This window comes from Cucumis melo, chromosome 12 (genome assembly GCF_025177605.1).
Source record: "Cucumis melo cultivar AY chromosome 12, USDA_Cmelo_AY_1.0, whole genome shotgun sequence".
NCBI classification, from domain to species: Eukaryota; Viridiplantae; Streptophyta; class Magnoliopsida; order Cucurbitales; family Cucurbitaceae; genus Cucumis; species Cucumis melo.
Window position 1 is genome coordinate 21,127,026 of NC_066868.1, and position 70,557 is coordinate 21,197,582.

Genomic DNA, 70,557 nt, shown 5'->3' on the forward strand with positions numbered 1-70,557 from the left:
TATTTTTATGCATTTGGTTTTAATATTTCAAGTCATTCTTATTTTTTATATTAGTCCATTTGTTTTATACCTATTTTATTAACTTTTGAAATAATTTGTGAAACTTAAATAAACTTGTTGAGTTGTTTAAGTTATAATATTGTTGTTATATGTCAATATCTTCTTGATTTATTCTCGTTACCATGTTATGTTATTGTAGATTCAATTGAAATCTAAATAGAGAAATATTTTAAAAGAAAATTGATGAGACCATCATCTCCTTTGAAGAAAAGTAATAATAGTAATGAAAGGTCCACTGAAGTAAAATTAGAAGATTTACCAGCAGATCATGGTCTAAGGATTAGAATTCTTGATTACAATTGTAATATTCGTGATGAACTTCGTAGAGCATATCTACAAAAAGGACCTTGCCAATCTCGAAATCATACTTTTCCGTTGAATAAATTCGGCTCGCAGTTAATAATATTTAATCCAATTTGGTTTATTGAATATCCTAATTGGTTGGAATATAGTATTTCAAAAGATGCTGCCTATTGTTTATGTTGTTATTTATTCAAACCAGAAGTTGGAGAGAACAATCAGGAGGTGACCATTTTGTTGGGGAAGGATTTTCAAATTGGAAGAAAAAAGAGAAATTGCAAACTCATGTTGGAGGACCAAATAGTGCACATAACCAAACTTGGGGGCAAATGTGAAGCTCTTTTACATCAAAAACAACAAATTGCAACATTTTTTAACAAGATGTCTAATCAAGTAAGAATTGACTATCGAAATCGATTAGGTGCAACAATTGATTGTGCTCGATGAAGTGTCAAGTTTTTGTAATAAGCATGGTATTCTAATGCTTAAAATGGATGATGCATTTTTAGTTCGAGGGAGGCAAAGACGAAATTCTCAAGAAATCACAAATATATATCATTATCATGTTGAGATTTTTTATGCAGTTATTGACATGCAACTTCAAGAGTTAAATAATCATTTCACTGAGAAAAGCACCGAGTTGCTTCTTTGTGTAACATGTCTCGATCCAAGCAACTCATTTACTACTTTTGACAGACAAAAGCTCATTTGCCTTGCACAATTTTATCCTATAGATTTTCAACTACGGAGCTTCTTATTTTTGAAGACCAGCTTCAAAATTACATCATTGATGTGTGTTCAGATAATATGTTTGTTGGGTTAACAAGTATTGGTGATCTTTCTCAAAAAACGGTGATAATAGCTAAAGATAAAGTTTACCCATTAGTCTATCGGTTGCTTACCTTAGCATTGATCTTACCAGTTACAACGGCTACCGTGGAGAGCACATTTTATGCTACGAGTATTATAAAGACTCAGTTGCGTAATCGAATGGAAGACCAATGGATGAATGATTGTCTTGTAGCATATATTGAGAAAGATTTATTTGATAAGATAGATAATAAAGCTATTATGTATCGATTTCAAAATATGAAATCTTGTAGGAGACAATTATGATGTACGAAAGTCAGTAAATTTATTAATTTTTAGAACCACTCACTTATAAATTATTTTGACTAAACTATAAAGCCCCCGTCAATAATTTTTTTGGATCCGCCACTGATTCGACTATTTGATTATAGAGATATCAAGTGGAATAAATTACTATGTTTAGTTTTTTATGATTTTTCTAAAACTAAAAAAATTTAAAAAACTATTTATACTTTACCGAAGAAAATCATTAAATGATCTTTCTATAAATCATTGATATTTTATCAAATTTTCATTTTTTTTTTTACTTTTAACATAAAGAAGAAGAACAGAAAAGAAAAATAATAATAGAAAAAAAAACAAAGTTTGACTAAAATAACATCGTAAGGTGGGGCTGCGTTTGTGAAACGCGAGTGAATTTGCTAGGGTTTAAACACTTGGGTTGGGCTTCGGCAATGCCATCATAACATAAGGGAAACAACACAGAGCCCTCCTCTTCAGCTGCTCACTTTCTTCTCTAAATCCGGCACAGAAGTTCAGCAGCTACCCTATACCACCCATTTCCTTTTCCACTCACTATCGGCAATGCCTCCTAAAGCTTCGAAATCCAAGGAAGCTCCAGCTGAACGACCTATACTTGGCCGTTTTTCTTCCCATCTCAAGATTGGAATTGTATGTTCTTACTTCCATCATTTCTTTTATCATTTGATTATCTGGATTATAGTGGATTCCCAGCATGCATTGATCAAGAATAAAATTTCATTGAGCTCTTCATTTATTCCGCATATATTAAAAAAAAAAAAAAAAAGAGCTACCCAGTTCTGTTTTTCATTTGATTGTTTATATTCACGTTTGTATTCATGGTTTTCTAATCCTGGATGCGAGTTCTTATTTTGGTTTTGCTGTTCTGTTACTTGATTACGCTTCTGCTTTATAGTTTTTTCTTCTTCTGCGCTTAAAACATATGGATGGACCTGGTTTTTGATACACTGTTCATTATTTTCTGAAAGTTTAGAATTGTTGTTAAGTGCTGTTATCCATCTTTACACTTTTGTGATTGGTCTTTGTTTGGGATTTTCAGGTTGGATTGCCAAATGTTGGCAAATCTACTCTTTTCAACACACTTACAAAGCTGTCAATACCTGCTGAAAATTTCCCTTTTTGTACTATTGAACCTAATGAAGCCAGAGTAAATGTGCCCGATGAACGCTTTGAATGGCTCTGCAACTTATACAAACCTAAAAGCGAGGTTTGTTTACTGTTCGAGAGCTATTATCAATTTAGAATTATTCAGATTAGTTTTTCCATCAATAAAATAATGGGAAGAACCTATTCAGAGGCACTTGTATGGTTCAACATTTCGTTAGATATTACTTTTTGTAGTGTCTGCTGTTAAAACTGTTTAACTTTTCCATTTTAAGTCTGAAATGAAAAGTTGTTCTTTATTTGGTTACTTCTAGTTGAATTGAGAAGTTTTAGTTTTAGACATCCAAGTGCTAATACTTGTAGGAGTAAGTAACGTTGAGTGCAATACCATACTTCCATATAAGTGTTGACCGTTGAGCTCCTAAGCAGTAAAATAATTGCACAATTTCTAAACCATCCATAATATTGTGATATAAGTTTGTTATTTAATGCACTGTCCCATCAACTTTGATAATGTTTGTTTAACCAATTTATTTATTTATTGGGAAAGAATAATCTTCTATGACGATTATAATTAGGATCTTCACTTGATAAGAATTTTTTGCGGTGCCAAAGTTTTGACAGAAATTCATAAAACATGAAATTGAAATTTTGTGCTGAAGTACAAGCCCCATGCATGGAAAGATTTATTATAGCATGCTAGGAGATCTGCAAGCCCTAGAGGAAGGCAATAGTGTTTGACTGTCGATGATATTAAGGTGCATTGAATGATTTTCCCTATCCATTTTCATCTCTCTCGTAGCTCTATTGTTGTTTTCAAATTATCCTACTGCCTCTAAGGATGATAGATTTTGTCAAAGAAGTTTGTTTCAGCCATTGTATTACAATTTTGGGTGGAGGAAACATGTTAAATACATAGGACTCTTTATTGAATCTATGAAGTCCATGGGCAGTCGGCAGGGAAGAAAATGTTGTTATATGGTCTTTTAATGGTGGAGAAAGGGGTTCGATAAGTTTCCTAAGCATGTTGAATAACTTCGATAAAAACCTATGAGGCTAAAACCCCTGCAGTTACCAACCTGCCATTCTTGTTTATTTTGATGTACTGGTTTTGATCAATTTGGATGTTGTTACAATTACTATATGTACATGCTTCAACTATGAAGGATTCAATCGATTTGGAATTCCTTTTCCCCAGCATTTTCAGAATCTCAAATGTCAAGTCTAATACTGTCCACAATGTGTGGAAGAGAAATGATTGGGACTTGGGGCTTAGAAGATGAGCCCTGTATTCTTTCTCAGGAGGATAACTCTCTAGTGTGGAGGCTGGATAAATCTGGGTGTTCTACTGTCAGTTCTGCATTGGGGAGGGTGTATGTCAAGAAAGGAGGCTGCTTGAGGAAGACTTAGCTCTCAAATTTAGGGTGGTATGGTCCTGATCGGAGTAAAATCTTTTATATGGTAAGCTCCTTTAAATAGTATTAATACCTTGGCATGGTTCAAAGAAGATTTCCCAGCTTGACTATTTCCCGGAATATGCATGTGAATTGTGATGTGCTGTAGTAGTGAAGAATCGATCAGTCATGTGTTACTCCAATGTGCTTTGCTGAAAATATGTGGAATCACTTTACCCAATTGTTTGGACAGCAAGGCTCTTTTCCTAAATCCTTGAGCTTGTGGTTTGATGAAGCTCTTACTAGTGGGTTTGTGAAAGGCAAGTCTAGGGTCATTTGGTAGAATGTTGTGAGAACTATTTCGCAGCTCCTTTGGAAGGAAAGATGTGTGTGGGTTTTCTTTGATAAGTCTTGTTCTTTGTCCTCTTTTGATGGGGACAAGTTTTTTGACCAAATCAATGATACCATCAATTTAGACTGGAAGGTCTTTTTGTAATTCTTCCTTTGGGGAAGGGGATGCAAAACAACTTGTTTGAATGCATTTGGGTTGTTCTTTTAGGGATTCTTGCTTTTTTTGAATGCATTACTTTGTTTCTTATAAAAATCATTGATGTGGTTTCATTGGCCTAAGCCTTGGCAATTGGATGGAGCCATGCTGTGGGAGATCTCATTCCCATTTGGTTACTCTTCATAAATAAAAATTGGATTGTTTGTTTTCCTTACAATAAATGAGATGTCACACCTCGTGAAGAAACCATTTTTATCTCCCTTATGGTGATTAGTTTGAAGTTAGTGCCTACTGCCAAATGGTATTCATTTGACATTTTTGGATTTATGGAGTTGCGATTGTTTCAAAGCTATCAAATGGAATTGGGGAAAGAGGCTGGTTTCTGTGGCGTGCTTGTGTTTGTGCTATTATTTGGGTGCTGTGGGGCGTGAGGAATAGCAGGGTGTTTGGGGGGTTGAGAGGGATGCTAGAGAAATGTGGTCTCTTGTTCATTTTCATGTTTCTCATTGGGCTTTGATTTCGAAGGATTTTTGGTCTTATAAAAAAAATAATGAAGCTAGAGGAGGTTTGTTGAGTTTATTAGGACTCAAAATTAGTCACACTTCTGAAAACCCCTGATCAAAGTTGGATATAGTTTTGTGGGTTTCTTTTTTAGTTTGGAATTTCTCAACCCTCTGCGCCAGTAGTTTAAAGGGGATTCTGTAGAATTTGCTTTATAGAATTTATCATACAAACAATTTTTTTCATTATTTAGCAACAGTAGTATCTTACTTTGTCCAATATTAAATTCAATTAAGGGTTTTGTGTTGCATCCTTCTGAAGTAATCTTAATGTATAGGTTTCGGCATTTCTAGAAATCCATGACATTGCTGGGCTGGTTCGAGGAGCTCATGAAGGACAGGGGTTGGGCAATAGTTTCTTATCGCACATCCGTGCTGTTGATGGAATTTTCCATGTTTTACGTAAGATATCTACATCAACCATGCCCTATACTTTGAAGATTTGTTGCTTGTTGCTTGTTTTCAACTGATCGTAATAATAACTGATTTAACATTCTAGATGAGGATACATCAAAGAAATTTATTTATCATAAAAAAAAAACATTCTAGGTAAGGATCTTTCTGGATCTGTCTTTGAAGTTTAGGGTAAGATGTGTCCACAGCAACCATGCCCTGTCCTCTGAAGTTTTGTTTCTTATAAAAAAACCATTCTAGATGAGGATACATCAAAGGAATTTGTTTCTTATAAAAAAACCATTCTAGATGAGGATCTTTCTGTCTTGGGACTTCTCTTATTTTCCATTTAAAACAAATTCTAACACGGATAAGGTTTGGAGGTTTGTCTATGTTTTAGTTTTTTCCCTGTTTTAAGGTGGATGTGATACCTCTTTTCTTTTCTTTCCTTTTTATTTCTTTTATTGTTTTGGTAAAAATGAAAATTTTCCTTTCCTTAAATTAATTTTTGAGTTCACTTGTTGCCTCATAGCCACTTGATTTCACACACCGAAGGATTAAACTTTCTCTTTTTCTTTCTAGGTGCATTTGAGGATGCAGATATTATTCATGTTGACGATACAGTGGATCCTGTTAGGGATTTAGAGGTTATCAGCGAAGAACTGCGTTTGAAGGTTTGTTTTATTTAGCAAATTTTGGTTGGCTTCTAAATTTCATCGTGGGGCTAAAGATTTTGATCAATTTAATTTTCCTAATTTACTGCATTTCACTCTAAAAAATGAGATCTTTGACTTGTTTTAAGAAGTAAAACTAAATCTAAGGTCCTGCTTCTATCATGCCATCACCTAGTAGCATGGCTGACGGTACATGTACCACAGATCTATATGTTTGACTTTCCTTAAGATTAATTGGAAGATACTTGAGTTACGCCGCCTCGTCTAAATACCAGTTATGCAAATTTACGGTGCCTGTTATTCCATAAAATTATTAAGTTAATTGTTTCTCGTACTGTTTGCAATATGTATATAGTCTTTTTTAGCAGGAGGGAAGGGGAGACGTTCATCTTACTTTCTTGAACTTTAGAAATGTAAACATTGCTGGGTATCTTAGCTGCTTTCTGGCTTGACACATTTTAGTGGGAAAAAGCATGCTTTCTCCCCTGATATTTATTTCTTTTAAAATGTTATTGCTGAAAATGTCTTATTCATTAAAAGTTTATGTCCCTACCTAGGATATTGAATTTATAAAAAATAAAATTGAGGATCTTGAGAAGAGCATGAAGAGAAGCAATGACAAGCAGTTGAAGATTGAACTTGAATGCTGCCAAAAGGTGTGGTTTTCATATTTGGAATTCTGTTTTTCTTTTGTTGTGTTTTGTTTTCGTCTACTTTCTTGTTAATGTACTTCTTTTGACATTGATGAACAAAAACAATATTGTTAATGCTCAATGAGCTAAATTGATAAATGTAATTACATTTTCAGGTCAAGGCATCGCTTGAGGAAGGTAAAGATGTTCGTTTAGGTGATTGGAAAGCTGCTGATGTTGAGATTCTCAATACTTTTCAGTTGCTCACGGCCAAGCCTGTTGTTTACTTGGTAAGTCTTATCACGTTAACAAGTATATTTGTTATAATATATATTTATTGGTTCTTTGTTGTCTATACATTTTTGACCCGATGATCATATCGTTTTCAATTCTTTCTATTTGTTATATTGATTAAAATATGAATGTTTTCCCAAATTTCTTGTCTTTAGTTTTTTGTATGGTGTCTTTTAGTATTTATTATTCAATTGATTATCCAAAATAAAGTATATGTTTTGTGGAAGTAGATTACTGTTTTTTCTTTCAATCAGAAACTGAAGGACCTCAAGGACCATATAAACTTCGACCAACTATCTCTCTTGACAACATTCAAACTTAAGGGACTAGTCTTGCCAAGGGCATTGAAAGGCAGGATGCTGTGGAGGAGGAAAGAGGTCTTAGCGAAGATGACCGAGAAGCCTTTAGTTTAGGCCTCCTCCCAAGATCTCTCAATCCTAAAACCCAGGTTGTTAGAGTGAAGCACTTGGCCTCCTCCCGAATAATATAAATCTCAATAAAATAAAACCAATGCCTTCAAACCAAACTGCATGATACAAAGACAAATTATAAGTCCTCTCTGCAGTTCTGACATACCAAGTTTTATCGTGTCTTGAGGTTGAACCTTCTAAACCTATAAATTTGGAATTACATAGATGCTAGATTTTTTACATTTGAAGTCGATTATGGACCTGTGGAAAAAATGTTTTTTCTCATTGAATATTCAGTAGCTGTCCACGGCACAACTTATTGATAAACCTATGCATGATCTGTTTTCTACTCCTATAATTTCTTCTAAAATGTTTTTATATCCCGAGTGATATTTTAATTGTGCTCATATTTACATTTTTTAGGTGAACATGACGGAGAAAGATTACCAAAGAAAGAAGAATAAATTTCTTCCAAAGATTCATGCTTGGTACATAGTCTATATTTTGCTGTATACATTTTCTAATTTCTTACTACCTCCCTCGTTGTGTCTGAGCTTTTGAGCATGCGAATGTCTGTACCGTCACATTAATTTATCAAAGAAACAATCACCTTTTTGGTTTTGAAGATTTGGGTAGCAGGTCTAATGATCTGTCTGTTTGGTATTCAACTTTAAAATTGTATACGTGGAAAGCGGCGAAGTTGGAAAGTGGGATTAGAAAAGGAAAGCCCTATAGGGAAACGGGGCAACAGGGAAAGATTGAAACATTGAAGAAGCACAGAAGAAGATGAAGAAGGCATGATGACTCGGAGCTTCTGACCTAAGAGGGGTTGAACTTTGATACTCAAAAAGAAAAAAAAAAAAAAAGAAAAGAGAAAATAAGGGCTGAAAGTGAGCAGTGAGGCTTTGAGGAGAGGAAAAATGGTGAGAGAGAGGGGATTTGTGAAGGTGAGGTTATAAGTCTCACCACCATCAAACAATGCACGTCGGATTTGAGAGGGCTGAAGGATGTGGTGGTGGGAGTGCAGGAAGATAGAAGATAAGAGGATGGTTTTCCTTCTTTTTCCTCCTTTTTTAAAATAGTCAAATCTTCTGTTTATTATAAGATATGTCATCCTATTTTTCTGTTAAGTTGCTACAAGTCGATGAGTATAGTAATCTATTTACTAGATTATAGGGATGTAAATCTAAGATTTTGAAATCTATGAGCTAAATAGACAGACCTATTACTCAAACCTCATGGACGAAAGGATAGTTTTTCAGATATGAGTGGATAATTTGCTTGTTTTTTGTGTTAATGTGCACTGTGTACACACTCCGCACAAGTTACTTCATGATAGTTGCCAGCAAAATTAGGAAAATATCACTCTAGGCCTTGTTTTAACATGCTCAATGCTAGATTTTGTTGATTGCGGAGTTTGATGTTTGCTATTTTATAAGTGGGATTTACTATTCACTCAGTTTTTCCTGTAGATCACATGATTATCTTTTGATTTCTTCTTCCAATAAAACAGATTAAATAAAGTGCTGTCTTGTGTTCACTTGCTCAATATTATGTTCATCATTTTGAGTAAATGATGGTGATCACCTACCTAGATCTAATATCCTATTAGTTTTATTGATTCCCAAATGTTGTAGGATTAGGTGGGTTGTCCCAAGAGATTAATCGAGGTGTGCATAAGTTGGTCTAGACATGCAAACACACAAACAAAAAGCAATTGTTGCATGTGCAAAGAAATAATGTCTTATGTTAATGCCCATTCTGTTTAATGAAAATGTCCATTTGGTTCCTTCTCTCTGATGCTACTTCAAATTGCATTTTAATTATCTTCAAGTTCAACCAGTTACTTGTTACAAATGATCGATCCTTTCCGACAGGGTGCAGGAACATGGTGGTGAAACGATTATTCCTTTCAGTGGTGTGTTAGAAAGAAATCTTGCGGATATGTCGTCCCCAGCTGATGTAGAAAAGTATTGTGAAGAGAACAAGATTCAAAGGTGAGTTTTCAGTCTTGGCTTTTGTAGTACTAAGGACTCGGTGGGGGGATAAAAGAGAAATAAGTGGCAAAAATAATATAATTTAATACTAGTTACAAACTGGCATCAAATAACGATTTTAGTGTATAGTCAACAGTTATTAATCATATAAGTATGTTGACCTAATGACCTTCGTAGGTCTCTCCGTCTTCCATATTATTCACAATAAATCTTTTGCAAGGGCGAGGAGGAAGCAACTTTCTTGTCAAAGATCTTGCTGTAAACAGCCCTGAGCAAAGGCCAATTCCTTGAATCTTTTGAAGGGTCAACTTTTAGAAATGAAATAGTACCCATAAGAGAAGCAAAGTAGGTGATCTCTTCCTTCTTTAAGGACTGTCCAAATGCAATATTCCATTCTGAAATGAAAGAGTCCCATACTTTTGCCACTTGCATTTGGAGATGAAGAAAGAAAAGATGCGAAAAATTGGTCCTTAAAAGCACAAGCCCAATTATCCTTCTGAAAAGAAATCCAAGTTCCCTTGCCCAATTTAAACATAGAAAGAGAATCCACTATCTCTTCTAAATGTATACAATATTGCTCTTGATTGATGTGTATGGAAAAGTACTACTAGTTCTAGTTCACGCTGTGATTTTTTATTTTCAAACAAACCCATCTATTCTAATTAAATAAATTGCTTTTCCACGTGTTGGCATACAATGTGAATATCTATGCCAACATTTGTCGAAGGAGAAGGAAAAGCCTGCCCGTAAAACTAAACGATGTTCCTTTCACAACAATTTTGAAGCTTCATAGTGAAAAATAATAATTTTACAGCACTGAACATGATTGACATTGTTACAGTGCTCTTCCAAAGATCATAAAGACTGGGTTCTCAGCGATCAATCTCATATACTTCTTCACTGCTGGTCCTGATGAGGTAAAATACATATCATAATTATTTACATGTATGTATGCACTTTATGCGTTTACAAATTAAAAGATGTTCAAATATTACGTAATTATTACCATTTCTTGCCTTTGATGGTTGAAATGTTTTCTGAGCAGTGAAGAGGTGTGCTCCTTGCCCAAGTTTAATGCCTCTCTTTAGACTTTTGTAATTAGTCTTATTATATTGGTGCCATTTTCTTCATCTTCTAAGGTGTTTAGGTGCCGTTTTGGCCATTGTTTTTTGTATTCTCCAATTTTCTACCATTCTAGTTATTCTCAATGAAAGCATAGTTTCTATATAATAGTAATAATAAGAGCTACTCTCTTCAAGTAGAGGATGGTAGTAATGAGTAATGGTATTTAAACCAAAGTATTTATTTTATGATGTCCTGTGACCCAAAGTAGATGGTAGGCCGTGAGCTATGACATATATGCAAAAGTTTCATGATGTACTTCTTTCCAATACCTTTCAGATGGGTTGCTAAGTTCATAACTAAGATGGACTAAATCTTACAGATGAAAACTAGATAGATTCTGTCAGTTCTGGAAATTTAACTACTGAAATAATTGTTTCTTTACATGGAATGAACTAGACAGCTAACTTAAAGACTTGAAAAATCTAATTGAATTAACCCGATTGGCTCAGTTTGTTTACACTGCATGAATTCTATGTTTTTGTACTTGTTTTTAAGTCTCGTCTCTTTCTTTTAAATAGTTTATTCACCGTCCTAATTGGAAAAAGTAAATAGAAAAATAAATAAAATTGTACTAAAAAATTTCAACCTAATTTGACTTATTTTGTTTGGTTATAATTTAATTCCATCGAATTATCTCTGCCAATTACTTGATGCTTTTGCCTATAGTATACAACACTTTAGCTTCTTGTCGTAGTATATTTATCAGCTCGCAGGTTCCCCCCATCCCTGAGTGGTTTGCATTTACTGTTTACGAGAGATTCCAAACCTTTTCATGTAGAATACCTTCTCTTCATCTTCTTTGACTGCTGTAAATGTCAGAAAATTTGATTGTTTGCTATCTAAGTCTCCCCTATTTAATTTCTGTTTTAATTTTTAGCCTGATCCAATCCTGAATATATGGACCTTTGCAGGTGAAATGCTGGCAAATTAGGCGACAAACAAAGGCTCCTCAAGCTGCAGGGACAATTCATACTGATTTTGAGAAAGGGTTCATTTGTGCTGAGGTTATTATGAAGCCTTCGTTGATTATGTTATATTTAAACAATTTTAGTCACATATTCAACCAGCTCTCAAGTTTAAATGATAAACCTAATCCTTATTGGTTTTAGGTCATGAAATTTGAGGATCTCAAGGAACTTGGCAGTGAAACGGCAGTCAAGGTATAAATACATATATTCAATCTTGGGTTATTTTATATTTGAATCTGGATTTGAAGCCTGAATTTTAAACCTGTTTCCGACAAACGAAAATAATTTTTAAACCGTATTTAACATCTTACAAAACGCAACCTCATTGGTTTCAAGCTGAACTAGATGTAGAAGTGAGAGATTCAAACTCTGAACTCTCAGTCAAGGGAAATCTTAATCAATGAGCTATGTTTAGGTTGGACAATTTGCGTTTTACCTTTCTTCCTTCTTTCACAGGCCGCTGGAAAATACAAACAAGAGGGAAAAACTTACGTGGTCCAAGATGGAGATATTATATTCTTCAAATTTAATGTTTCAGGTGGTGGCAAAAAATGAGTCCCATCCCCTATAACGTAATATCTATCCTTTGTACTCTTAATTTGTTAGATTTCTCGAGTTCTTCCCTGCTCTTTTTTGGTAATGATAATGTGTTATTAAATCAACCTTGAGTTTTGAACTCAGAGCCTGTATTGAGTTGTCTTAATATAAAGAAATTGTTTTGTTGTTGAGTTCAAATTAGAGAAACTGTGGTTTCTATTTGTTGTTTTTCACATTTCTCCTTGGCAGTATATTGACAATAATACTACATGGCATCTTTTCATCAACTCTTGTTTTTAGTTCTCTTTGTAATCTTTTACCTTTCCATTAAAATGACGTGTTTAGTACAAGTTGATGTTGGCAGCTTGTATTGATTTCATTTCAGAAAACGCCGTGGCTCGAACAATCTTGAATGTCTCGATGAGGTACTAAATATTTGTTGGCATGTGATATTTTTGTTTTATATTCTACATTTTTATGAGTTTGACATCGGCATTGTAAGATTATTTTATTAAAAATCATGAAACATAAAGAGTTATAAATAAAATGTCACAAAAATAAAATACAAATAATAAATATGTTAACTTGTTTTAAAAGTTCAAATTGTTTGTTTCTAATAATTTAAGTATTCAATTCTTTTTGTAGATTTTTTCGCGACTTTCAATTAATATCGATGTTTCTGTAAAATTGATATTTTGATGTCCCCATTAGTCTTTACATCTTTTCTTTACTTAAATAGTGAAAATGGTGTTTCATTTTTGTAATATTCTTAATCCATATGCCTAAATATGTATCCTTCTAACTCTTCCAACCCTTGTTTCAAGATGATCGGAAAAAGCTACTCTTACTTCAAGCTTATGATGTGAGAAACTGGCAGGTTTTCTTGGATATGCTTTTCAAATATTTTAGTAAAAGTTTGTATCTAATGATTTTCCCCATCTCAAATTTGCTTAGTTCTGTTCTTATTTTGATTCCTAAATTTTTTTTCTAAAATTATCGAGTTATATCAATTTAGTCTTAAACTTTCCATTTCATCAAATTCATCTAAAACTTATATAAGTATTGTAATATTAAAATGTATTATATTTATAACTCTTTCTAACACGGTTTTGCTCTAAATATTGACAAACAAAGTTTCCCTTACGGATTAAATGAATCATAAAATATTTTTATGTATGAAACTGATAAAAGTTCATAGAAACAACAACACTAGAGTTGAGTCTTTTCTTTTTTTCCTTTTCCTTTCGATGAAATTTTTGAACTACAACAAACTTATTTGGTGGTTAAATTATGCATTGAAATCAATGGTAAAAATTTGAACACGTTCACATTTAATGTTGAAATTGATACAGTTATAACGGTCAAACTATTAAAGATGTTAACATAAGCATATTTCAATGTAGATGTGATTACGCGTGTGATATTAAAATTGTCTATTTATGTTTTTTTAAAGATTGTTAATTTACGATTATGAAATTAAAATTCATTCATCATCAAGTTGTTATATAAATTATTCTCTCTTTCATATGATTGATTTATTTTCTTTTTGCATATTTTGAAGTAGCACAAGAAATTTAATTATTCGTGACACCCACCACCCCAACAAAACAAATACTATATGCACCATATTGACACCTTATAAATTGATTAAAGATTTCGAAATATAACCTTTAGGTTGACCATTACTTTCTTTTATGACAATTCTTCCTAATTTTTAATATTTTTCGGTACATCAAATTGCAATGTAGTATTAGTACAATACTATATGTACCTTCCACAGTTATAATTTAATTTAACTTCAATGTTCGGTGATAAAAATTAAGGGGTTTTTAAAAAAATAAAACAAACCAGTAAAATATTTACATTGTATAAAACAATTCGGATTAATTGGCCATACACACGTGTAAGTAGTATTCTAAATGATTGTGTATTATAGTCTAAACGAATGATCTACTATCGTTTAGGTCATGATATATACACGATCGTGTTGTTCTTTTTAACGATTGAGAAAAATGCTTCAAATTTAAACGATCGTGTTGATTATAGTAAGCGATTTTATAGTTCGATGTAAATAATCGTTAAAAACTTCAAATCATACGATCATGTTAATCATGCTAAACGATCGTGTTAACTATGCAACATGATTATGTTAACTATGGTAAGCGAACATTTAGATTATGCCAACACGATCGTGTAGTTCGTTTTAAACTATGGTAAACAATCGTGTTGACAATAGTAAACGGTCATTTAGATCATGTTAAAATGATATTTAAACGATCTTGATATTCTCAAATACGAGAAAGAGGAAGTATCTTAATAGAATCTTATGGAGAATAGTGAAGATGAAATAGGATATTTAAACAAAAGAATAAATCATTTAAAAATAGAAGAAAGAAAATATGGAATAGAATGAATTAATCGAAAAAAAGAAGAAAAAAGAAAAGTAACGAATTGTCCACGATATTTAAAGTTAAATCTGGAAATTGTAAAAAATATTTTATCGGCTTCATAGGCTTTTGTTTTTTTGTTACACAAGCCGTAAATATTTTTTGCTTTTGTTACTAAATTATCCAAAAATTAGATTACAAATTTAATAAAAATTAGTGTCTAGATGTCATGAACTAACTCAGTTTGGTTTAGAGAATATATCGAACCAAACCCATAAGACCTGAAGAGGGTCTCTACCTCGGCTCTTAAAAATTACTCTCACAACGGCCCAACTCAAACCAAAACTCTTAGAAAATACAATCCAATCCAATCCAAACCTGGAAAAAAAATTCCAACACATCCTAACACTTACGGTTTGGATTTGGTAATCTAGATTGTTTGAATTGTTGAATTGTTTCAACAACCCATCTTCAAAATCACAAAATCAGTCCTTGAGTTTTTGAATTTTTGAAAGTTTTTCGTGAATTTACTAGATACAAATTTGAAAGTTTTGACCTTTTTTAGTATCTAGCTTATAAACAATATTTTCACCAATTGATCTATTTGTTTTGTTATCTACTTCTTAGGAGTGTTTTTCTAAAAACTAAGACAAGTTGTATAGAGAGAGACATACACAAAAACATAACATATTAGTTTTTAAAAACTTGTTTTTGGTTTTGAAGTTTTGTTAAGAATTAAGTGTTTAATTACCAAAAGCTAAACAAGATGGTAACTGTATTGCAAGAAAAACAAATGAAACAATTTTTTGGAAATAAAATATTACTAAATAAGACTTTAAAGTTCCATTTGAACGTTAGACGAAATAAACAAATCTCAAAATTTAAGCACTAAACTTGTAATTCTTTTAAAAAAAGAAAACCTTTATATAAACATTTTTATTCATTTGACTTCCTTAATATATACTAATATTTCCATATTTATAGAAAGTAGCACATTGCCAGATAGCAAGAAGTCAATGACAGGGTCAGACTTTAGTTTTCTTTTTTGCGAACCAAATTTAGATCAACCAAAATATGTGCATAATCAATTTCTCTTTCTCTAACAAAATGAATAAAAAAATTTAAAGAAATTTAGCTGTAGAGAGAGAGGAAGACAAACAAGAAGATTTTGTTAATATATTCCAAAATTTCAATTATGAAGTAGAGGGAAAAAAATCAACAAATTATTAGTTGCATTGATATCATGCTGAAACGTGAGATGCAGTTCTTTAAACCGTGTATGAACTTTTGAACTAAAATTAAAACAAATCAAATGAATAACTAAAAAAATTCCATAGAAATGAAAGAATCAGTACTCAAAATTCACTCTCTCTAGTGCTTTGCACGTCAACACATTCAAGATTATTGCTCTCTCTATTTATTGTATTGAAGACTCGACATTTTTTCCCATCTCACCAAAAACATTCTTTCATTACAACAAGTTTGAGGAACTCACAACACCATGTCTTTTCTTCGACCTTACGGTAAGGTCGATGAAACCGACCAATTGAGGCTCGACGCTAGCCGGAGGACCCGTAGAAGGATTGTTGTCATTGTTTTATCCTCTGTTGTACTTGTTGCTGTTGTTGTTGCTGTTGTTTTTGGTACTAGAAATGCTTCAAATAACAATGATGACAGTAACAATCAAAATGGTTCTCTTTCAGCTTCAATCAAAGCAGTTTGTGATGTGACATTGTATCCTGATACATGTCAAAAGGCTTTTGGTCCTTTTGCTAACTCGAGCCACCTCGATCCTGGTCAAATATCGAAGCTTGCGGTTCAACTGGCTCTCGGTGAATTATCAAAAGTGGCCGACCACATTTTTGATCATGCTATTACCAATACGACTGACGATAAGACCATATTGGCTTTGAAAAATTGTCATGAACTTTTGGACTTAGCTTTGGATCATTTGAATATCACATTGTCTTCTAGTGATATCACGTTACTGAAAGCTGTGGATGATTTGAAAACATGGCTAACTTCAGCAGCTACTTACCAACAGACTTGCATCGATGGTCTTGCCGAAGTCGATCCGGCTTTGGCAGACCTCTTTGCAAATTTCTTGAAGAACTCCACTGAGTTGACTAGTAATGGACTTGCCATTGTGTCGTTCTTTTCAAAGCTGACAGATTCTTTAAGTCTACGACGATTGATGAGTTATGAAGATCGTCAAAGCAATGGAGATTGGGCACGCCCGATACTCCGAAAGTTGGCTCAAAGTGATATCAGGAAGCAGGCTGACATTGTTGTAGCAAAAGACAGTTCGGGGAAGTACAAAACAATCACTGAAGCTCTCAAGGCTGTTCCTGATAAGAGCAAGAAGAGAACTGTAATTTATGTGAAGAAGGGAACTTACAAGGAGAAAGTTGAAGTTGTGAAGAACAAATGGAATGTGGTTATGGTTGGTGATGGAATGAATGCAACCATAGTAAGTGGCAGCCTTAATGTCATAGATGGAACACCAACATTTTCAACTGCATCATTTGGTAAGAAAACAAAAAGATTCCTCTAAACAAAAACGCCATTTTGTATTTTACGAACCTTACAATCTAACAATTTATTTCCATGTGTTTTTTTTCCTGTTGCAGCTGCGAAGGGAAAAGGCTTCATTGCCATAGACATGGGATTCATAAACACGGCTGGACCGAGCAAACACCAAGCAGTCGCTCTGATGTCGACATCTGACCAATCAATCTTCTACCGTTGCCAAATGAATGCATACCAAGACACTCTCTACGCACACTCCAACCGTCAATTCTACCGTGAATGCAAGGTTTACGGCACAGTCGATTTCATCTTCGGAAACTCAGCAGTAGTCCTACAAAACTGCACCATTGCACCCAGGTTGCCTCTTTTAGGCCAAAAGAACACAATCACTGCTCAAGGCAGGTTTGATCCTAATCAAAACACCGGCATTTCGATACAAGGTTCTTTGATCCAACCGTTTGACAACTTGAAAACTACCGAAACTTACCTCGGTCGTCCATGGAAGAACTACTCGACGACCGTGTTTATGCAAAGTAATTTGGGGAGCTTGATTCACCCATCTGGTTGGCTGCCATGGGTGGGAACATCAGCACCAGACACCATATTCTATGCAGAGTTTCAAAACTATGGCCGTGGTTCTTCCACGTCCAAAAGAGTTAAATGGAAGGGTGTCAAGAACATTGACATTAAAACTGCCAAAAAGTTCACAGTTTCCTCCTTCATTGATGGTAAAGATTGGATCTCAAAGGCACAAGTTCCCTTCACTGCCACTCTCTGATTTTGATTTGATAAAGCTTCATGGAGCTTCTTCTCATTGCCACCAAATACTCAAACTTTTGTTGTTTCTTTTTCTATTTTCTTTTTATTGTTGACCCTTTTTTTATACTTTTTTTTTAACTATTTGATTGATTGGTTGTCATAAGAACATATACTGAGAAAGTTCTGTCCGCTTTTATGGTTGAGCTTGAAACTTTGAATGTTTATGAGGTTTCTTAAGTTACATCCAAGAGAAATAGAGCCTTCGCTTCCCTTTTAAAGGTCCTTTTCATTTCATTCTTGATCTTTTCTGTTGACATTTGGTGTTGCTTTTTTGTTTGTTTAATGTTAGAAAATCTATTGGGTTCATTGCAGTTGATGTGGGTACGTATATGTTGTTCTTCATAGAGGGAAACTATCTCCACAAAAGATTATCCACTAATTCCAAATATAGATACTTGACAACTTTTCTAGAAACTTAGAACCTTCGACTAATCTAGTACTACTACAAAGTAGACTTTAAACTTGAGTTTCAATCATTTAAAAGACATAAGAGACTATAAACTTATGACCAAACAAACAAAATGGTTCCTAAATGGGCCTAAAATATTACAAACATCCAAGTTTACCGTAAAAACTTGAAAACGACCAACACTAAAAGGACTTAGCGAGAATATCAACTAATGGCTCCTTTGAAGTGCTGCAATGAGCCAACTTTGTCTTAAAATGCTTGGTTCTTCCATGAAAAAATGAATTCAAAGAAATACCTAACATTCTTAAATCACTCATTCAATCCAAAAGCTTAAGCTAATAGTTGAAAGCAAATGTAATATATTATTTAGCACCCCTCTGATTTGCAAGCTTGAAATATGAAGAAGAGTCAAGTAAGTGGAAATTGAGGGGCTTGAACCTAAGACATTCTGAATCAACTTGCTTTGATACCATCTTAAATCATCAATTTGATTCAAAAACTTATTGGGGAAGATAAATTTAATATAATAACCAATAATGTGACTTTGATTATCCACAAAGACTTGTCCACTCTCTTTCTTACTGCAAGTAGATACTTGATAGAAGTAGTTTGACATTATGATGTATCAACCTATCTTCCAACAATTATGGTTGAAAGGGCCTAACCAGCTTTCAAATGACTTGGTAGTCCTTCATGTGCTTCAACATATATTTGTAATTTAAGGAAAGAGATGCCTAACAAATGTAAAAATTCTAAATCAAAGCAGCCACAACCTGGTGGTTATAAGAGTGGAGATACAACCACTACATTACAACCATATTTTATTTAAAATTAAGTATTGTTTAATATATATTGTAATCTAACATTTAGAAATTAATCTTAAAATACAAAAATCGATAATGTGAGGGTGCGCACATGCCCCCGCTAATGCCTACATAAATCTACGGGTGACTCTAAACATATTTGAGTGGAGAGGTTCATCTTGAATCATCAATTCAACCCAAAAGCTTAAACTCGTGAGTGAAGATAAATTTAATATAATATCTAAGAGTCCATCCACTTTTATCTTGGAGCTATTTTTCTTTGTATTTTCTTGGCTTCAATCTATCTCTTACATCCAAAATTACCCGCAACATAAATCATATGGGGGTGTTTAGCCCATGAGTTTAGAACTAAGAAGCTAAATCCATGTTTGGGTCATTGGAATAAAATTACCGAATTAAGAAACCAAACTCATGGTTTTGGAATATGCTTTTTTTATTGAATGTCATATATATTCTAGAAAAGATTTCACTTCAACCTCTTACTATTGATCATTGATGACTGTTGACAATAGACATTAGCCAACTTGACGATCAACCATGATCGATCAACGGTCACGATGATCGATCGACGATCATTGTAACGACCCAACCTTCTCGACTAAGCTAAGGTCACTACGTACTGCTAAGACTCGACAGTAAAACACACAAGCTCATAAAAGACCGATTACGACTCATTAAAAACATTTAAAATATCACAAAAAAAATTTGTGCCCTCTTTTAAATTACGTTCCCAAGAGTTCCAAAATATAGTTCACAAAATCGTCAAAACAAAACCACCAATCAAATATTCTAACCATGACTCCATTAAATTCTCAAAAGAAATAGAAATTTACAAATACGTCAGCATAAGCATAAAGAAACTAGACGCGTCCATGTAGCCTTCACACATCCTTCTTGCCGCTCGCCGGTTTGCCCCTCGCCATATCCTTACCTGAAAAGTTAAAGAGAAAATGGTGAGTATAAGAATATACCCAATAAGGGACCCACTACTAGGCCCGTTAGGGTAATAACAGTTAGCTTCCTATTAAGGGGTACCCTACATAAACAGTCTAGTGGTTCCGTAGAACGCACACATCAATCAGTCTAGTGATCCCGTCGGATGCACATATCAGTCTCGTAGGATGCACATATCAGTTTCATAGGATGCACATGTCAGTCTCGTGATCCCGAAGGATGCACATATCAGTCTAGTGATTCCGAAGGATGCACATATCAGTCTCGTGATCCCGAAGGATGCACATATCAGTCTCGTGATCCCGAAAGATACATATATCAGTCGAGGAATCCCGAAGGACACCATGCCTGTAAGGTACGCTACCCCATAGATAAAGCTAACCGTTACCCCACAGTCTATACTAAACCATCTACAACAGTCACATCACAATAACGTTCAAGTTAACGGTTCGGTTATAAGCTTAGCCAGTCATACAGTTTAGGTTTAAACAACTGTCTCCTCAGTCGCTATATGAATATTTAATTCACACGTCATCGTGACATTTCTTTAAATCTAGTCAACTAGTCAAATCATCACTTTGTAAAATCACCTGACGATACTTCGTCTCAGTTCAAACCCTAGCGCATCTACAGGTAATCTATGTTATGCTAACAGTCACATTCAAGCCACAGCACAGATCAACGGTGTATACACAACTTACACAAGAGGTTTCCAAACTTTTAGTTCCTCCACGGCATGACTGTTGGGTTTTATGTCCTAAAACTCGTAGATAGTAAATATAATCAATTGACTGCCATTAATAAAGTGTTTTATTATTATAATTTCAATAAGTTTTATTGATTATATTATTAGTTTTGTCTTAATAACCTAAATCCAATAAACTAACATCCTAAGCTGTTTGGTGAGTCTTGAACAATATGTAGAGACATATGGGGATCAATGTTCAAGATCAGCTTAAAGGGTCTATAGTATAGGGTTAAGGTTGGGTACCTTATCCTGTTAACACTATGGATACGACTCACTTTGTATTTGATACAAACACATTGATCCAATGTGTTCGTGTATGCGACATGCGAGTGAGGGTATCCTATGCAATGATTTTGCATAAGACTGGACCACGAAATAGTAATCACTATATGTAACTCCGTTAACTAGTTGGATTTCTATTTCATTAGGATGACCTAGGTGACTTAGTCTTAATCTTGAGTGTATTATGAACTCCTGTTTGCGACGGATTATCCTTTGATTTGTACAGGTGAGAGTGACCAAATTGCCGACTCAATATACTTATTATTTTGGGGACAAGACCGAGTGGAGAGCTGGGAACATATCACACAAGATGGAATTCACTCCTTCCCACCTGTAGGGTAAGTAGATAAGTGTTCCCTTAAATGGTGTCTCGGGTCTTGAACAAAGGGCCCTACCCTCTCTATGACACGAGAGGGGTGTCTGTTTAGTGGTTGGACCATAAACAGGTTGTTCATTAGAAGAGCACTGGTATTTAAGGACTAGAGGTAACCCATGGGTAAAACGGTAATTTGACCCAGCTGGTGTTACGAACACTTGTGAAGGATTAACTTACTGGTATTGGTCTATATCCGTGGACACAGAAATATATCTACAGTGAGAATAGTTCAGCTGTGAGTCTTTAGTGGAGTGTACACACAGTTAACGAATATTGATTAATGTAGCTAATGAGTTTAGCTAATTAATCTCATATCGTTGTAGCTTCTGATCTGTAGGTCCATTAGGTCCCCTTCCTAGCTTATAAAGAGTAATGAGATTTATTTATATTGGTTGTAATTTGAAATATTCAAATTTACTTTGGAAATTAGTATAATGTATATTGATACATTATAATATAAAGTTTATATGTTAATTAGACTTTATTATATAAATTTAATTTTGGATATGATTCAAAATTAAATTACGAAAGAATAAAAAAATTGAATAAGTTCAAATATTAGTTTAATTTGAATTAGATTCATATTAAAACTATAAGTTAAAATTTAATGTGTATATGATACATATTAAAACTATAGGTTATGAGAGAAATTTATATTTGAATATGATTCAAATTATGGATTAAATTAAATATAAGATATTTAATTTAGAAATTAATTAATTGGAGAATTAATTAATAGTTTAGTTTAATTTGATTTAATTAAATTAGATTTAATTAAATTAATTAAATTAAAACTATAGGTTATGCGAGAGATATTCATTTAAATATGATTTAAATGAAAATATTAATTAAATATGATTTAAATGAAAATATTAATTAAATATGATTTAATTAATTATTAAATTAATTAATTAGTTTAATATATATTAATTTAATAATTATTATTAAGTTAATACGGAACGTGGGTGGTTTTCCCACGTTCCCATTTATTATCTCCAACTTCCCACTTCTTTCGTCAGAAGAAGTGGGAATTCTTTGCATAACAATCACAACGATGAGTTCTGCGAAGAAGAAGACTCTCCATTCTCTCTGAAAAAATTCTCTCCTAGAGAAAAATTCCCTTATTCCAATTTTGGTTCCCACAAATCATCTCAATAAGAGAATAGGAAGGTTTCCAAGTGGTGGTGCCTAAATTGCTGATTGGTAGATTCAGAGTCGTCAACGAGCGTAAGTTTTCTTCTCTGTATTTTTATTCAAACCATGTTTAACCATAAAAATTATTTTTGTAATTTTTTGCCAATGTATTGGTATTTTTAAGGTTCCAATTAAAATTAGGTTTCTGTAATTATTCCGTTGTAAAAGGTTTTCATCCCTTTAATGACTCCATAACCAGTAACCCGACAACAGACCTTAACTTTACATAACATTAAGATTTTCAAAAAATCCATCAACATTACTATTCCAGTTAACAGCACAGCCCATTAACATAACTACAATACACAGAACATCTGGGCATCGGTGCGAAACAACTCATTAACGTATATAAGTACATAAGCTACAACTAACGATCACGTCACCTTTAATCAGTCAAGAGTGCATAATAGGGATGTTTTATAGGCACACATGCATCAATCAATCCAATACAGCTACTATCGTATAATTCCCATGTGGGTTACTACATTTCCAGTTTTGGTCGAAGGTCCAGTAGTAAGAAATCCCTTACCTGAACTGTCGCTAAAATCCTTGTTCACTTCGACGTCCACACGAATCCACCTAAACACAAACATAAGGGTTCAACGATGACATCACCAAAATCCACATTTAAAATGTTCCAAAGCAACATCCGTCGACTTACCCGAGTAAAAGAGGGCTGTCTCCACTAAGTCTGCCATGAAACCCAAGAACTCGAGCGCCACTTCTCTAACACCTTCAAGGAACGAAAGGTAACCCAATCAATAAGTTCCACGTTTTATTTGAATATCTACTTGAATCGGCTATAGCCACGTTAGGAAACTCATTAAGTAATCCTTACCAAAGACTTACTGTGACCCGATGTGGAAGGAAAGTGGCTTAGTTCAGCTTGGGAAATAAGGAGGTCGACTTGGCTTGCTTCAGCTCGTGGCTCAGCTTGGCTTGACTTGGCTCAGCTTGCGGCTCAGTTCGGCTCGGCTCGCGGCTTGGCTTGATCCAGCTCGCGGTTCGGCTTGGCTTAGCTCAACTTGGTTCAACTGCGGCTCGGCTCAGCTTGCTTAACTCGGCTCGGTTCGATCGTTTGTAGTGGACGCACTCGCGAACGGCTAGATTTCGGCTTCGTGCGACGGCGATCGAAGGGGAAGCATGGTGAAAATGGAGGGATGGCTCGCAACGAACACGATCGGAGACGGAGGAGTCGACGGCTTGTTCAACTAAGGGCAGAAACGACCGACGATCACCCAGGTACACGAGACGGAGAGAGAGAGAGTCGAAGATGGGGGGTTCTTACGAACGGTCAAGTGACGGGTTTGGAGGGCTCGCCGGCGGTTGACTGTTCGTGGCGGAGGACGGGGACGGTGAAGAACGAACGGGCAGTGACGACGGTTCTGGGACAAAGAAGATGAAGATAAGGGAGTTGACGGACGACCAACTGCGGGCAGAGACGGTCGACTCCCTCGCACTTCGCCCGACGCTGCCAATGTAGGAAGGACGCATCTTGCGCGGACGATGGCGGCGGAGAAGAGTGGTCAAAAGAAGAGGAAGGGCGGCGGCGTTGCTGGCGCTGTCGGGAAAGAAGGAAAAAGTGATTAGGGCGATGGTCGGGCGAATGGAGGAGAAGGAGAAGGAGCCGGGGGCGACGCGCGCGGGTAGCTTACGGTTTTCTTTTTAATATATATATATTAAATAATAATAATAATAATAATAATAATAATAATAATAATAATAATAATAATAATAATAATAATAATATAATATAAATCATATTATATTATTATTATTATTATTATATTATATCATTAAAATTTATACCCTTCCTTTTCTTTTTCCTTTTCTCTTCTAAACCAAATAAAATTTAACACCAAAAATTTTAAATCCCCAAAATTAACATAAAAAGTTAAAATTTACCTTGAAATTTGGGGCGTTACAGTCATGATGATCGATCGTCCTAACTGTCGACTCCGGATCATCTTGATTATTGCCTTCAGATGGTCTTAATTAAACATTGGCAATCGTTGACCATATTCACCATTGATCAACGACCGTCTTCACCAAGACTTCTTACACTTTTTCCCATGGGCTTGAATAGTAAACACTATTCAAACCCATGGATTACCTTTTTTTTTTTTTTCTAATTCAATCTAGAAAATTTGTCGACAACTCCGAACACCACCTTTGGTGACCATTATCAGTCGACTATTGGGTGTCATTTCTAACAACTCCATCAGCAAACTTTCAACCATCAACTCCAGCAACCGTCGTAAATCTTGAAAAATTAATAAAAATGAATTTTAAAATTTTTTTTCTCTGAGTCATTTTCCAAATACGTCTTTGATTTAATCACAATAACATTTTTTAAAATACTTTTTTTTCATTCTTCTGATTTCTTTTCTTCTTAGAGTTTTTTTTTTTTAAATTATTATTATTATTAGATCATGTTTTTTAATTATCTATTTTCTCTTCTTTGTTTAAAACTAATCTTTCTTTTATTTTAGGTGATTTTGTTTATTTTTTAATATTTTTCCTAGGTGAAAATTGATGAACTATTATTGTGATTTCAAGTATATATAAATGAAATATTAGTATATTGGTGATATGGTATAAATTTTAAATATATATCACATGTATCGTGATTTATTTTTAGTTTAATAACATTGTTCATTTTTTTCGTTGGTCAATTTAACTAGAAGACTTAGAACTTATTGAATTGACTTAAGAGAAAAGTGTTTAAAAAAACTCATTTTTATTTAAATTCTTTTGATAATAGTGGTTTATAATAAGTTGCATAAGCATTATAGGAAAGCAACGTGACTATAACTATGGTAAAGGTAACTTTACTTGACTTTCGTCTTTGCATGATCCTTTTGGTTATGCTTATTTTGAAACCTATTAGACCCCTTTTCATATTGCTTAACTGAAACTTTCATAAACATCATTCGATTATATGACTTGTTATATTTTGTGAATAGTTTGTAATATTCATATTTATATCATTCATGTTAATGCAACAGTAATTAAAATTATTGTTATTGAATATTAAAATTTTTCATTTTTACATTATTGTCATGAAAATCAATAGAGTTAAGAAATTAAATTAGAAGTACGAAATATTAAAAAAAAAAAAAAATTGATACATGATATATTTAGGATATACAATTAAAAAAAATAAATAGATTAGCTATACCCAAGAATTCAAAACCAATACCTCAAGTACAGGCATCAGAAATCTAAATTCTCAAATCATGCACCCCAAACACATGCATCTATAATTCCATCATAATCCTATTAAATAAGCACACAAACATTCAATTGCTAAGCATTTGATTCCGAACTTATGCACCAAACGCCCCATGGTGTAATTCGAGATTACTCATGATATCAACTACTTATTTATTATTTTGTTTTTACTTGTGTTTTTTCTTTAAGCTTTATTTTTTTTTTCTAAGAAGTTAGAGCCAATCACTTTTCTACTTTTTCAATGGTAATCATCAAACATTTTGAGTTGACTTCTTTCAAAAAATAATAATAGAAGGAGAGAGAGACATTGATTATGCAGTTGGAGAATGCTTTGTTCAATTGAATGGCAATCAAAACATTTTATTTAATGAGAAGTTTTTATGGCTATTTTTAATAGCTATTATGTGTCTTGACATTCTACAATAATTTCTCATCATTCTTCTTCTCTTCTTTACCTTTTTCCTCTTTGTTATTTTAGTTTGATGTTGATGTTGATTATTTCATTTTATAGAGCATGAAGATTTTGTTACTAATTTCTACCAACCTTGAGATTCATTATTATTTTTAGTATCTTACAAAGTCTTTCTTATTTTAATATTTTCTAATTTTCTTTTTTATATTCATAAGTTTGGACCAGCTTACATGTACTTTGATTAATCTAACGTTTGATCTTACAACATTTTGGGTAAAAATACTCTTAGAAAATGATTCTTTTGTAGTCCTCATAAATTAGTACTAATTCTATTTTAGTTCTTGTACTTTTAAATGTTCAATTTTAGTCTCATACTTTTGTTTCTTTACGAATTAACCCTCACTTTAATTTACGAGAAAAAATTCTATAAACCATGCAACCTATGCAAACTTTTGGAAGGATATTCACATCATATCTATCTTAAAATGAAGATGATTATTATCTTATCATGTTAGATCAAATAATTCATGAATTTGTTATTTTTTTTAGTCGTGGAGTCGGTAGTAGTGTGTCTAAAATTTTTTAGACACAATGAAAAGTGAAATTTGAATACTTAACTGTACTCTTCTAACTTTGAGTATGAGTTATTGTTCCATAAAATTCTTACAAAATAAGATGTAACAATACAATTTTCTTTCTTGATGAAAGGTTGAAATTAAGACCCAAACAAAAGTCATCAATGAAAAGGAAAGAAAGAAAAAAGTTTGAAACAGTTAGGTAACCAATCAAGTTTATATAAGGTATGTTTGTATAGCTTTTACTTTTATTTCATTGTCTTTGGAAAGAGTTAGGTTACATATTTACATAATAAAAAGGATACTTTAAGTTTTAAAGTCAATACTTTTTGTATTGAAAAGGGGGATTGGAATTAGTCCAATTGCAATAAAAACCTTCTTAGAGTAAACCCATTGAAACCACATGGTAATGCTTTTGTATGATGCAATGCCCAACTTTTTCCCACCTATATAATAAATTAAATAATATATATTAAACTCAAATTACTTAAATTCATTTTTTAAATATAATTTTCCTACTCAATATTTAGCTTTTTCTTTTTCTTTTTCCAATTTTTTAATCCAACAAATATAGATTGGGAATATAAACCTTGGACTTTAGCTACTATTGTGTATTTAAAAAAAACTTTTGGGGAAATTCTCATAGATAGCAAAATATCTATAAGAATTTTTGTAATTTTTAAAATTATTATAGGTAATAAAATTTTGAAATTATTTATAAAATACAGTAGAAAAAAAAAACTAAAATGGTCTATAAAAAATACGATGATTTTACTCTATTTTATTTACTATATTTTGTAAATAATCTCAATTATTTGCTATATTGAAAAATGTCTCTCATCAAAATTATAACTTTATTTTGTAAATATACATTTTTTTCTATTTATGTACGATAATTTTTAAAATTTTAAATTAGAAAAAAATTATGCGAGAAACAAATAGACAATAACAATCCATTCTTTCTTTTTTTTTTTTTTTTAATTTTAATTGAGTGGGTTCCCCTCCTTTATCTTCTTCTATGTTTACTTACTTATCTACAAATAAATACATCATAATTTTTCTTCCTATTTCCATGAAATTTTTTTCTAGAAGAATAATAGGTGATTTTGGGAGGACTTATTTGATTCCCCTCGTAACAAATTTAGAGTTAAATTACTACAATAATTTATGGAAAACTTAATAAATGTAACAAAACATAAACTATTTACGGTCCGTATAACAAAGTCCATAAGGTTAGCATTTTTTAAATATTGTAGGTTTTCCTTTTCATCTTTCTTTTCCTCCTCCCGATTGGTCTTCTTCGTCTTCCCCTGCGATTTCGTCTTTTTTCTTTTCTGCGATTTCTTTCCATAATCTTTCTTATTTTTCAATTTTTATTTATGTTGTTTAATCTTTTAATCGTTTTTCTTCTTTTCCTCTCTGTTTTTTTCGCTTCGATTTTTTCCCATCGTTTTTCTACTTTTCCTCTTCTTTTTTCGCTGCTATTTCTTTCCATCGTCTTTCTTCTTTTCTTTTTTTTACGCGTTTACATTTGGGTAACCAAACCTAAATGACTGTGCATAAGACTGTGTACAACAAAATAGCAAAATCTAAAAGATCATATATAAAGAATCTTGAAAAAAAAAATCATTTAGATTGGAGTAGCCAAATGTAAATGATCATGTAAAAAAAATAAAAGATTATGTATAAAGAATCTTGAAAAAAAATCATTTAGATTGGACTGGCCAAATGTAAACGATTGTTTAAAAAAAGTAAACGATCGTGTACCGAAAGAATTAAAAAAATCGTGTACCAAATTTTTTTAAAAAAAATCATTTAGATTTGGGTTCAACGATCGTGTAACAAAATTAATCGATGGAATTGAAAAGATAAATTGTAGTCATATCTAAACGATCACGTATAAATTGTAGTCATATATAAACGATCGCATATAAATTGTAATCATATCTAAATGATCGCATATAAATTGTAGTCATATCTAAACGATCGCGTTGTAGCCATATCTAAACGATCGCGTATAAATATAGTCATATCTAAACGATCGCGTATATTGAACCATATCTAAACGATCGTGTATCAAACAATAACCAAATCTAAAGGACTGCAAATATATTATGCGCGCGTTATTGACAGCGTGTTTGACGGGACATTTTTGGTATTTTACACGGTGGGCCTCTGGACTTTTTCCGTTTTTGAAATTGTTCTATAGAGTGTAAATATTTTGCCGCTTTTTTATATTTTTTAAAAGACCCCATAATTTATTGGACATTTGGTGCACCAATAAGAAGTTTGTGGAGTTGACCATTATATAACACATGCTATATTTGGGACACCAACTATGATAATTACAACATACAATTAAACAAAGTAAATATTTATTTCAAACCCCTTTTTGCTTCGATGTTTATTATTTTTCACTCATCTTCTCTTTTCTTTTTTGCTGCTACATGTACTATTTTCTACCCTAAACAAAAATAATTTACATCCCAAATACAACATTACTATAACCTAGACAACAATCTTCTATACTCTAAAGTATTATGTATTATAATCTATTAACTTAGGGACCTCAAACACCTCCTAAATGTTATAAACGCAATAATTGCTAGAGCTAAAGGTTATACATACATCCAATATATATCTTCTTCAATAACAAAGGGAAATAATATATTAGGTATCTTGTGTGTGTATATATATGAAAACTCGTGATTGAAAATTTATACAAACTAATGTTGTTGAAGATACACATGGATATGTTTTTATACTATAATTGTCTAAAAAAATTCTTTTATTAAGGATGACTCCGTATGGGCAAAGTTTTAGGATGACCTAATTATTCTATTTTTTGTAAGTACAACATTATATATATTCATGTTTGAAAGGACCTTTTCTCCCCAAACAGCTTTGTAAAGAAATGAATTAAAGGAAGAAAAGAATAATTGGCCTCTCCATACATTATAACTTAAGCTTTACAACCCAATCCAGCATTTAGTGTGGAATATTCATATATATAATATTACCAAATTGACTTCTATATTTATAATTGGTATCCACCATGCTTTTGCTTTAACTTTTGATAATTTTATACTTTTATTCATATTATATAAAGTAAAAATCACCTTTTAAATTCATTCAGTTTTTTATATTTACAAAAGAAATAAGTATTCAAATGTTTGTTGTTTTTTTAGTTTAGTGGGATGAAAGTTATATAAGGAAATTTCTTATGCCTTACCCATTGATGTCTATTCTTAGTATAAATTTAGTAAATATTTTCATAAGTTTTGTCAATATAATTTTTTCTTATAATCTAGATAAGAGAAAAAATTTTCGTTTAATATATATATCTTTCTTTTTCAGGAAATTTTTTTTTTTAGTTTTCAAATATTGATAAATATGTGTATTTATGGTCATTTAGATTTGAAAATGTACTTTTTACTCTGTGTTTATAAGAATACATTCATAATATAACAATTTTCATAATATATTTCACCAAAATAGTATTTATGTTCTATAACTTCTAAACTCGAGATTGAAATACCTATCGATGTTGATGGGTACGTATCTTAGTTGTCATCAAGTTTTTTAAAAAGTTATTTACATTCAAAGGCTTTCTATAAAAGTTGTTTAAAGTAAAAACATAAATGCGTTTGGTGACATTTTCTCAAATGTAATTTTATAGACAAATTTAGTTGGTTTGACTGTATGCCCAAAGTGTTGGAGTTACCATTGGAGATGATCGATGGGGTTGGTAGTTGGAGGGGGGAGGTCACATGGATAAAATGAAGTTCACAAATATATGGTCGTTGATGGAGTTCTTGGATAAATTGTAAATTTCAATAGTTAGCGAGGCCTTGAATTAGTTAAGATATATCAACTCAACTCAATTCGAGTTGGTGGGCCAACACACCTCCTCTATGATTCAAAATCTTTCTACAACAATGCACCCATATTTACATTTCAAGGGTGAAAAATCAACGAAATGAAATAAACCGAGTAAGGTGATCGACCAACTTGAAAATGCTTGAATTAATTTATTTCTAACAATATGCGGGATAAGAAAATCAAACCTTCGACTTCGAAATCGATAGCACAGTTTTATGCAAGTTGAACTATGTTCATATTAACAAAAATGATTTAATTGAATCAAACCATTATTCTCAACTACTCTAACACTTTGTAGTATTTGAGGCGTTGGGTTAAATTGCGAAGGCTCAAGTTACTATTCTAAGTTACCAAGTTTAGATACAAAGTTATAAGATGAAGTTCATCAACAAACGTGCAAACTTTAACGGTAAGCATTATCTAGATTATCATAATAAAATTTCATAAAAATCTCTCTACCACCACCTCCTCATTCAATCTATTTTCAATAAACTCATATTCACTTATCAACATTTACCTAGTGTCAGTGAGATTTGTATCAAAATGACACCTCAAACATACAATAGTAGATATTGAAATTACATTAAAAAAAAAAAAAAAAAAGACACTAACAATAATTTAACTAAAAACCCCACAAATAGCCCCTTTTTTATTTAAAAAAAAGTTCCCAAATTAATGACCTCTTTTCATTTCAAAAAGACATATTCCAAAAAGAAAAAAGTGGTGAAAAAGACAAATTCAATTAAAAAAAAACCCAAAAAAATAGTTTTTCTTGAGTAGTGACCACTTTTATTAACCAAAACCCAAAATTTCCCCATACACAACAATACCATCATGATAAGGACTTGCAGTAAAGACAAATCTTGCTCCACGTGTCGACTTTTTATTGGGTAACATATGGGTCCTTCATTTGTAATCCACAATTATATTTTTCACCTACTTCCCACCTCTCTTTTGTTTGAGTTGGACCAATGAGAAATGAGTCAGCAATGTAACCCTAGTCAAAAGGGAATTGTGGGTCCTACTTTTCCTACGTGGCACTTTATTTATAAATGGAGAAAATGGTTTTCTTTCCTTTCATTTATTGAATGAATTACCTCAATAATAATAATAATAATAACAATATTTTAAAATATTGAGTATTAAAAGTTTTCCTTTTTTCGAAAATGTCTTTTTTATATACAATTTGGAATAGTGATATTTCAACCTGATACCTCTTATCTTAAAAAACATACAGGTTTCAAGGGATTCACACATCACTCAATTCAATTACCTCTTTGTTTTTTTAAATGCAATTTTAAAGCTACTTTGATTTTATTTTTCTTCTTTGTACGAATAAATCTAAATGAATAACATTTTTTCATTTTCTAAAAAATATTTGGTAGTGTCATTTTCATTAATTAAATACACTTACTATATTTACATAATTTACTCTTTTAGAGCTTCATAAATCACATCCCAAGTTTCCCAATTATTAATTTACATGTTTTAAACAAATGTAATAACTTCACCTAATAAATTTATAAGCTCTATTTTGGAAGGTCAATACTATGCTCAACTATCTACCAATAAAGTCAATAATGTGATCGTTTCATGCAATAAATTAACTCAATTAAATTAAAAAGTTATGTTTTTAAAACTATTCATTATTTTTTTTTTTAAATATATGTTATCAGATTTCAAACGCATGTAAATTAAAATGGTTGTGGGTTGAATTAGACGCAAAGTCTACTTTGTGTGATATAGGTCCAAATGTTAGAATTGGAAAAATTGGTAGTTCTCAATAGCTCAATAAATCAGTCGCGGAGAGACAAAAACTCTATGTTCTCCCTCTTCTAGGAAAATTAAAGTAATGTCAAATACCTCAAAAGTATAAACAAAAGAACATACTTCTAACAACAAAGAGGTTTGCAGTCATATCCGACTCGATTCGAAACTATTTTTAATTGGATTTGAAATTTTGTTATGTTTGGATTTATTTTATTAAATATAAATATCATACCTTTCATTTTCTAGTATTTGTTTTTATTTTCTTTTGAAAAAAATCCCACGTAGTTAATCATATATTAAATTAACAAATTAAAATTTGACGTAAATGAATTTATAAACTAATTAATATAGGTTGTTAATATAAATTAAGTCATAGATACATCTTACAAGTGAAGTCAAAAATTAAATTCACGGTTTTGAAGAGAACGAACATCTCTTAATTAATCATCAGTATGCCAACAAGAGTTTAGCTCAACTGACACTTGCATGATTCTGAAGACGAGAGAACCCGGTTCAAATTTCCACCCCATATTTGTACCGAAAGAAACCCATTGATATTTGGAAGAGCTTTCCATGAAGACATGATCAATGGTTGTATTAAAAAAATTACAAGAAAATTTATTTATATTTTTAAACTTTAAATTTTATCAATGGAATTTTAAGATTTCTTTTGGTAATGATTTTGTTTTTTATTTTTAGTTTTTGATGTTGCTATTTTTTATAATAATTTATCTTTTAAAAAAGATATATACCGGTTGAATTCATAATTAATTTTAAAAGTTATTTTTAAAACTTTCAAATTTTGACTCGGTTTTTTAACCTTTGATAAAAGATAGATAACAAAGTAATAAATTTAGAGTTGAAAATAATGTTTTGTAAATCTAATTTTATTGTTACCAGATATAACTTACACTAATAACTATAATAACTATGTTTATTTAAAATTTAAATTTTAATTAGTGAATAAATGTAAATATTTTAGTTGACTATTTATTTATCTAAACTCTGTCTTATGTTTTCAAATAAACTAATTTCAACGAGCGTGTCTTTGACATCAAATATGAATCATGTTCATAAAACTGATTTTAAATATGTTGACAAAAAAATATATATTTTCAAAACAACATTAACACCTAAAGTTGTATGTGTTATATATATATATTGAAGAGTAGAGTTATGTTAAATATGGATAAAAATGTTTAAAAAGATAATATTTCATATTACAAACGCAATTGTAGTTTTTTTTAGAAGATACAATCTGAAGTATGTTTTCACTAATCCTTTATTTCCAAATTTCCAAAAATTCCTCTTTTCGGAAACGAGGAGAAGAAATTTGGAAGACCCTCCATTTTAATTGTTGGCGGGTAGAATACTCTCATTTTACTTGGGAAAATCTACAGCATTTTCCCGCGTCGCCTCTTCTTTGTTGTCTGCTGAGCTGACACTGAACCTCCTCAAAAGGAGGAATCTAAATTTAGGTGTTTTTTTTTTTTTTTTTTTTAATTTAATTTTATTTGGTTTTTCCCATGAATTCTTTTTCCTGTTTTTCTTTAATCAATAAAATGCTTAAGCAGAGTGGGGTTCTTGTTTGGGTCACTCACATGCATTCTAAGCTTCAGTAAAGAGGGTTTGTGACTGTCTACTGAAAGAAAAACACAAACCCCATTTCCCTTTTTTTTTTCAGCTCCAATCTCCATTAAAGAACAGTCTCAAGTTCTTTACTCTCTAAAACAGCTTAATCCCACATCTTTTTAGGGTTTTTGGGTTGCAAAATCTTTTGGTTTTTGGTCCCATCTTCTTTATTGCTCTCTACTTCTTTACTTGTAGACCCATTTCTCCCCTTTTCTTTTATTCTTCTTGGGTTTGCTTTGCTCACTGCATTGTATCTCAAGGTCGTGAGAAAAGGTATGGAGTAGTTTTATGCTTTTTGAAGTCCCAAGTTTTTGTTTTTTCTTCTTCTTCTTCAGGGTATTGGTTAAGGGTGTGGCTGCATTGCTCGGCAAAAGGGGTTTTGTGAGGAAATGCTGCTATCTGTGCTCAAATCTCTTAAAATTCAAGGCTTATGTTGTTTATTTTGCTTGTTTAAGCATTGGTTTATTTGCTGTTGAAGATTACAATTTGTGTGGTGGTTGTTGTTGGAATGCCCTTGAGATACTACATTTCTGTATTTGGGTTTTGAGTTTGGTTGTTTTATGTTCTTTGCTTTATTTGTTTTTTTTTTTTTTTTGGGTTTGAGCTCTTTGCTTGTAAGAATCTGAAGCTTGAGGGTTGTCTTGGATTTTCTGTTTTCCTGAAAAGTACTTTTTGGGGTATTGGGGAAAGTCTGCTGCATTCTCTCTTTGTTGTTGGTTCTTTTGCTTTCCAAGTTGCATTGAAATGAGGGCCTTGAGGATTTTGGTGGTGTCCTTCTTGCTTGTTTCTGCTATGGCTCAGCTCCCTTCACAAGATATCTTGGCTTTGCTTGAGTTCAAGAAGGGTATCAAGCATGACCCAACAGGGTTTGTTGTTAGCTCCTGGAATGAGGAGTCCATTGATTTTGATGGCTGTCCTTCTTCTTGGAATGGGATTGTTTGCAACAGTGGAAGTGTTGCTGGAGTGGTGTTGGATAATTTGGGCCTTTCTGCTGATGTAGATTTAAATGTGTTTTCAAACCTCACAAAACTTGCAAAACTTTCCTTGTCAAACAATTCGATAACAGGGAAGATGCCGGACAATATAGCCAAGTTTCAAAGTCTAGAGTTTCTTGATATCTCGAACAACCTCTTTTCTTCATCCTTACCACAAGGGTTTGGTAGGTTAACTAGCTTGCAGAACCTATCATTGGCTGGCAACAACTTCTCAGGTAACATCGAACCAATTGCTGATCTTCAATCAATCCGATCATTGGATTTGAGTCACAACTCATTTTCTGGCTCTCTGCCTACAGCATTGACTAAGCTGACAAACTTGGTATACTTGGATCTATCTTTCAATGGTTTTACTAACAAGATTCCAAAGGGTTTTGAGCTCCTTTCTGAGCTTGAGGTGCTTGACTTACATGGTAATATGCTTGATGGCACACTAGATGTTGAATTTTTCACTTTGTCTGGCGCTACTCATGTTGACTTCAGTAACAACATGCTAACGAGCTCTGACACAGAGCATGGGAAGTTTTTGCCTCGACTATCTGATTCCATCAAGCACTTAAACCTCAGTCACAACCAGCTTTCTGGATCGTTGGTTAATGGAGGCGAGTTATCACTGTTTGAAAACTTGAAAACATTGGATTTAAGTTACAATCAGTTTTCAGGAGAGCTACCTGGTTTTAGTTTTGTGTATGATCTCCAAATTTTGAAACTGAGCAACAATAGATTTTCTGGAGATATTCCTAATAACCTATTAAAAGGAGATGCTTCAGTTTTAACTGAACTGGATTTGAGTGCCAACAATCTCTCAGGTACCTAACTTAGTTTATGTTATAGCTAGTTTCTTATATTGTTTAACATATCCTTTTGTGGTTCCACTTTAATACTGTTCTAATAAATTGGTTTATCATTCAGGGCCAGTAAGTATGATCACATCAACCACCTTACGTGTTCTCAATCTGTCGTCCAATCAGCTTACTGGTGAACTTCCATTGCTGACTGGAAATTGTGCTGTGCTTGATCTCTCTAATAACAAATTTAAGGGAAATTTGACAAGGATGATAAAGTGGGGGAACCTTGAATTCCTTGATCTTAGTCAGAATCTTTTGACAGGGCCAATCCCTGAGGTAACTCCACAGTTCTTGCGGTTAAATTTTCTGAACTTGTCCCATAATACTCTGAGTAGTTCACTCCCAAGTGCTATTACCAAGTATCCGAAGCTTCGAGTCCTTGATCTTAGCTCTAACCAGTTTGATGGACCTTTGCTGGCTGATTTGCTCACAATGTCCACTTTGGAAGAGCTCTATCTGGAAAATAATTTACTCAGCGGCGCTGTTAAGTTCTTGCTTCCTTCCCCTGGTCAAGCAAACCTTGAGGTTCTCGATCTTTCTCATAATCAGCTCAGTGGCTATTTTCCTGATGAATTCATATCTTTAAATGGCCTTACAATGCTGAATATTGCTGGAAACAATTTTTCTGGATCCTTGCCTACATCTATGTCCGATCTGAGTGCATTGATCTCATTAGACATATCACAAAATCATTTCACAGGTCCCCTTCCAAGCAACTTGTCTAGTGACATACAGAACTTTAATGTTTCATCTAATGATCTTTCAGGAACTGTCCCCGAAAATTTGAGAAAATTTCCACGTTCTGCGTTCTTTCCTGGAAATTCAAAACTGATTCTTCCAAATGGTCCTGGATCAAGCAATAATCAAGATGGTAGCTCAGGGAGAAAGAAAATGAACACAATTGTAAAAGTAATAATAATTGTTTCATGCGTAATTGCATTGGTTATTATTGTCCTCCTTGCTATCTTCTTCCATTACATCTGCATATCAAGGAAAAATCCACCCGAGCTTGCCAGTACTAAGGACACTCGTAGACATAGTTCTCTAAGCTCCTCGGGCATTGGCGGAACTGGAGCTGGTAGCAATCTGGTTGTTTCAGCTGAGGACCTTGTGACTTCAAGGAAAGGGTCGTCATCTGAGATAATCAGCCCTGATGAGAAACTAACAGCAGGAACTGGTTTCTCCCCAGCAAAAAACAGCCATTTCTCTTGGTCGCCCGAATCAGGTGATTCATTTACTGCTGAAAACCTTGCAAGATTGGATGTGAGATCACCGGATCGTTTGGTTGGTGAACTTCATTTTCTCGATGATTCCATCTCATTGACACCAGAGGAACTATCAAGAGCTCCAGCTGAAGTGTTAGGGAGAAGCAGCCATGGCACTTCTTACAGAGCAACACTAGAGAGTGGGATGTTTCTGACAGTTAAGTGGTTGAGAGAAGGCGTAGCGAAGCAGAGAAAGGAATTTGCTAAGGAGGCTAAAAAGTTTGCAAACATCAGGCATCCGAATGTTGTTGGCTTGAGAGGGTATTATTGGGGGCCTACACAGCATGAGAAGCTTATTCTTTCAGACTATATCTCACCCGGAAGCCTTGCAGTCTTTCTATATGGTAAGTCTTGGGTTAATTCGTTTTTCCATTCTGCTTGAATTACAAATTTTTTTGCCAAATGTAAAAGAAAAATGACCGTCTATTGAGTTGAACTAGTACATCTTGTGAATACGTTGCTACTTCTATAGGGTGGAAATTTGAAATAGACTAACATTTTTCCTATTTGTCTGTCACATGAAAGAACTAATTGGTAGTTAGGAAGATTGGCTAAAGATGCTTGATTTGGAGTGTTCAAAACTTTCTTCATACTGCTGTGCTGATTCAAACATAATTGATGAAAGATTGCTTGTTTCGTGTTCCAAGGGATCTTTCAGTACTGATCTTCAGACGATCTTTTTCTTGCTTCTATTCTGAATGGTTTCCTGCCAATGTAACATTATTTCAGATCGCCCGGGTAGAAAAGGTCCTTTGACATGGGCTCAAAGGCTCAAGATAGCCGTTGATGTAGCACGTGGCCTGAATTATCTCCATTTCGATCGAGCTGTTCCACACGGAAATCTTAAAGCAACAAATGTACTACTAGATGGAGCAGACCTGAATGCTCGAGTTGCTGATTATTGCCTTCATCGCCTCATGACTCATGCTGGCACCATCGAACAAATTCTTGATGCTGGGGTCTTAGGCTACCGTGCCCCGGAATTGGCAGCTTCCAAAAAGCCACAGCCCTCATTCAAGTCTGATGTCTATGCATTTGGAGTGATACTTCTGGAACTTCTAACTGGAAGATGTGCTGGTGATGTGATCTCTGGTGAAGAGGGAGGAGTTGATCTAACAGACTGGGTACGGTTACGGGTGGCCGAAGGGCGGGGCTCCGACTGTTTCGATACCTTATTGTTACCCGAAATGAGCAATGCAGCAGCAGAGAAGGGTATGAAGGAGGTGCTAGGTATAGCTTTACGATGTATTCGAACAGTATCGGAAAGACCAGGTATCAAGACTATATATGAGGATCTTTCCTCCATATAGATAGAAGCTGGAGTTTCTTTTGTTTGATATAATTTTTTTCCTTTAATTGGGAATTTAATGTCTCGTTAGCTTCTCATTTCTGAATTAGATTAGGGTCTGTTCTTTGAGGTAGATAAAGGAAGAGCTTCTTCCATTCCCTCAGTTTCATTGACATTGTTAGTGTAATCAGTTGTACTGAAAGTTGGTTGTAAAAAAAGAACATGCTTTGATGGATACAAAGAAATTCCCTCCTTTTGTCTCTTCCCAATATGGATCTTTTTGACCTTTGTGAACTTTAAGACAAGGGCATTTTTTGTCTTTTCTGTTTGGTTTTCTTGCTCTTTTGTTTTGTTGGTTTCTTTGCCTTTTTTGTTTTGTTTGTTTTTTCTTTTCTTTCAAATGGGCTTCAGATGTTTCATCCTCTGGGTTTTGTGGATCATTCTAGTTCTCACCTCATATGTAAAGGATTGAACGTTTTGAACTGTGAAAATTTTAGTTTTCTTTTTTCAAATAGATTTGACAATGTTTTTAAGAGACTTTACTCTTTCCTCTTTCTTTCTTTTTTTTATTAAGACTTTTGTTTGATTATTTTTAACTTTTAGTTGGAGAACATGTTTTTTTTTTTTTAATTATAAATTAATAAAGTCAAGTCAATTTGAATTAACTGAGTACAACTACAATCTTCTTATTGACTAAGAGTTTGTGCATAATAAAATTTCAATGTTATATTATTATAATTGGATAAATATTTTAAATTATAATAAAAAAAAATTATCTGTTGAGGTTTTGATAGGAGTTGGATAATGACCCTCGAGGATTGTGATCAGAGGTGGGTGATTAGTGTACAACAACTATAACTAGAAGTTGGCTAGAATTGTTGTTCAAAATCGATCGAAAAAAAGTTATAAATGAAACAATAATAATAAATAAAAAAAATAATAAGACAATGGAAAAAGATATGAAAAAAAATAATAGTCAAATTTGTATTATAATTTACAGCATTTACCCAATTATAATAGAAGAACATTGGAATTTTATTTTGGACAAATCCTAGACATCGTACTTGTACACAATTAATTCAAATTGAAAATTTATCAAATTGACTTGACTTTACTAATTTGTAATTGAAGAAAAAAAAACATATTCAATGACTAAAAGTTAAAAATAATCAAACAAAAATGAGTAAGCAAAAAATAATTAAACTTAACAAACCAAATATTACCAAAATTCAAGACTCAAGTTGGATAAAATATATTGATCGAAAAAAGGAAAAAATAATATTAAAAATAACTCAAAATATATCTATTTTTAAATAAAAGAACCATTACTTGTTAAAGAGATAAAACCCCTAAATTTAGTTAAAATCATTGAAAAAAAAAAGAGAAAGAGAAAGAGAGAGAAAAGAGATCAAGAAAAAGAAAAAGGAAAGAGAGCCTAAACAAAGGACGGTAAAAAAAATGTCATTTCATGTCTATTCGGTCCTAAAGTTTTTAGACAAACATTTTTGGTCACATTGTTAAATATTTTAAATAGTTCATAAATTAACTTTAACTTAACATAATGTTTATTAGATTGTTAATTAAGTGTTGATATAGACATTAGTTACATTGAGACTGTATTAGCTAGAAAATAAATTAAAATAAAAACTTTCAAATATTTGAATGCTCTAAAATATATCTATAACTTTAAAACCTTTTATCTTTTTATTTAAATTATTGGTAAAAAAAATTATAACCTATTCTTAAGATAATGTTTTTTAAAAATAATGTCAAAAATAGTGAAGTAATGGACCTCGTCCATCACCAAGTCATGTATAGAGTTCAAGACTTTATTGGATTGACAATTGAAGTCATAGATGGGGTCCACGACTTCGATGAGCTAACCGCGTGAATTCCACACCTTATTCCTTTTTCATTATTTAATATATATATTAAACATTCAAATCTTCGTATTCCAATTTTCAAAAATATTCTTCATCACTAAATATATTTCCAAATTCCGATCTCCAAAAGTATCTTTTCAAATTTCAAATTCTAATCTCCAATTTTTTTAAAAAATATATATATTAAAAAAATATGTTCTTAAAAAATATATTAAACAAATAGGGGTTTTTTTTACGAATAGAACAAAGGCAAAATATTTACATTGTATATAATAATTTTGAAAACGGAAAAATACCAAAAGCCCCACCATGTAAAATACAAAAAATGTCTCGTCAACGACGCGTAATATATTTGGTACAAGATGCGCACATAATATATTTGATACACGATCGTTTAAATTTGGTCATTTAATTTGACAATAATTTTATTACTTGATCGTTTAGATTTGGGTAGACAAATCGTTTCTTTCCTATACAAATCGTTTAGATTTGACTAAACGATTTTTTTTATACGCGATCGTTTATTTTTTTTTACACGATTGTTTATATTGTTTTTTTACATTATCGTTTAGATTTGGATATATTTTTTTAATTATTTTTTCAATATTCTTTAGTATACGATCGTGTATATTTGGATAAACGATTTTTTTTAATTATTTTGGTACGCGATCGTTTAAATTTATCTATACAATGGTTTGTTTTTTACACGATCGAAGACGATGGAAAGAAATCATAGAGGAAAAAAAGAGGAAAATAAGAAAGACGATGGAAAGAAATCGCAGCGGAAAGAAAAAGAAAAGGAAAAGAAGAAAGACGACGAAAGAAATTGCAGCGACGAGGAGAAAAAAGACGAAAGGGTAAACCTAAAATATTTAAAAAGTGACTAATTTTATGGGTTTTATTGTAAGTATTTACTGTCGCTAGCTTCATAAAAATTCTCAAACAAATGTTTGCAATCCACCAGTATTAATAAAATGATTTGTTGTCATAATTCTTTTCATTTTGATTATAAAAAAAAGTTAGATATTTTGTTAATATTGTTGGATTGCAAATATTTGTTTAATGTATTTTTTAATAATATATTTTGTTAATATATATATATATATATATATATATATATATATATATATATATATATATATATATATATATATATTAAGAATGGGAGACTAGAATTTGGTTAATATTTTTGAAGATTGGAATTTGGAATTTAGAAAAATATTTAATAAGAAAATATATTTTTGGAATTTGAAATTCGGAGATTTGAATATATTATATATTAAAAGAAAAATATGTGGATCCACGCGACCAGCTCATTGATGTCGTGGCTGCTCGACACACGACTTTGACTAAACTATTATATTTTTGTCAATATTTTTACTTCTATCATAATTTTTACATTACTTTTTAAAAAACATTATTTAAAAATATTCAAAATTTTAAATAAAATTTAAACCGTTTTTATTAATTTAAATAATATTTAAATTAAAAAAAAAAAGAGGAAAAGAGAAAAGTCTCTCATAAATATTGGTTAAAACAATCACTATTTACGTTGAGAAAAAAAATGCATTGTTAAAAATATAGAGAAGGGGAAGAAGAAGAAAAGAGGAAGAGATGAATAATTATAGAATTGTGATTATGCATTGCATACATTTCTATATAACAAAAATCCTAATAATTAACATTTCAAAGTTTTCAATATATTGAAAGTTGTCAATTGTGTCTAACATCAAACTCCAAAACACTTCATACATGTAATTGTTACACAACTTCTTTTGTAATTCATTCTAAAAAAAAGGTGGACATTTTCAATCACTATCTTATTTAGTGTTTTCAACTTATTTTGTACTTTCTTTTTTATATCTTACAAATATACATATAGATTATCAATGAAGATATTGATTGATTATACATATCAAAGACATTAAACTGACACAAGTTCTCATGATTCTCCTTCATTTCTATCAATGCATACCAAATACATTAATAAAAAATTATAAATGTCTATCAAATATATTAATTAAACTTTACTTGTATTTATCATTACTAAATTAAAACTTTTTGCTATATTTAATTATTAAAAGTTTAAGTTTATAGCGAAATATTATGTGTGTGTGTTATTAAATTTAAAATTAATTGTGTACCAAAGAGATAAAAGTTGAATTGATACGATAATTGATTTTTTGATAAAGATAATTGAAAATTTTACCAATAAAAGAAGAGTCCTTTGGGAGTCTTTTGGTTAAGGCTTACTATTGTTTACTTGGACGATGTGTCGGATCAACATAGTCGCGGAGAAGCTGGCGACGTGACGTCAGAGTCAAAACTGAGTCCAATATTATTTTATACGTTTTTGATTTATACCAACAATACTTATTTTTCACTATCACTTCTACTTCTTCTTCTTCTTCTTCTTCTTCTTCCCATTGCCAGAACCACTTTCCCGTCCATCAATGGCGATTTTTAGGGCTACGGCTTCTTTCAGGCAGTATATGAGCAAATCTCGTTTCAAATCTTTTCCGGTTGGGAGCGAGACACCTTCTATTCGTAGATTCTTCTCTGCTGATGCTTTGGCTTCGTTCCAGGCAAGTTCCTTTCATCTTCTCAATCACTTGGTTGTATGATTTTGTTTCGTTTTTGAGAATGACGAGATGGGATTATTATCATCATCATCATTATTATTTTTTGTTGTTTCTCCCTCCCTTTCTGAAATGTTATTTCTTGCTTGTAGAGCCAAATGATGATTGGTATGTTTAGGGATGGAAGAACTAGCAGACATTCTGTGTTTGAACTGATGGAAATGTTTCCAAGTTTAAGTGAATGCTTTTGTTCTATAGGATAAGATTAACATAATCTACTCATGTTTTGCAGCGATCAGATTAATGCAAAACTTAAAACATGTATTTGGTTATTGAGGATTAAGCTTATAAAACATACTTTCATTTTTTTTTTTTTAGTTTTGTTGTCTAAATTTTAGGAGTGTTTTCACAATCAAGGAAACTAAAATAGTTTATACTTCAAACACATGCTATTATAACCTAAGCAAAAATAATTATATCCCAAATAAAACTTTTATAACCAAATTATACTAACTTGAAACTGTAATAACCAACTCCTTGCTCCAAACGCTTCCAAGATGGTTATCAAATTGTGCTTTTAGTTTTGGTTACAATGCCCTTGAACTTTGTACTTTGAATAAAAAATATCATCGAAAAAGTTTCAATTTTTTTTGGAAATGGAAACAAACATTTCATTGATATAATGAAATGAGACTAATGTTGAAAATATAGAGACTTACAACTAAAAATCTTAGGATCAAGAGGTGGACCCAGATATCTCGATGACACATTCTTAACACCCTCATCATATATGCTTATGAAAACTTGAATACCCTTTCAAAAGTTTAAAAAATACTCTTAAGCTTTCAAAAAAGTTTAAATTGCCGCTCTTCTGTGACTTTTTTTAGCTAATTATTGTTTCTACTTTGTTTCGTATGTGATTGGATATACGAGTTCGTTTCTCATTTTTGGGGCTGCTAGCCATATTCATGAAATCTTGTGTACTTGGACTTTTATGTCTTAGACAGTAAGTTTGGTGCTAAGGGGCTTCAACTTTGTTAATACATTAGAGTACTAAAATCATTTTGTGCTTCCATTAATTACTTCTTCCTTCATCTTTACGCCTTGATTAACGATTCAATTTGGGCCACGACCACTGATGCTTCTTTAATTTGCAGCTCCTTTGGTTGTTGTATTTTTATTCCTAGTCTTTTTAGAGTTTGTTTCTATGTTTCTTATTGGAATGTATTGGCTGTGGTTAGCCCCCAACTGGTCTTTAATTGTTGTTTGGTTATTTATTTTATTTGGACGTGATGAGGGTGCTAAGGGGATCTCAACCTAGTTGAGATGTCTGGGTGCACCTCTTGATCCTTGTTTGGTTTTGTTTTGTATGCTCATTGTATAATCCTCTTGTACTATGAACTTTTGTCTCATTATTTATCAATAAATGAGGCTGTTTTCTAAAAGAAAACAGACCATATGTGCAGTTTTTTATTCTTTTATTTTTCTTGGATATAAACAAATGTCAAACCGTTAACAAAAGGGTGTAAGAAGGTATTGAAGAATGGGGGGAGAAAAAAAGGAAATAGAGAAGTACAACGGTGTTGATGGTTTTTATTCATATAGCATAATTCTTTTTTGTTTTTTGTTTGTTTTTTTGTTTTTTTAATTTTTGAATTTAAAAGTTGAAGGGTATTTTTTACACCTAACATTAACAATTTCCATAAAAAACTATTAGTAATAGTCTTTTTGAACTCATTTTGAAGTTCAAGAGCATTATTGAAACTTCTGAATGTCCTAGGATATTTTTCACACAAAATAGAAAATTTAGGAGTATTTTGTATGGTTTAGCCTAATTTTAAAGCGTGTTTCTTTGGGATGATAGAAAATAAATTTCTTAAAAACTCTATGATTTCCATATACAAATCTTAGAGTAAGGACTAATCTGACATAAAAATTTGTACTCAAGAGTCGAAAGTTTATAGAATGCAATGCAATTGATTTATTCTTGACTTGGACCTTATTTTAATAATTTTTGCTACTTGATGAACGATATGGAATTATACTATTAGGTTGGCAACTTGGCATAAGTAAACCCTATCGATGCTCTTTGACAATGGTGATCTGGCAGTGGGGCAGTTCACATTCTTTTTCGAAGACTCAAGATCATATACTTTTTGACTTGATAAAATGTGGCTTGCTGCATACTTCTTTAATTCTAACTCCTCAATTCAATAGTTAGGAAACGTGGATTTCATTTTCTTTCACGTTCCTGTTTTGGGATTTTTCAGACTAAAAAAAAGTGCATTTAACAATATTTTGCAGAGTGTTGGATTCATTGGACTGGGAAATATGGGGACCAGAATGGCAAATAATCTAATAAAGGCTGGATACAATATGGTTGTACATGACATGTAATGTACTTGAATCTTCTGTTGTAAATAAAGTCGATTGTAAAGATTTTGTTAAACTATCCTTATTCTAGAAAATGTCTGATGAATCTTTTGGGGCTAGTGTTAGTGGTTGATTTAGATATGTATTCTTATTGAAACAGTTTCCTTTCAAATGATTAGAAAGTCTAAATAGCATCTGAAAAATTTGGTCTCCAATTTTTTGTATTTGACAAATAACATAACCTAATTATATTTGGCTCTGCTCAACTTGAATCTTGAAAGTAGCCAAAAGATGATCGAAGACAAATTTTATGTTTTTATGTCCCTACAAACACTTCACCATATCTTCGCAAATGATCCAAAAATAAGTTCATAGTTGGATGGTGATGAACCTGGTCGGAAACATACATGAGCTAGGTGGATTTCATCTGATATTTTATTCTGTGTAAAGCATTTTTGGTGATCTTTCATTGAAAGAGTGACTTTGTTTGACTTACATTGACAGTGGCATAAATTTTTTTCTACTAGAAACCGCAATACAATGAAGAACTACTCAGATAGGGGAGTTGCCACTAAAGAAACACCTTTTGAAGTTGCAGAAGCTTCTGATGTTGTCATTACAATGCTACCCTCTCCTTCTCATGTGAGTTGTGACCGGCTTTTCCCCCTTCATCTTGAAGGGGTCTGTTTTATTACTTGGATTGTGTATTTATTTATGTTGAGGTTGTGACATGCATGTTTTATGCTTTGACCTTAATTGGTTTCTCCTTCATTTAAGTTGGAACTTTATGAAGTTCCATGATAGGTCTATTTACTTTTTGGTATGTACCTGACAATCTTACTTTGATTTCTGATGTTCATATGCTGAGGAAAGCATCATGTTATCTTAATTTAGAATTATATGGAGAAGATGGATTATTGTATATTCTGAAGTAGAACTTAATAGGCATTTTATATATTTTTTTAAAAAGTGAGTTCGAAATGCAGAATGATACTGAAGAACTGTTTGCTCTAAAGTGGCTATCAATTTTGTTATGTTGCTTCATACTCGAATGTCACCTTCTATACCATTTTAATTTGTTCAAGTTGATCACATGACTTGTGCCGTGTCAATGGACGAAAGAAAACCAAGAACAGTTACTTCCAATTGGTCAACATAAATGGCTACATAAGTACAATTTTAGGTTTAAATGCACAAGCTCAAGTTTTGTTATGAATGGTACTCGTTTGTATACGATACGCTTGTTGGTATCTATATGCTTTTATTTTGTAAGAAATTTAAAATATTTTGAAGATTGCGTGGTTCTATAGTGATGATCTCATTTTTCCGTTGCTTGGGTTAGAGAGCTTATCTTTCTTTTTTACATATGCTGTTGTGGATATCATCCTTAGTTTTCTTCTGATTTATGCATGTAGGTTCTTGATGTTTATAATGGTTCACATGGTTTGCTCCATGGTGGCTCTCATATAAGGCCGTGGTTATTAATAGACTCCTCCACCATTGATCCACAAACATCAAGAGAGCTTTCTGCAGTTGTCTCTAGCTGTGTTTTAAAGGAAAAGAGAGGTACCTGTTTTAGATCAACACGAACATGAACACTTTTCATATGAACTCAATGTACAGTATGACTCATCTTGTAACTTGTTTGTCTGTAAAAATTTTTAAGTGTTGGTGATATATAATTAAATTTGCCTTCAACCACTAGCTTAAGATTTTGGTTGAATTGGTGGTTTAATATGGTATTAGAGTAGATGGTCCAAGGAGGTCTGTGTTCAATCCCCTGCATTGTCGTTTCCTCCCTAAATAAAATTAATTTTTACTTGTTGGGCCTTTCAAGTATTTTAAGCCCACAAGTGAGGTGGAGTGTTTTGATATATAATTAAATTTGCCTTCAACCACCAATTTAAGCTTTTGGGTAAAATGGCAGTTTAATAGTAAGCTCTGCAGCACACTAAGCACAGAATAGCCTGATTTGGCAATTTTTTAAAGTATTGTTGGAAACTCCTTATTAGGAAGGAACAATTATATTAAATACACTCACACTTAACTAAAATCAATATAAAATGGTTCCATTATGTTAATTTTAGATTAGGTGTTGGTTTCAATTTGTGAGTGAGCAAGTGAAGGAAATTAATAGGGAGAGTTGCATATTTATGACAATCATTGACACCATGACTGGTTTTCTGTCTGTTTGTTTTGTTTTGGTATTTGTTTTTTAAATTATAATCCACATTCTATCCTTCTCTAATCTATAATGTTATATTGTTTATGGTAATCCTTTGTGTATCTATTTTCTAGTAACTCAATGAACCACTAGCCGTTATAAGATAACATAATTTTCAATCCTCAATTTACGGCTATTCCTTGTATCTTATGACTGTTTTTATATGTAGGTTCTTGGGAAAGCCCTGTCATGTTGGACGCGCCTGTATCTGGAGGGGTTTTAGCTGCTGATGCTAGGACACTAACGTTCATGGTATAAGTTCATTATAGGCCTCTGCAACTTTGTATGTGTTGCATCTTGATGGAATTATGTCATTTTGATTTAGAAGATGCATATACTGCTTAGTGAAATAATATGGAATATTGCCATGCATATCTAGTTTCATTTATTGATTTGATCTTGAAGTGCGAAAGGAATGAATATAGAGACATTAAAAAATCTCCTGGACCTGCTGAAACTTGCTTGATATAGAACATGGAAATATTTTGTGACGGCAATGAATTAGGCAAAAAGAAAGCAATAATATGTGATGTTGCCTTGGCTAGCACTCCGTGGTTAAGCATGTGAGGGTCTTTTGCTACTTCAAGTTTTCTTACGGGTTCACTCTTTACTTACTACTAACTTTTTTTTTTCTGGAGTCTTTGAAGTAATCTGATTTGGGTGTTGTAACGACATTGATAGAGTGATGAACATGAATGAGATTACCGATAGAGTAATTGAACATGAATGATGGTTCCTGCAGGGAGAAGCTGTATGAGGTGTTTGGCTTGTCGCCCCTCTAAATAGGAGACTTCTTGTGTCGGCCATCAAAGAGAAGATCTCATGGCCAATTTTTCATGTATATAGGAAACGTGGTTAGTTAGAAGCAAATTTTTGATGACCTAAACAGTAGCCAGTTTGTTTCCCCACCCTGCGTATTGTTTAACTAAAAAAAAGGGTTATGCCATCTCTTCTTTTGTTTGGACACAGTGAAGTGGTTTTATGCAAATTTGTAAGTCTGTAGATTAATCGAGTATTAATCTACCTTCTTGTTAGTGGAAGTTTGCATTTATCATCTGTGGTGCTAGCCCAAATATACATAAGCTTGTTAATTCCATGCATTTTCTTCCTCTTCTTTTATTTTGAGGGAAGAAGCACATATGAGACACGGATACGATACATTGGGGACATGAAAATACATATTTTAAAAATCTAGGACACGTCACAGGAATGACACGCTTATTAAAATATACATTTTTAGAAATATATATCATTTTTATACCAAAGGGAAATCCAAAGTAAATGAGTTGATGCATTTATATGCTTAAAAAACTTAACTTGATGTATTTCATGCTCAAAAGTTATTATTGTTGTTACATGTGTTTTTTTAGTCTACTCAACAAGTGTTCAATGTATGTATAACATATTTGCTGTACTAACAAATAACAAGTGTCCAATACATGTCTAACAAGTGTTAGAATGTCCAAGTGTCTTACAAACACACTAGTCAAACTAAAGTGTATGTGTTTTTTAGATTATGAGAAGTAACTTTCATCAAGATTCTGAGAAATAGCAGTCCTCTAGGCAGCGGTTTAATAGGGTTTTATGAAGCAGGAAGACGTTCCCAAGTGCTATTAAGTAGCTTTATTTGCCAATAACAAAAATGCAAGCAAATTTCTTTTGTGACAATTATAATTTGGATGCTAGAGCATCTTTTTAATTAGATTGTAGTTTTTAGCTTTGTCTTGTCTTCTTTATTTTGCTTCATTAACTTTGTATTTTTTCTTTCTTTCTTTCATCCTATGCTAATTTTTTACCGACGAGATGACAATTCATCAGGTTGGTGGTCTTGAGGAAGCTTACCATGCTGCAAAAGCCTTGTTTCTTGCAATGGGCAAAGGTTCAGTTTATTGTGGTGGAGCTGGAAATGGTTCGGTCAGTTTCATTTCTCTCCTTTTGTTTTATTTTTTTTGTATCTGGTGATTAAAGCTGTGATTCTATAAATGATCATAGCTACGGTGTTTTGAATCTTGATGACATACTAAATATTGACATTTTGCAGTTGTTTAATTAATGAGACAACTAGTTTCTTAATTGTATGATTCATTTTAGGAGCATTCTGTTTCACATCATCATTACTTGATTGTTTGACTAAATATCGTATGTAGTTTATTTGTGTTAGAATTAGTGGGCTTAGCCCATTGAGAAGATTTACCCTAAATATTCTTTCCTTTTTTATCTCTTTGTACTTTTCTATTTATTCCCCTCTTGTACCTATTTTATGATTATCAGAAAATAATAAAACTAAAAACATCGTGGTTTTTCTCCCGATTCTCGAGTTTCTATGTAAGCTTTATTTTGTGTTTATTGCTTTCAATATGGTATCAAAGCGAAGCAACAACGAAACCCTAGAAAAAAGTTTAGGAAAAACTCAGACCAAAACAGAAGCCGCCACTGTCGCCGCCGCCGTTGACATCAGCATGGAAAAACTACTCCAAAGGATTTAGATGCCACCAATCTATACAATGGCCAGCCCTCGCCGTCGTCTGAGTAACCTTCTGGCCAAAAACAACCTCACGCGCCGCCGTCCGTCAATCTCACCGCCCATCCCATTGGATTCTACGCGCTGTCGTTTGTCCAACAATCTCACCCTTCCGATCATCTGCCGCCGCACGCGCTGCTCATCGCCGCCGGACAACAACCTACAAAACTGTCAAATCTATTCAGCAATGTAAATCTGTCCATCGACCCTTTACAACAACCTTTCTCCTATAGGAACGAAGCTGACTAACTCCATAACAGATTGGGGATTGAAGTGGGCGAGTCATTGGCACCCTCCGGTTATGGACAACCATATGTTTGTGGTCTCAAGATTAACCAAACCTAGAGGAGAGCTGTTTGTAGTTGGTGCATCCTCGGCATAGTCTAAATCGACTGATGTATTCCTAGAACTCGGTAATTTCGCTTCCTAACGTGCCTTCAAATTATATAACTAACTCTGTTGCCTTTAGTACTCAATCCTTGACCCATGATAATGAAAAGAATAATGGAAAACCAATTCTCGTTTGTGAGCACTGCAAGAAACAATGGCATACCAAGAATCAGTGTTGGAAACTCCACGGTCGGCTCCTACGAGGTAACAACCGTTCCTCCAACGAGGTAACAACCGTTCCTCCAACGAGCAACAAAACTCAACGCGTACCGATGTTAGGGAGACTGCCAGCACCTCTCAGCCAACTGGCCCTATTGCTAGTCAGACCAGCTCTCATACTCTAAGTGCCATTGCTCAGTCAGGTATGTCTCAGTCCCTTGGCCTTATTAGTGTTGATGGGAAGAATCCCTGGATTTTGGACTCGGGGGCCACACACTTGACAGGTTTTTCGGAGCATTTTGTCTCTTATACCCCTTGCGCCGGTAATGAGAAAATCCGAATAGCCGATGGCTCTTTAGGCTCGATTGCTGGGAAAGGACAAATAGTTCTCTTTGATGGTTTCTCTCTTCAGAATGTTTTGCATGTGGCTAAGCTTTCTTACGATTTGTTATCTATCAGTAAGATCACTCGTGAGCTACATTGTAAAGCTACTTTCTTACCTGAATCTGTTTGTTTTCAGGACTTGAGTTTGGGGAGGATGATTGGCACTGCCCGACATAGTAGGAGACTTTACATCCTTGATGATGATACCTTCCGTAGTAGTATCTCTAGGATTAGTTTACTGTCTTCCTATTTTAGCACTTCTGAACATGACTTTATGTTATGGCATTTTCGATTGGGTCACCCGAACTTTACTTATATGAAATGTTTGTTTCCCCATCTCTTTCCTAAAATAGATGTCTCCTTGTTATCTTGTGATGTGTGCATTTGGGCAAAACAACATCGGGTTTCTTTTCCTTCACAACTATATAAACCCACACAACCGTTTACCCTTATCCATAGTGACGTTTGGGGTCCCTCTAAGGTCACCACCACATCTGGGAAATGGTGGTTTATAACTTTCATTGATGATCATACCTGTCTTACCTGGGTCTACCTTATCACCGATAAATCTGAAGTTTCCTCTATTTTCCAAAACTTCTATGACACTATTGAAACACAATTCCATAAAAAAATTGCTATTCTTCGGAGCGATAATGGTCTGGAATTCCAAAACCATAACCTTAGTGAATTTCTTACCTCCAAGGGGATTGTTCACCAAAACTCGTGCGCCTACACTCCTCAACAAAATGGAGTGGCAAGCAAAAAAACCATCACCTTCTGGAAGTAGCCCGTTCCCTTATGCTTTCCACTTCTCTTCCTTCATACCTGTGGGGAGATGCTATTCTTATAGCAGCTTATTTAATCAATAGGATGCCTTCTCGTATCCTCCACCTTCAGACTCCCTTAGAATGTCTTAAGGAGTCCTACTCATCTACTCATCTTGTTTCTGAGGTTCCTCTTCGTGTGTTTGGGTGTACCACTTATGTCCACAATTTTGGTCCTAATCAGACCAACTTTACCCTTCGGACTCAGGCTTGTGTGTTTGTTAGGTATCCTTTTCACCAGTGTGGTTATGAATGTTTTCACCCGCTGTCTAGGAAATACTTTGTCACTATGGATGTTACTTTCTATGAGGTCTGACCCTATTTTCTCGTTAGCCATCTTTAGGGGGAGAGTATGAGTGAAGAGTAACAACACCTTTGAATTTATCGAACCTATCCCTAGTATCGTGTCCGACATTAATCCTCATCCTATAATCCTACCCACAAACCAAGTTCCCTGGAGAACGTATTATAGGAGAAATCTAAGAAAGGAAGTTGGGTCCCCTACTAGTCAGTTGTCGACTCCAGTCCAAGACTCCGAACTTCCTCGAGATCAAGGTAAGGAAAATCCTACTGAACCTTGTACTAATAATACAATGAGTGAGAATGACAAGTTTGATGTTTATGTTATTGAAAATGTGGAAGAAAAGGACAGTGGTGATGAGACTGAAGTTAAAACAGAAACCAGTAACAATGAAGCAGAACGAGGTCATATAGGAAAAATTGACAAGTATGATCCTTCTCTTGATCTTCCTATTGCACTGAGAAAAGGTACTAGGTCCGGTACAAAGCACTCTATATCTAATTATGTGTCATACGAGAATCTTTCACCACAGTTCAGAACCTTTACTGCCAGCCTAGACTCTACCACAATACCGAAAAATATTCACATTACTTTAGAGTGTCCTGAATGGAAGAATGCTGTCATGGAAGAGACGAAAGCTCTTGAAAAGAATAACACTTGGGAGATTTGTACTCTACCCGAGGGACACAAGCCTGTGGGATGCAAATGGGTGTTCACTCTCAAATACAAAGCAGATGGAGTACTTGACAGACACAAGGCAAGGTTAGTTGCAAAAAGGTTTACTCAGACCTATGATGTTGATTATTCAGAAATTTTTTTTCCTGTTGCTAAGTTGAATACTACCAAAGTCCTTTCTGTTGCTGTAAACAAAGATTGGCCTCTATATCAGCTGGATGTTAAAAATGTTTTTTTGAATGGAGATCTAGTAGAGGAGGTCTACATGACCCCCCGCCTGGCTTTAAAGCCTAGTTTGGTCAACAGGTTTGTAAACTCCAGAAATCCTTATATGGTCTGAAACCGTCACCAAAAGCATGGTTTGACAGATTCACTACCTTTGTCAAGTCTCAAGGGTACAATTAAGGACATTCTGATCCTACTTTATTTACAAAAGTTTCCAAGACAGGGAAGATTGCAGTTCTGATAGTTTATGTGGATGACATCATTTTGTCTGGAGATGATCAGACAGAAATCAGTCAACTTAAGCAGATAATGGGTAATGAATATGAAATCAAAGATTTGAGAAATCTGAAATATTTCCTTAGAATGGAGGTGGCGAGATCTAAAAAAGGCATCTCCGTGTCTCAGATAAAATACACCCTTGATTTGCTAACCAAGATAGGTATGTTGGGATGTTGTCCTGCTAACACTCCTATTGAATTCAACTGTAAACTCGAAAACTCTGATGATCAAGTTCCAGTTGATAAAGAACAATATTAGCGCCTTGTGGGTAAATTGATTTACTTATCCCATAATCGTCCTGATATTTCCTTTGCTGTGAGTGTTGTCAGTCAGTTTATGTAGGCTCCCTATGAGGAACACATGGAAGCTGTCAAAAGAATTCTGATATACTTAAAAACGACACATGGTAAAAGGGTTGATGTTTAGAAAAACAGACAGAAAGACCATTGAGCAAGGCATATACTGACTCGGACTGGGCAAGATCTGTTGTTGATAGAAAGTCTACCTCTGGTTATTGTACATTTTTTTGGGGCAATCTTGTAACTTGGAGGAGCAAGAAGCAAAGTGTTGTGGCCAGGAGCAGTGCTGAGGCTGAATATAGAGCTATGAGTTTGGGAATATGTGAGGAAATTTGGCTCCAGAAAGTCCTGTCTGATCTTCATCAGGAATGTGAGACTCCATTAAAGCTCTTTTTTTATAATAAAGCCACTAAGTATTGCTAACAACCCAGTTCAGCATGATAGAACTAAACATGTTGAGGTTGATCGACATTTCATCAAAAAAAGACTTGACGTGGGAGCATATGCATTTCGTACATCCCTTTGAGCCAACAGGTTGCTGATGTCCCCACTAAAGGACTTCTCAGACCAAACTTCGACTTTTGTGTTAGCAAGATGGGCCTCATTGATATTTACGTCTCAACTTGAGGGGGAGTGTTAGAATTAGTGGGCTTATCCCATTGGGAAGATTTACCCTAAATATTCTTTCCTTTTTTTTATCTTTTTGTACTTTTCTATTTATTCCCCTCTTGTACCTATTGTATGATTATCAGAAAATAATAAAACAAAAAACATCGTAGTTTTTCTCCCAGTTCTTGGGTTTCCACGTAAGCTTTGTTTCGTGTTTATTGCTTTCGATAATTTGTTTTACAAATTCTGTTGCTTTAAATGCAAAACAAATCCTTCTGGTTTAACGTGATAATAAAAGTGCCTCTCCCATGGTATACAAATGTTTATTTGCACTTATATATGGAAAATCAACAAAATTGCCATTATTTGACAAAATTCACCGATGGATGCCATGTTCTCTCTATTTCAAGGACATCCTCTTTGGTTGTAATGCTCATTTATGTTTTTAAAATCGTAGACGTGTAGTTTGTTAGCTATGGAACTTCAAACCACCATCTAAAATGGTTCGACTTACAGTAGCTTTCTTTATCAATCATCCTTAATCATCTCAAGCATTTTAAATTTTTTTTAACTAAATTGTTTCTTCATCAAGAATAAGTATGATTTCAACTTTTGTATCATATGTGAAAATGTCATTCTCAGGAGATCTGTTGCTCGACTCTGATACATGCAGTGTGTAATTTCATAGGCAGCGAAGATTTGCAACAACTTGGCATTGGCTGTGAGTATGCTTGGCGTTTCAGAAGCTTTGGCTCTAGGCCAGTCTCTTGGAATTTCTGCTAAAACTCTTACAAAAGTATTCAATTCATCAAGTGCTCGCTGTTGGAGTAGGTATGTATGTGACTCAGATGAGATCATAGTAATATTTGCCTCCCTGAAGATTCAACCCCCCAGCGCCCCATCCCCCACACCAAAGAAAGAATCGCTTCTTCTAGCCGTGCTTTGGTCTCCTGTACTTGTGCCTGCCCAAAGGCATGGACTCAGGGGACATCGAGGATTTTTGGTATGAAGCTAACTCTAGAAACAAACTTGGAACCTCTTAGTCAAACCTAGAGACTCTAAGCGCTCAGTAATGGGCGCGGGCTGCCCTCCGTGGAGGCTATTCTACTGCAAGTTCTTACTTGTTTCATTTCCTGATCCCATTAAATTTTAGCCGCAACAAGTTTTGTGGCATGCTAGGGATATGCAATTGATCTTGTTTAGATTCATCTAGCTTTTCTATTCATTGGGTTAGACATTAGATGGTTATGCAATTTACAAAGAGAAATATCTCTTAAAATTAGTAGTTTCTTCCTTTTAGGCTATAGCATTCTGGAGACATAATTAGATCAAATTGTTATCAAGTTCTTTTCTCATGCTAAAACTTCTCTATTAGTGAAGATTTATTAATGCTGAGTAATTTCCACGTGATAGTGAAAGTTACAATCCAGTTCCTGGGGTGATGGAGGAGGTGCCCTCTGCAAGAGATTATGATGGTGGATTTGCGACAAAGCTTATGGTTAGTCATTTAAACCTTTTTATTCTTTAAAGGATAAGTATATGTCATTAACAACTCTCTTGTTGGGATATTACTCTCTCATCCCTTTTTGGATTGGCTGAGTAGTTGATTTGCGCTTTTCCTTAAAGAATACAACCAACCTCTTAGTTTTAATTCGTTTTTTCTCCTAAAAGGGATATATTACAAGCTTTTGTATTTAAATTTAGGCTAGGAAGCACGGACACCAACACATTGACACGATGACACCGATACGGTGACAAGCCAATTTTCAAAAAAGTAGAACACGACACGTTGGGGACACATTTTTTTATTAAAAAATAATGGGTGACTGTCTGAGCGTGGAGAAATGAGGGAGATCATGACTGTGGAAGGTCTGTTTTCTGGAAAAGAAAAGGACAGAGACAATTATAATAAGCCTAAAATGTAGGGTTGATGGTCTGTCTTTGGGAAAATGTTAGTTTTAGTAAATTTTTTCTTCCGAAACCTGCAGGTTTCATGTTCTAGAAGTGTTCTAGACGTGTCTGAAAATAAAAAAAATAATAGTAAAATAATTGACACCAGCTGGCATGTCGGGGCCATCTTAGAAGTGTAGGTACTACTTAGAATTTAGGAGCAGTTTGCCAGTATTTATCCTTGGGAATTCTAACATGTGCCATGAACATGTGGAATTTGACTGAGTTTAGAAGTATAATTTTGAGATTATGAGAGTTGTGCTTCTCAATGAAATGCTTTTTAGTTTTATGAGTTGTATCATCATCTTACCTATTAGGAACGATTTTCACGTGCTTAAAAATCCTATTTCTTTCAAACTGGCCAACGTGTGTTTTAAAGTGCCTTTAAAGTCTTCAAAAATCACTTTTGGCCACGATCAAATACTGAAAAAATTGAAAATTGATTTTAGTTTGACTACAAACAATATTCAACGATCTTCTAGAAGTCTTAATACAATTGTCCTTTTTGTTGAACGCAGGTTAAAGATCTAAACCTTGCAAAAGCATCAGCTAGTGAAGTTGGCCTCCAACATCCACTCACCTCCCAGGGGCTAGAGATGTAAGTTTAGAGGGTAAAAAAGACTTACTAATTTCCTTTTCTTCTTTTTCTTCTCTTTTTCTAATACTTTTTTAGTGTCATATTTATAAAGACTATTACAATTAACCTCTCATCTTTTTACTTGAAAAAATTATGAACTCAAACTTCTGTTGATTTTCTTTTATAAAAATTGAATTACTAGGCTTCATCCATTAATCATTTTGTTTTTTTTTTTTTGGTTCTTCCACCTCTAGATCTCTTGCTTGATATCTACGTTTTATTATGTTTTAAAAAATCCAAGTCAATTTGAAAACCAAAAAAGTTTTTTTTTTCTTTTTAGAAATTTGGCTAAGAATCCAACTCCTCTATTTAGGAATAGGATAACAAACCATATCAAGCAAGTGAAAGAAAATAGACTTAATTTTAAAAAATAAAAAACTATAAAAGGAATGGTTTCTAAACGGGGTAAATTTTCATAAAAGAAAAAACTCTCTTTCACCTTTTCTCCTTCTCTACCCACCCTAGACCTCTTTTTTTTTTTTTTTCCTCTTTTCACTTCCCCCTTTGAATTATAAAGATAATTATTGCACCTCTCTAACTCTTCCTTAGAAAAAATATGTTGAATTTTATTTATAAAACATGAACTTCTAATCTTTCATAAATGAAAATTTTGAATTTTCTCTTTTACCATATCTCTTCCCCCTATTACTATTCTTCCAGTGTTTCCTCAACCCTTGCTCTTTTCATCGTCTCTCTACTGTTTTGAACATCTTTATATCCGTTCTATTTTTATTTTGCTACAAGCTTGATGATAATGTTAGTTCATATTAATTATTTATTTTTCAGATACGAAAAGCTCTGCAAGGATGGATACGAAAACAAAGACTTCTCCTGTGTTTTTCGTCACTTTTACTCTGGGGACAACGAGTCATAACCCGATTCCGTGTCAGCCCCCAAAGCTACTGCATTGAGTAAATGATCTACTACTCTTGATGAAACAAACCGTGTACTTGTAGTAGTAATGATATGAACCATTAATAAAAGGAGTAGAATAAGTTATGTAGTTTTTTACGGGGCTCTAATGTAATAAATTGATCTGATTTCATACTAATTTCTATTGGAAGAATCATTGATATTCGATCTGAACAAGAGAAATCACACAAGTCTAATAACCTTAACTGATGTGGATGTTGGTTGAAACAAGATATGTTTCTATGGCTGTGCCATGAGGGTGTGTTATGGATTAGCACCTTGAATTACATGGCTAGCAGAAAATAATACTCTTTAAGAGAGGGTGAAAAATACAATAATTAAGGTGGGAAAATTCTAAATTGGAAAAAAAAAAAAGCACATTCTAAAAAAGGTTTACTATGTGAAAAATTGTTGCAATAACACAGAATTTTTCTCAACCAATTATAAGATTATTTTTTCAAAAAACTTTTATACCATTCACACCATTATTTCACTCCCAAACTAGTGAATTTTAAAGGAATTTAACCAAATGTGTTTTTAATCGATACAATTTGCAACTAAATGTGTAAATTTTTTTATGTATGTTTTTAAAAATAGAAAGGAAAAAAAAAAAAAAAAAGAAAAACAAACTATTTACACAAGAAAAACCACTAAAAACAAAAACAAAATTTATTACATTTGGTTTTTTTTATGAAGTTAAAATATTTTGTCAATTCTTTTTTTTTTTTTAATTTTTGACTGTTTTCTTTTCTTTATAATACTTGGGAGTCAACGACTTTCTTGAACATTTCCAATGTCAAACTATTGTTTTTCTAATATTTTTCCAAAACTGAAATAGTTTCACCTTGATAAGATATTTGAAGAATTTGTAGCTTATGTAAAATCCATTTGTTCCATTGACAACTATGATTCCAAACTTAGAGAATTACAACTTACTCTATCATAAGTAGTAGACCACTAGAAATACCACATTCCAAGAACTTTCTTTTTTCAGTCATGTGCTAAGAAACCTTGTTGAAATTTATGGTGTAAACTTCTACCTATTTGACTAACTTGAAAATTCTTTAGCCATTGATATAACTTTCATCTTAAATCTTACATCATCAAGTCAATTACATGTGTGCAAATTATGAAACTCCCAACACTACAACCTCTATCACGGTAAAACAAACATAGTATGTCGTTGAATTTTGTCTTTTGTTAGAAGAAGAGATTGTCATCTTTCATGAAGAACTATTAATAAATATAACTTTCCATAAAATTTTGAATCTTTTTATCCGTTTTAATCCTCAATAATAAGAGAACGAATAAAATCTCTTTTAAAATAAACAAACTAACTGATAATATTTTCATTTATAATAAGAAAACTTAAAAATAAAAGTTAATGAATTTATCTATAGTATATATAAAAGCTCCTACATGGAGAAACCTTTTTAGTCCATTTTACCCTTTTAATTACAAGTGTTCTAACTATTCATTTTATGATAATTTTATCATTGAACTTCAATATATAAATAGTGGGTGAATTTTAAGTCTTCCTCTCCATTTCTCTAACCCTTTCAATATTTGATTGAAAAATATTTATTCCTCTAATTAATTTCATGGGTGGTAGAAGAGTATTTAAAGGCATGATAGTAAATTTAAGCAAGTCTTTTAAAATTCTCTAACCCACACTTTTTACCAATTTATTCAATATAAATGTATGATATTCGATATCCCCTAGATTCCTTGAAGCAACAAGTCATTGTCAAGTGGAGAGAGAAGTGCATGGAGACAAGAAAGATGAGAAGATCAGATAAAGAGTGAATTTAGAAAATTGTATCATCAATTAGGTGGAGAGGAAAATGCAAAAAGATAGGATTTATTTATTCGGTGTTATGGAAACCTATACAAATATCTTTTTTCATTTTTTTTTTGTAAATATTATCTTCTTTGCTATTTCTTTGAAATTATTTTTCTTTTGTTATTTTTTTTAGTTGTGTACATGAGTAGAATGCTAAATTTTCCTGCATATTCTTTTGTATTATATTTTTCCTTTTTCTTTCAAGCTATAATGAGAAAATCAAATGATATAAGACTTTATTTTTTATTATGTCTTTTATCTTAAATTAGTATATTTCTTCTTGATTTTTTAGATCAACACTACAAATTTATAACATTTTCTTTTCTTTGGAGAGTGTGTTTTTAAATTTAAAATTAGTATTATTTTAGATGATAAAAATTTAATATTTTTAGACATCACAAAACCAAAAGAGTTGGAAACTGAAATATAGTGTCAAACATTTTTTGATCTTTATTAAAGTTTATCTTTTTTCATGCTTTAGTAATAGAACTAATTTCACTTAACAAGGTCCAAAACTTGATGATTAATCTTGAGTTTATGATTTCAGCGAAGTCAGTTCCACCAATCTACAAAATTATAATATACAAAATATAAAGGATGGCATACAAATTATATATAGACATTTTGGACAACTGCAACGACTCTTTTTTTAGTACACGGTTGCAGGGATAGGGGTGCACTTAGGTGCGCATATTAGCACGGGGAAGATAAAAACCTTCATTAGAAGCCGAGTAACGTCTGCCATTGTGGATACAGACTCCTCTGTAAAATTTTCTACACCAGATTTTACATCTTCTTTAATTTGTGAGATGATTCAGCATATGATCAAATTAATTTTTCATATTACAGGAAAATGTCATTTCACCACCCAAATTAAGACAAAAATATACCAAAACCCCCATAATCACACCACGTAAACTACCTTTGCAATAGAATCAGACAACCCGGGGATGGAATTCTCAGGAACGGTCTCCATACTGAGCTTCCGCTTACGTGGGTTAGAAGAGGGAGCAGGCTCTTCAACTTAGTCGGCGAGGGTTTGGAATCGGGAACCATGGAATTGGTATCGGACGGTGAAGCATTTTCTTTGGAAGACGACGTAGGTTTTCGAGGAGTCTGTCGCCCTTGATTCCGGCGCCGTTAGCGCTAGGAATAGAAGATGGCAGTGGATCGGCGACATGGGTATATAGCAAAATAGGGTTTCTTGGGTGCGTGCTTCATTTTAGAGAATGGAAATTGAGAGATAGGAAGAGTGAAGATGAGGAAGACGAAGGAGACAAGAAAGCGAGAGAGAAGAGGAGGAGGAGAGAGAGAGTTACCGTTGAGAAGAAAGATGAAGAAATGAGAACCGAGGGAGAAGCGGTGAAGGGAGGGCTTCGAAGAAGACAGAGTGAAGTTTTTTTCGAAATTTGAAATGGTGTAAAATGACTTGTACCGTATAAAAATTTATTTGTAAACATAAATAAATATAAATGTTTTGTGATTTTTTTGTTTAATAATGTTTAACACAGGTCCCAATTACACTTTCAAATTTTAATTTAGAATTTATAGGAGCAAAACTAGATGTAATAAAGAATTCTAAATGTTCTTCAACTTTTAAAATGATTCAAAAACATTTACTTTTAGATTAAAATCGTTAAAATTTTATTTCAAGAATATACTTAGAACTTAAAAAGAGTCCAAAAATATTCTTCTTAATCTAAATTATTTAACAATTTTCTTACTAACTAAAATAATTTTAAGTTAAGATCATAGTCTTAATTTCATTTAACTATTAACATACAGCGATCGATCAAAAACACAACTAATTTTTTCTAGTTATTGTCGTAATCAACACACTTAATTAATTGTCAAATAAAAAATATATTTGACTATTAACACTCTTTTTTGTTTGACTAATTATACTATGTTTGAAGGGGAAATTTTCGTTGTGGAAATTTACTCTGATTTCTTTTTACAGTTCTGAGATTTGCATGATTGTAAGGCGAAGAGTAACTCAAGTTGAATCCTTTGAATTTCAAGATAGAGCACCTATATGGTAAATGAAAAATTAGCATGAAATAATCTCTTATACAAGAAGATTTTACTTTGTGTATGGACATTTGGGTTTTAGATCCAATAAGAAGAATGGTGGATAATCAACCAAGAAACAATCAAGAAGTTCTTGCAATAAACCAAGCATGGGAACAATCAAGAACAACCTCAAGATTTTCAACAATGACATGAAAACAAACAACAAAACCTATTAAGAAAGCAAGAATTACCTCAGAGTATCTTAGAATTTCCATCAAGAATTAAAGAACCTACAAGATTACCTCAGATGATTGAAAACTAAGAAGAAGACCTTTGTATAGATTCAGATTCTTCTAAGAAAGAGGAATTAATTCCTAAATCCTCATCCCAACATTCCTCCAAGATTTCAACCTCCAACTTTGTTTCAAACCATTCAACATTAAAGAAACATGAATCAAAAAAATTTCCAAGATTCAAAAAAAGAATTTGACTTAAACAAAAGAGAAATGCATTTCATCAAAAATTTCATGTAAAAAAGACATTATTTGCACACCCAATCTCAAATTCAACAAACTTAAATTTCTTTTCCAAAACATTCCAAAAGAATTGCATGCAAAAAGAACCAAGATCAGATCTTATATTTATATCTCTACTGAACCAACATTAAATCAGGGACTATATCAAACTTATTTGTATGAAGTATTCCAACCTCTCAACTTAAACAAGTTAACATTACCTGTCAAGATCGACATTAACATCGATTGCAAAAGTTTCACAAATGGGAGCCATGGGGTCTCCCATTTCTCAACAAGTCCAATGCTCCCTTTGTTATTGTTCTTCCATTTCATTTTAGCTCACCTCCTTTTCTTAGCCTACATCTTTTAGAAATCAAACTCAATCGTGCAATTGGAACCAACAAAATTGGGATTCAATTGAGTCAGCTCATTCTTGAAAATTTAACAGCGAAATTACATGAATTGAGACTCACATATTCACATATATATGTATGTGTGTACTGCTTTTCTTGCTTGTTAATGTTTCCTTTTGTTATATCATGTTTTAAAACTTGAAAATTTGAAACAACGTTCAAGCTAAGAAAGAAAACTTCATAAAACAAGCAAAGCAGAAGTGATCAATCACATTTTTGTTCAAATAGAGCTCACAATACCCTCCCATGCAAATTTGTTAATCAATGCTAAAATGGAAGCACGAAAGAAAAATAAAAGCTTCCTAATATTTCAATCAATATTCATGTAGGCTCTTTAGTCAAATGTGATGTGAATATTTCAAACCTTGAGAGAAAAAGAGTTATTGAATATTTTCAAAATCAAAGAAGCAAAAATCAAAATATATTGTGATAACTATAGCAAAATATATCTAAGAATTACCAATTTCACAACATAATAAAACAAATAGATATTAGGCATAACTTCGTTAGAGAAGAAATTGAGAAAACAGAAACCTATGTTGCCAAGATTCATACCTCTAGCAATGCTTCGATAGGCTAACCAAGTTGGCTAGAAAAAAAAAATCAAAACAAAATACCTATTTTCTGATGTAACCGTTAGGCTCATTGTTGAAGCATATCCTTTAAATTTCTACATGCAAAAGAAGTCATAAATGAAGTTGAAAGATAGTTCATTTTATAAAATTCTTCACACACACAGATTGAAAAGCAGTGAAGAAGATAAACCTAGCAAAACTAGTTAACCTTTATGTTCTTTCTACTTTCACTAACCTTTCTCTTCATCTTCTTCTACTTATTGATTGTTCTACCTTCAGAAATCTCTATCCCTTCTCTTATGTACAACTAAAACGAAAGAGGAAAACTTTTGAGAGACTTGAGATATGCATGACTCTAAGGTGAAGAGTAACTCAAGTGGAGTCCTTTGCATTTCAAGATAGAGCACCTGTGTGATAGATGGAAAATCAGCGTGGAAGAATCTCTTATACAAAAAGATTTCACTTTGGGTATAGACATTTGGGTTTTAGATCCAACAGAAAGAGTGGTTGATAATCAACTAAGAAATACTCAACAATGGCATTAAAACGAGCAACAAAACCTATTAAGAAAGCAAGAATTACCTCAAAGTATCCTAGAACTTTCACCGAGAATTAAAGAACCTACAAGATTACCACAAATGAATGGAAACATAGAAAAAAACCTTTATATAGATTCAGATCCTTCTAAGAAAGAGGAATTAATTTATAAATCCTCATCCCAACATTCTTCCAAGATTTCAGACCCTAACATTGTTTCACACCCATTCTACATTACAGAAACATGAATTAAGAAAATTTCCAAATTTCGAAAGAAAAATCTGACCCAATAAAAGAAAATACAATTTCATCAAAATTTTAAGTTAAAAAGGACGGTTATTTCCATACCCAATCTCAAACTCAGCAAACTTAAATTTTTTTTTTAAGAACATTCCACGAGAATTGCAAGCATTTTACTTCACCTAACCAACCAAACTTTAAAGGCTAGGAAAATCTGGTTTTGGTTAAGCCATAAGTGAAGAGTTCCCCACACAAGTTCTCATACTGAGGGAACCAATGCATTCTACTTGACCTAACCGGCTGAACTCTAAGGGCAAAGCAGGTCTAGTTTTAGTTAGGCCAAAAGTGAGAATTCCCCACACAAGTTCTAATACTGAGGGAGCCCAACACATTCTACTTGACCTAACCGGCTCAACTCTAGGGGCAAGGCAGGTCTGGTTTTGGTTAGGCCAAAAGTGAAGAGTTCCCCACACAAGTTCTGATACTGAGGGAGCCCAACGCATCTTACTTGACCTAACTGGTTGAACTCTAAGAGCTAGGTAGGTCAGGTTTTGGTTAGGCCAAAAGTGAAGAGTTCCCCACACAAGCTCTGATACTGAGGGAGCCCAACGCATTCTACTTGACCTAACCGGCTGAACACTAAGGGCAAGGCAGGTCAGGTTTTGGTTAAGCCAAAAGTGAAGAGTTCCCCACACAAGTTCTGATACTGAGGGAGCCCAACGCATTCTACTTGACCTAACCGGCTGAACTCTAAGGGCTAGGTAGGTCAGGTTTTGGTTAGGCCAAAAGTGAAGAGTTCCCCACACAAGTTCTGATACTGAGGGAGCCCAACGCATTCTACTTGACCTAACCAGCTGAACACTAAGGGCAAGGGTAAGGCAGGTCTGGTTTTGGTTAGGCCAAAAGTGAAGAGTTCCCCACACAAGTTCTGATACTGAGGGAGCCCAACGCATTCTACTTGACCTAACCGGCTGAACTCTAAGGGCAAGGCAGGTCTGGTTTTGGTTAGGCCAAAAGTGAAGAGTTCCCCACACAAGTTCTGATACTGAGGGAGCCCAACGCATTCTATTTGGCCTAACCGACTGGGCTCTACGGGCAAGGCAAGTCTGATTTTGGTTAGGCCAAAAGTGAAGAGTTCCCCACACAAGTTCTGATACTGAGGGAGCCCAACGCATTTTACTTGACCTAACCGGCTGATCTCTAAGGGCTAGGTAGGTCAGGTTTTTGTTAGGCCAAAAGTGAAGAGTTCCCCACACAAGCTCTGATACTGAGGGAGCCCAACGCATCTTACTTGACCTAACTGGTTGAACTCTAAGGGCTAGGTAGGTCAGGTTTTGGTTAGGCCAAAAGTGAAGAGTTCCCCACACAAGCTCTGATACTGAGGGAGCCCAACGCATTCTACTTGACCTAACCGGCTGATCTCTAAGGGCTAGGTAGGTCAGGTTTTTGTTAGGCCAAAAGTGAAGAGTTCCCCACACAAGTTCTGATACTGAGGGAGCCCAACGCATTCTACTTGACCTAACCGGCTGAACTCTAAGGGCTAGGTAGGTCAGGTTTTGGTTAGGCCAAAAGTGAAGAGTTCCCCACACAAGTTCTGATACTGAGGGAGCCCAACGCATTCTACTTGACCTAACCGGCTGAACACTAAGGGCAAGGGTAAGGCAGGTCTGGTTTTGGTTAGGCCAAAAGTGAAGAGTTCCCCACACAAGTTCTGATACTGAGGGAGCCCAACGCATTCTACTTGACCTAACCGGCTGAACTCTAAGGGCAAGGCAGGTCTGGTTTTGGTTAGGCCAAAAGTGAAGAGTTCCCCACACAAGTTCTGATACTGAGGGAGCCCAACGCATTCTATTTGGCCTAACCGACTGGGCTCTACGGGCAAGGCAAGTCTGGTTTTGGTTAGGCCAAAAGTGAAGAGTTCCCCACACAAGTTCTGATACTGAGGGAGCCCAACGCATCTTACTTGACCTAACTGGTTGAACTCTAAGGGCTAGGTAGGTCAGGTTTTGGTTAGGCCAAAAGTGAAGAGTTCCCCACACAAGTTCTGATACTGAGGGAGCCCAACGCATTTTACTTGACCTAACCGGCTGATCTCTAAGGGCTAGGTAGGTCAGGTTTTTGTTAGGCCAAAAGTGAAGAGTTCCCCACACAAGCTCTGATACTGAGGGAGCCCAACGCATTCTATTTAGCCTAACCGGCTGAGCCCTACGGGTAAGGCAGGTCTTATTTTGGTTAGGCCAAAAGTGAAGAGTTCCCCACACAAGTTCTGATACTGAGGGAGCCCAACGCATTTTACTTGACCTAAGAATAGAGAATTTAAAAAATTTTTAAATTTAGGCAGTTTTGGTAAAATGAAAATTTCCCAAAGGACATGGAACATGCAAGGCTACAACCCCACCCCCCACTTAAAATTTTGCTTTGTCCTCAGAGCATTTTAAGCAAGATTCTAATGATGGAAGAAAAAAAAGAGACAGAAAACCTCCCGTTGCTTGCAAAAGTTCCAAGTTTGGTTATACTTCATTTCCGTTTATTCCTACAAAAAGAAAACAAGAATTTCTATCAAATTTTATTAAAGAGGTTAAACTAAAATTGAAAAAAAAAATCTACAGAATTTAAAAGAAAGGGGTAAAATTTTGCATTGTTTAAGATCGATCGTGCAAACATACTTTTCCTAATTCAACCTGGATCAATGACCAAAGGTTTCTCAAATACTATCAAACCTCATCTAGAAAATCTTCAAAACTTTTATTCCATAAGTCTTATTTTCGTCCTTATTCGAGCATTGTCCTTACTCCAAGAACAAAATTAATCGTTCAAACATGTCACTTTTAAAAGTTTTATTTGTTTTGTTCTCGATATATCCAATTCAATGATAGTCTAGTAAAAAAGGGTATTATTTGTGAAAGATGAACTTTTAATGCTATTTCCAACCCTCACTTAGTTAAATTCTATCAGCTATTTCCAAACCTCACTTAGTTAAATTCTATCAGCTATTTCCAACCCTCACTTAGTTAAATTCTATCTAAAATGTAATGAAGTCTAGCATCAAAGACAATTTATGATTTAATGCAGTGAGAAATACTTAAGCTTTAAAATACTATCATCTTACATAACTTGAAAAAAGAACAATAAAAAACTCCTTTATTTTCAGTTAAAGAAAAACACCTGCCTCTTATCACGCGCTTCCTTCACTCAACAACACCATGCTTTTGGTCTGTCTTCAAAGAACAATCCTGAAATTGTGAAAAAGAAAGTCAAATTCAAATGTAAGATCACAGCTAAAATGAAAAAATTAATCGAAGAGAAAAAAATTTAAGCATCTTTAATAGTACAAAAGTTGCGAAAGAGCTCTTTTCAACCTCTACAATAATCGATTGAATGCTGACCTTCGTACAAATGTGCATATAATGGACATCAGAATTTACAACCAAATGGTTCAATTCAACACAAGCGAAGCTTTCCTGGTATTTTTAAGCCAGTTTCTCAACCTAAGTGGAAAAAGGAATTCATTTCTCGGAATCAATTTATATCTAATGTTTTATAGAACTTGTCAACACTATTCTGTATTAATATCATTCTAAGAGAGATAACAGTAACTTGATCAGGTTACACATGGATGATGGGTCAACAGAACTGCAAACAGTGTTGCTGGACATTCTAACGTCTAAAAAGATAGATTCACATATAACTGCAAACTGTGTGTGTGTCTATATATATGTACCTATTTAAAAAGAGAGAGGGACTTTATTTGTTAATGCACTTTATGGAGTTCATCACTCAGTTCTTAACCGACATGCAAACTTTCAACTCGTAAAAAGTAAACCAAGTTTTATGTCAAAGTTCAACCTCTCCTATAACAACTGCATAAATTTCTCCTTCCCCTTCTTATCGAAAACTATGATACTTGCTCTCAGTTCCACCCATCCATAATGTAATTTATAACATTTAGTACAGGAGATAGATAGGCCATTACCTCACTTTCTAAGAGCGCAATCTTGTTGGTTGCCTCTTCATGTATCATTTCAAGTTCGTCCAACATCAATTCCATCATCTTATGCTCCTTCAAAGCAGCCTGGAATTGTTTTTGGAGCTCCTTTCTTTCTAGCAAAACATTATCAAACTTGATTTCCAGAAATTGCAAATATTGTTGCAACTAAATGAAATCAACCATTATCAAGTATAAAAAGGGAAAAACAAATTTTGTATAATCTTTCTAAGTAGCCTATGTGATACTCCAATACTTCAATCACTTATTGACTGAAACTAGTAAAGTTCCCAGAAGCCACCAACGCACATAACTAGAGAAAATGCAATTGTCAATCATATGAACTTTCAACTATAGTCACTTGAGACTGATGAATGAAAACAAACAAACAAAATGTTGAACTACACTTCTCCTGGTAATAAGTAAAATAGTTCAAACTATTGCTCAATAACTCAGGCTGCAAAGAACTCAATGGTACGATTCTCCCTTTCGAAGTCTTAAACACCTTACTACCGTAATATTTTATGCTTCAAAATCTTAAGGATTCTCTAATCTTTACTAGAAACAACCGTAATTATTTGATCATTCCAAACTTTTCACTTTAATATGATACCCATTTATGGCTAACATACTAGTTAAAAGTAGTTTGAGTACTCTGTTAACTCCTACTTGCAAGCAAATGAATGTCATGGAGATGTTGTCTATGAAAAATCTACTACCATAAGTTGAAGAATATTTTGCTTTATACATATTTTCCATAGAGAAACCTATGATAAAAAAATAGAGAAAAGAAAGACAAACAAAATATATCATTGTGGAACAAGCACATATGACAATCAAGAAACAATGGAGCAAGAGGGGTAACCTGCCTTTCCCTCCGTAAAGCAGCTAAAAATCGTCCAGGAAGAGAGACAATTGCGATTATCCACATCAAAGTTGTCCAAAATATGTTCAAGTGAAGACTGACCGAGGTCTTCGACAGCTCCAACCAAGTCTGAACAACAACAAAGGTTTTCAAGATAAATGAGCATGTCCGCATGAAAAACAAGAAAGGCCTCGTGACCAATAATATTGTAACATTCAGGAATTCTGAAAGAAAAGCCATTGAACCCACCAGTACCACTACCTTTGTTGCTGAACTACATGCCAATGACTTCTCCGAAGCTATAACCAGATTTATTGAACCCCAATTCTGCAAAACAAACAAATCCCTTCAACCAAACTGGCACCGAGGAAGCCATATAATCAATTGAGCAAGTAAGAAGTCAATACCAAATTTTTCATGAAAAGCTATTCACTAAGATAAGAACTTCAGAACAAAAGGATGACAACTGACCGTTTTACTAACTGAAACGTAACATAAAAGACGAAAGAATAAACTATTATTAAGAATAAGCATGGTTATGACATTATGTATTATCACACCTTGAAGCATTCATGCCAAAGATTGCTTTTTGAAACCAGAATACAGATCAGTCTTATGCTTTTTCATGTTTATGACATTTTGTATCTTCCCTCCTTTTCTCTTACAAAATTCTAACTAAATCAATCTTTGAGTGTAGTTAATCCATCTAAAAAAAAGATGAAAATGCTAAAACAAGCACAAAAGTGGCGGTTAACGTACATGGCTTGCAAGCATATAAAGGAAGAGATCGAATGCAGCAAATAGCCTTTATTGTAGATGTTCCTTTGGAAATGAATTCATGGTTCTTAGGTAGGTTAGCTTTCTTCGAATTTACTCTCCTTGAAACTTCAAAACTGGGTAGTTTATGGTTTTTATTTTATCATTTGGGTGGACTGTTGAGATTTTAGTGTAATTATTTGTTTCTATCTTTGGGATGTTTGAATTCCTCGATTGGAAGTTTTCCGTAACTTCCTTAGTTCCTTGGTAATATTTTCATTTGATCAACAAAAATTTTCTGTTTCGAAGTTGAAAGAATCAAGGTAATAATGTGACAAATACGGATTGGGAGAAATGCAAGAGTTCTTATAAGAAGAAATGGGATGGGGAGAAACTCTGGCCTCTGTCAAGGTTCCACCTTCAGTTTGGTGAACTTTTTCTAACTCAGGAGCCCCTTAGTGCACAGGATTTTAGAATGTTTTCCCTTCTCCTTTTACTTCAAATAGTATCAAAGAAACTTTTTAGTTCTTTTTGTGGGGGAGAAACTTACCTAAAGAGACTTAACAGAGTAACAAAAGAATGCAGCACTAAATGGTAGTTATAACGGAAAGCATGCAGCATTTTCTTTGGCCATAACAGCCTCCACTTTTAGAGATATTCCTTTGTTTTACTTGTAACTTTATCCTTTCCCGGCAAGGGTTTGTGTTTTATTTTCATGTATGGTTTTCCTTCTACTTCCCTTTACTGGGCCCTTTTCTAGTCCTTTTAGTGCACTCATGACCTCACGTCAAATGTTCGTTTTCTCCAAATGAAAGTTGTGCCTTAATTAATTCATTAATGAAATAGTAATGAATGAAGGAATGGAAGTACCTTATACTACATAAAGCTTAGGTTTAAAAGCTGTGTTTCTATCTCATACACACGCAAATTACCTCAGCACATATTCTACTAACGGTTGAAACGGTTTCTACTGGACGTAATCCACGATGTCTCAGCCCCAAGAAGAATTGCATCACTTCCTGCATACTCATGAGAAGACAGGTTATAAAAAACTCCATACAACCATACCCCCTGTTAGGAA

At 33.5% G+C, this 70,557-nt stretch overlaps 6 protein-coding genes across 15 annotated transcripts in view; 4 read left to right on the plus strand and 2 right to left on the minus strand.

The window, feature by feature from the left end:
• The first annotated feature begins 1,834 nt into the window (after positions 1–1,834).
• On the plus strand, positions 1,835–12,285 carry LOC103488428 (obg-like ATPase 1). The gene is made up of 12 exons (XM_008447156.3): positions 1,835–2,121; positions 2,531–2,698; positions 5,336–5,459; positions 6,033–6,124; positions 6,682–6,780; positions 6,933–7,046; positions 7,884–7,948; positions 9,338–9,457; positions 10,299–10,374; positions 11,494–11,586; positions 11,692–11,742; positions 12,007–12,285. The coding sequence occupies exons 1-12, from the start codon at positions 2,035–2,037 to the stop codon at positions 12,103–12,105; spliced, it is 1,188 nt and encodes a 395-aa protein (XP_008445378.1). The 5' UTR covers positions 1,835–2,034; the 3' UTR covers positions 12,106–12,285.
• A 3,650-nt stretch (positions 12,286–15,935) lies between these two features.
• LOC103488419 (putative pectinesterase/pectinesterase inhibitor 24) lies at positions 15,936–18,119 on the plus strand. Its single transcript, XM_008447144.3, has 2 exons — positions 15,936–17,002; positions 17,105–18,119. Exons 1-2 carry the CDS (start codon positions 15,976–15,978, stop codon positions 17,779–17,781), a joined length of 1,704 nt encoding a protein of 567 aa, XP_008445366.1. The 5' UTR covers positions 15,936–15,975; the 3' UTR covers positions 17,782–18,119.
• Positions 18,120–33,764: 15,645 nt separating this feature from the next.
• On the plus strand, positions 33,765–38,779 carry LOC103488411 (LRR receptor-like serine/threonine-protein kinase GHR1). 2 transcript variants are annotated; one of them, XM_051080278.1, is made up of 4 exons: positions 33,765–35,324; positions 35,409–35,918; positions 36,022–37,566; positions 37,952–38,779. In XM_051080278.1, exons 1-4 carry the CDS (start codon positions 34,859–34,861, stop codon positions 38,530–38,532), a joined length of 3,102 nt encoding a protein of 1,033 aa, XP_050936235.1. In that variant the 5' UTR covers positions 33,765–34,858; the 3' UTR covers positions 38,533–38,779. The 2 variants fall into 2 exon arrangements, with proteins under 2 accessions (XP_050936235.1, XP_008445354.1); XM_008447132.3 differs by having other exon boundaries at positions 33,765–35,918.
• A 3,875-nt stretch (positions 38,780–42,654) lies between these two features.
• On the plus strand, positions 42,655–57,917 carry LOC103488390 (probable 3-hydroxyisobutyrate dehydrogenase, mitochondrial). 3 transcript variants are annotated; one of them, XM_008447105.3, is made up of 10 exons: positions 42,655–42,978; positions 45,277–45,365; positions 45,873–45,987; positions 46,761–46,911; positions 47,739–47,821; positions 49,388–49,483; positions 54,924–55,066; positions 55,649–55,733; positions 56,704–56,783; positions 57,609–57,917. In XM_008447105.3, the coding sequence occupies exons 1-10, from the start codon at positions 42,847–42,849 to the stop codon at positions 57,694–57,696; spliced, it is 1,062 nt and encodes a 353-aa protein (XP_008445327.1). In that variant the 5' UTR covers positions 42,655–42,846; the 3' UTR covers positions 57,697–57,917. The 3 variants fall into 3 exon arrangements, with proteins under 3 accessions (XP_008445327.1, XP_008445335.1, XP_008445344.1); XM_008447113.3 differs by lacking the exon at positions 45,277–45,365 and having other exon boundaries at positions 42,656–42,978; positions 45,850–45,987; XM_008447122.3 differs by lacking the exon at positions 45,277–45,365 and having other exon boundaries at positions 42,656–42,978.
• Positions 57,918–61,313: 3,396 nt separating this feature from the next.
• On the minus strand, positions 61,314–67,342 carry LOC127144473 (uncharacterized). Of its 6 annotated transcripts, XM_051080492.1 has the most exons (6): positions 67,257–67,342; positions 67,036–67,103; positions 63,676–66,403; positions 63,329–63,500; positions 62,327–62,462; positions 61,314–61,608 (listed from the first exon to the last, which is right to left on the minus strand). In XM_051080492.1, exon 3 carries the CDS (start codon positions 66,159–66,161, stop codon positions 64,095–64,097), a length of 2,067 nt encoding a protein of 688 aa, XP_050936449.1. In that variant the 5' UTR covers positions 66,162–66,403; positions 67,036–67,103; positions 67,257–67,342; the 3' UTR covers positions 61,314–61,608; positions 62,327–62,462; positions 63,329–63,500; positions 63,676–64,094. The 6 variants fall into 6 exon arrangements, with proteins under 6 accessions (XP_050936449.1, XP_050936447.1, XP_050936450.1 ...); XM_051080490.1 differs by having other exon boundaries at positions 62,327–63,500; XM_051080493.1 differs by lacking the exon at positions 61,314–61,608 and having other exon boundaries at positions 61,656–63,500; positions 63,676–65,277; positions 65,389–66,403.
• Positions 67,343–68,724: 1,382 nt separating this feature from the next.
• The window catches only part of LOC127143821 (pyruvate kinase 2, cytosolic-like), a 3,496-nt gene continuing 1,663 nt past the window's right edge, over positions 68,725–70,557 (minus strand). The window contains exons 6-8 of one of the 2 annotated variants that reach the window (XM_051080500.1): positions 70,409–70,495; positions 68,982–69,047; positions 68,725–68,849 (exon numbers count right to left, since the gene is read on the minus strand). In XM_051080500.1, the coding sequence (XP_050936457.1) occupies positions 70,425–70,495 (71 nt within the window). In that variant the 3' untranslated portion in view covers positions 68,725–68,849; positions 68,982–69,047; positions 70,409–70,424. Of the gene's footprint in view, positions 68,850–68,969; positions 69,048–70,408; positions 70,496–70,557 lie in introns of both variants that reach the window. The other variant, XM_051080499.1, reaches the window with a different exon arrangement.

What these genes read in the sequence shown, in the direction of transcription:
- LOC103488428 (XM_008447156.3), top strand. Translation starts at nt 2,035, where the DNA reads ATGCCTCCTAAAGCTTCGAAATCCAAGGAAGCTCCAGCTGAACGACCT. An exon ending in TATACAAACCTAAAAGCGAG is followed by an intron (nt 2,699 to 5,335) that starts GTTTGTTTACTG and finishes CTTAATGTATAG; the next exon opens with GTTTCGGCATTTCTAGAAAT. An exon ending in TGGAATTTTCCATGTTTTAC is followed by an intron (nt 5,460 to 6,032) that starts GTAAGATATCTA and finishes TTTTCTTTCTAG; the next exon opens with GTGCATTTGAGGATGCAGAT.
- LOC103488419 (XM_008447144.3), top strand. Translation starts at nt 15,976, where the DNA reads ATGTCTTTTCTTCGACCTTACGGTAAGGTCGATGAAACCGACCAATTG. An exon ending in ATTTTCAACTGCATCATTTG is followed by an intron (nt 17,003 to 17,104) that starts GTAAGAAAACAA and finishes TTCCTGTTGCAG; the next exon opens with CTGCGAAGGGAAAAGGCTTC.
- LOC103488411 (XM_008447132.3), top strand. Translation starts at nt 34,859, where the DNA reads ATGAGGGCCTTGAGGATTTTGGTGGTGTCCTTCTTGCTTGTTTCTGCT. An exon ending in GAGTGCCAACAATCTCTCAG is followed by an intron (nt 35,919 to 36,021) that starts GTACCTAACTTA and finishes TTTATCATTCAG; the next exon opens with GGCCAGTAAGTATGATCACA. An exon ending in CCTTGCAGTCTTTCTATATG is followed by an intron (nt 37,567 to 37,951) that starts GTAAGTCTTGGG and finishes ACATTATTTCAG; the next exon opens with ATCGCCCGGGTAGAAAAGGT.
- LOC103488390 (XM_008447105.3), top strand. Translation starts at nt 42,847, where the DNA reads ATGGCGATTTTTAGGGCTACGGCTTCTTTCAGGCAGTATATGAGCAAA. An exon ending in ATGCTTTGGCTTCGTTCCAG is followed by an intron (nt 42,979 to 45,276) that starts GCAAGTTCCTTT and finishes AATATTTTGCAG; the next exon opens with AGTGTTGGATTCATTGGACT. An exon ending in CTAGGACACTAACGTTCATG is followed by an intron (nt 47,822 to 49,387) that starts GTATAAGTTCAT and finishes ACAATTCATCAG; the next exon opens with GTTGGTGGTCTTGAGGAAGC.
- LOC127144473 (XM_051080492.1), bottom strand. Translation starts at nt 66,161, where the DNA reads ATGCGTTGGGCTCCCTCAGTATCAGAACTTGTGTGGGGAACTCTTCAC.